General features: G+C 43.8%; 2 protein-coding genes across 3 annotated transcripts; one reads left to right on the top strand and one right to left on the bottom strand.

Annotated features, from left to right (window-relative positions):
- Positions 1–30,359: 30,359 nt before the first annotated feature.
- Positions 30,360–52,645, bottom strand: LOC121544835 (sacsin). The gene is made up of 8 exons (XM_041855029.2): positions 52,513–52,645; positions 52,253–52,297; positions 51,936–52,023; positions 51,589–51,700; positions 43,911–44,057; positions 42,277–43,714; positions 41,918–42,006; positions 30,360–41,799 (listed from the first exon to the last, which is right to left on the bottom strand). Exons 2-8 carry the CDS (start codon positions 52,276–52,278, stop codon positions 30,812–30,814), a joined length of 12,888 nt encoding a protein of 4,295 aa, XP_041710963.2. The 5' UTR covers positions 52,279–52,297; positions 52,513–52,645; the 3' UTR covers positions 30,360–30,811.
- Positions 52,646–55,021: 2,376 nt separating this feature from the next.
- Positions 55,022–58,661, top strand: LOC121544347 (zinc finger protein 239). Of its 2 annotated transcripts, none has more exons than XM_041854275.1 (2): positions 55,022–55,400; positions 57,097–58,661. In XM_041854275.1, the coding sequence occupies exon 2, from the start codon at positions 57,249–57,251 to the stop codon at positions 58,287–58,289; it is 1,041 nt and encodes a 346-aa protein (XP_041710209.1). In that variant the 5' UTR covers positions 55,022–55,400; positions 57,097–57,248; the 3' UTR covers positions 58,290–58,661. The 2 variants fall into 2 exon arrangements, with proteins under 2 accessions (XP_041710209.1, XP_041710210.1); XM_041854276.1 differs by having other exon boundaries at positions 55,022–55,407.
- The last annotated feature ends 13,428 nt before the right edge of the window (positions 58,662–72,089 follow it).

The following is a 72,089-nucleotide window of genomic DNA, read 5'->3' as shown; positions in this document are numbered from 1 at the left end:
AGATAATATCATAGGAAGGATGATAATCTATTAGACTGCCTATTAGACAATCTGTCTGGAAAATAAAGTTAAAAGGGGTGACTGTTATTCTGGGTTACATTCTTACACCAAGAGATTTCAGGCTAGGCTAAAAGGTGTTTAGTCGTTTGCCAAGTCTGTGTGTAAAGAAGTCAGAAGCAGGGGGACTTCCCAATCACATATCCTAAAAATTTGGTGGTAAAGGGATTTTGTGAATAGATCAGTGGGAAAAAGTTTTTAAAGGTTAGGAGAAAAGATTAGATTAAAAAAAGTTAGGAGAACTAGGGTTGAAGGAACTCTAGGACAGTAAGCTAAGTTTCAAAGTTAGTAGTAAGAGAGAGAACAGTGGTGAAGGACATTTTAGAGTTTAATGGGAAGATATGGTAGGAGTTTAGATCTGTTAGGAGCAGATGCATTGAGAAAGTATGTGTTGCTGAATGATAAGAGAAGATTGAGGGTGATTGAGTATCTATATTTACAGTTCCCAGCAGGGAGATCAAGGTAATTCTAGGTGTATTTTTTATAATCAAAAGTTTGAATGTAAGAAAGTCAGGGATTAGAGGTAGGACTGAGAGTTGGGAAAAAGTGACACTAGTGGTGATAGATGGAAGTACAAGCAAAGACTTCAAAGCTTTGGGGAAAATGGATGAAGTAACTAAGGACATTAACACTTCAGTCTATTAAAACAACAGTGAGAAGCAATTTAACTCTTTCAACATTGATAGTTATTAAAGCCATAAATATATCGCATTTGATTATAAGGGAACCAATAGCTCCAGTACCAATTTTAGGGGGAAAAATACTTATTAGGGTTAGGATGGGGACGTTCCTCCCACATGGAGAGATAATTATGGAGAAGAAGTATTGTTATCAGGACCAGATGTAGAAGCTGTTGCACCTAATCAAAGGAGGTATAGTTTGTACAACGATATGAAGTGGAAGAGGGTTATGAGTGACTGTTCACTTATTTTGCGTAATGTTACAGAGAAAGATCAGGGAGAATATGTGTACTTATCTAGTGCAAGCATTAAAATTTGTTCCGGTTAAGAATTATTGGTTAAAAGGCTATGTAATTCGTAAAGTGACGCTTATAATGGAAGATTTGAAATCTGGTGAAGCCTCCACGGTCACCAAAGGAGTTCAGGAAGAATATGTTACAGTAGTCACTCCAACAGTAAATAATGCACATAGGATATCGGTAGCTTTCCCACTAGAAATAATTAAGGTTAATACATCAACTAAATCAACTACTTTAATGGTAACTTTGGAAGGGATTAATGATACGATGGCAATAGCAAATGTAGGAAGTATGACACCGACAACAACTTTTCTGAAATTAAAGGGGGTAGCAAGAGAGACTCGGGGGTTTATGATACGGATAGAGAGTGCTGTCAATATAGATTCATCTGAAATAGTGAAGGATACTATCATGGAGGTACAGGATGAGGTCTTTGATTTTAATGACAGACAAGGAGAGGTATCTGATCAGTACCGCTCGTTAGGGAAGAGAGAAACTATATGCATGTGGTTTGATTCTTCTGTTGTGAAAATTAAAGATAGATGGGCAGGTAGGAATCTTTAGTTCCAGTAACTCATTCTGTAAGATCAGTGAGGAATCTTGAGGGTCCATGTCTGTTGAGAATTCCAGCCAAACATTTTAGAGACGGTCGCTCGACCTCTATCAAGTATGTGTCAATCTTATGCTTTGTCATGACTGTGGTATCAGCAACAATCAGTAACCGATAAAATAATGTCGTTGTCAAAACATTTGTTTAAGCCTAGGTTTAGATGTTCTTGGTTAAATGAATTACCCTATGGGAATTTGTTAAATGGGAAGAAAAATCAGGTAACAGCAAACCCTGAAGCATTGGAGGTGAAACCATTGAGGGCTAAAAGTTGTTTTTGTTCTAATAAAACATATGATGTAAGGGGTATGTTTATGGGAATATCAGATTGTGATGTTATATGATAACTTTGGGTATGCATGACCTTAAGGGTAGTAATGAGAAATATAATGTAATTTTTATGTTCCAGTTAGTAAGAAGAGCAGGACTTTGATGGTTGAAAGATCAGCTTTTGCCTGTCAATGTGACTATTGGGAATTTTAGAGATATTTGGAGGGTTTGTGGTGATGAAGCATATATATTCTTACCCTATGGATGGACAGGATGTTGTTACATGTCAACGTTGAAGCTTCCATATGAGGTTTCTACCATTAAAAGAGGGGTAGCACCGGACACAGATAAATCTGAATCTAGGTTTGGAAATAGGGTGAAAAGAGACATGTCATAGTCTTCAAGCCTATCTTGAAGGATAAATCTAAGGGAGAAGGGGGGACTTTTTCCATGGTATGGTGTAACATTTGGGAAGATCATATTGATGGTATTAGTTATACTTTGAGTCCAGATAGTTCAGATATTATCACTAGGGTTATATATGCATTGAAGAATATAAGGGATGCGTTTGGTAGATCTGAAGGAGCTGGATGGTCAGCGAAGACTTGGTTGCAAGATCAGGTAGGCCAGTAGGAGCAGTGATGGATTACATTTTAATAGCAGGTTTGATAGCACTGTGTGTGATGTTTGTAATTTGTTACTGACCTTTGAGAAAGCTATGATATTGAGATAGGTTGGAGAGTGATGCCTGGAGACAACACTCAGATGCCGTTGTTGACTGTTCCTGATCTGGATGAAGATGGACAAAGGGGTCTGGATGGAGTATTAATGGATAAAGATCCTTTTTGATTATTTGATAATTTTTCAATTTTTTTTTTTTTTTTCAGTATTAGGGTGATTTTCGTATGATTGTATGAATCAAAGGGGGGAAGTGTATGAATGAATAATTATCCTATTTCATTATTCTATCATTTATATTGATTCATACATCATTTATATATAATTTTTATATTCTTAGTTGATATTGATGTTTAATTTGAAAGTGTTGTTTTGCAAAAGATACTGTTTGGTCTTTTCTTTTCTTCCAGAAGCATTTGGGGGAATATGTGGAGATTGAAATACTCAAACAAGGACAATATGAAGGGACAATATGAAAGGACAATGACTGGAGGAGATGGAACCAGGAAGGGGGGGAAAGGTTCCCATTCCATCATCAACAATCCATTGGAAGTCGAGACTACGGGGAGATGAAGTGTAGTGGACTACATTCCAGTGTCTGCAATGAAATATAGACATATTTGCATGTATAATACATAATTGTGTCATATTCTTAGGTATAAATTTTTGTAGAATGATGTTTGATGTTATTGGATACATGTGGGGATCTTAGATGTTTTTGTTTATTTCATTGATGCTTAGGGACAGGGAGTCTAGGCAGGGAGAGGTCCACTGTAGGGTCCAATGGGTTGACCAGCCTTAGAGTGGATATTTTTTGGATAGGATTTTGTTTGCAGGGGCTTACATGTGTATTTAATTGCATCATAGTTTCAAATGCATTTACATTGTTTATGAGTTTATCGGGAGTACCTAGGTGGTTGCCTGGGGCAGAGGGACCGTGAGAGAATTTTACTGTCTTGATTGATGGATGGATTTGGAACGAAGGTTGCCGGACAGTTTTTCGCTCTCACACTCCATAAAGATTTGTTCATATTTCATAGTAATGTATTCACACTTCATAAACAATTATTCATATTTCATAGAAAGGTATTTACACTCTAGAGGATAATGTTTTTTGGTTTAATGTTAAAGATACTCAATAAGATAAATTGTTACTGGTCATAATCCTATTCTGTTTGTTTTCGAGACTTTTAGTTAGTCTCGAAGGGGGGAAATGTCGTGTATTAGGATTATGCCTTTGTTAAATGTTTTTAAGTGGAACTGAAAGAATGTTGATTTTAGTATCAAGAGGGAATGTTTTAGTGTAACGCCACATACAACAGACAGGAAGTGTGTTGTAGACAGGGGATTGGACAGTAGAGGGAGCCACCCACATCTTGGGGAGATTATATATACTGGGGGAAAAACGAAGGAGAGGGCAGAGCGGCCATTGCAATCTGAGGCGTCGCTCTCCGGGTGGGCATGTCACCTGTAACTTATGCTGAAAGCTTGTGATATGAATAAACCTTATGATCAAAGTTCAGTATGAGCGGACTCCTTTGTTTATCAGCAATAATTGCCAGCATTCACCCGATACGACAACACATCAACATGAAGAGAATGATATTCATCCCATAATTATGCATTTTTGTATGGTACAGATCAGGGACCCATGATGTAATTCTGTTACTGTAATTCTACCGGATGTAAAGCTTCCCCTGTGTCTCTGCTGACACCTCCCCTCTCTTGTTGTGTAAGGTGTGGGTGAACAGCCCCCACAATGCAACAGGCTACTACATGGTGTATGGAAGGAAGCTCTGCATAAGGACCACTTCAACACCAAGCTGAGCTTCAGAGACACGCAGACAGGCCATCTGGGCCAGGACAGGACACCTGCGGTTCCTACGACGCACTTTGTTTACCGACACCAGCTGAGGTTAGAGGAGAGAAACAACATTAACCCTGCTACATCCATAGAAATAGAATCTATCCATCATTGACTTGAATGGGGAGGCCCGATCTATAGATTATATTTCTATGGCTCCAACGCCATGCTGTATTATTGAGGAGAGAGAACAATACTAACCCCTACTGTGCTCAGACACTATTCTACTTTGAGATCATACAGAGCTTACCTCTAAAGATGGCTGAATAAGTTATTCACTCTCTCAGTATTAAATGTTGCATTCCTCTGCTCAGACGTTGCATGCATCAATCAATGATTGCTAGCCACGTCATAGACTGTGCAATCGGGCACCAGATTGCTATAACATACACTATATATACAAAAGTATGTGGACACCCCTTCAAATTAGTGGATTCATCTATTTCAGCCACATCCATTGTTGACAGGTAAATAAAATCGAGCACACAGCCATGCAATCTCTATAGACAATCATTGGCAGTAGAATGGCCTTACTGAAGAGCTCAGTGACTTTCAATGTGGCACCGTCATAGGATGCCACCTTTCCAACAAGTCAGTTCGTCAAATTTCTGCCCTGCTAGAGCTGCCCTGTTCAATTATAAGCTCTGTTATTGTGAAGTGGAAACGTCTAGGAGCAACAACGGCTCAGCTGCGAAGTGGTAGGCGACACAAGCTCACAGAACGGGACCGGCGAGTGCTGAAGTGTATAAAAATTGTCTGTCCTCAGTTGCAACACTCACTACCGAGTTCCAAACTGCCTCTGGAAGCAACGTCAGCACAATAACTGTTCGCCTGGAGCTTCATGAAATGGGTTTCCATGGCCGAGCAGCCACACAAAAGCCTAAGATCACCATGCACAATGCCAAGCGTCAGCTGGAGTGGTGTAAGCTTGCTGCCATTGGACTCTGGAGCAGTGGAAATGCGTTCTCTGGAGTGATGAATCACGCTTAACCATCTGGCAGTCTGACGGACTAATCTGGGTTTGGCGGATGCCAGGAGAACGCTACCTGGCCGAATGCATAGTGCCAACTGTAACGTTTGGTGGAGGAGGAAAAATGGTCTGGGGCTGTTTTTCATGCTTCGGACTATGCCCTTAAGGAAATCTTAACTCTACAGCATATAATAACATTCTAGATGATTCTGTGCTTCCAACTTTGTGGTAACAGTTTGTGGAAGGAAATAGTTTGTCAAGATCGGTGTGGTAGAACTTAACTGGCCTGCACAGAGCCCTGACCTCAACCCCATCGAACATCTTTGAGATGAATTGGAACGCCGACTGCGAGCCAGGCCTAATCGCCCAACATCAGTGCCTGACCTCACTAATGCTCTTGTGTGGAAAGCCTTCCCAGAAGAGTGGAGGCTGTTATAGCAGCAAAGGGCGGACCAACTCCATATTAATGCCCATGATTTTGGAATGAGATGTTCAACGGCAGGTGTCCACATATTTTTGGTTGTGTAGTGTATGATGTGGTTTAGCTGATACGTAAAATACCTATCCAGGCGTTGTAAGATCTGGCAGGCGTCAGCAACGTCTGAGTAGAGGAACGCGCCCAAAGCCTTCTAATTCATTCCTATTGGATGTTGCTAAATAGTGTGTGTTGTGTGTGTGTGTGTGTTTGTGTTCCAGAGCGTCATGAGGCTCTACGTGGTGGGGTCTCGGGATGAGACTGTAGAGCTGAGAGGGATGAGGTATCATTCCATCGACATTGAGACCTCCGTCATTCGCTCTCACAAGAGCATTGCTGAATGGTGAGGCATAAACCTCCATCACAGACCTCGATAACTGAGTCAGATTAACACAGAGACACACCTTTGTAACCAGGAAGCAGATTACCACAGCTGTTATATTAAGACAGATCAAAACATTATTTGTGACAGGTCAAAGTTGATCAGTTCTGTAACCGACCACTGAACCCCTCTGCCTCCCCTGCCTCCCCTTGTCTCTCCCCCCTCAGTGCTGTGTTCACCTGGACCAACCTCCAGGTCGTAGTAATAGAGCTATTTGCTGTAGCTGTCTGTTGAAACTGAACCTAACTATCGGTCTCTTTCTCCCTCTTTGTCTCAGTGTTGTGTTCACATGGACCAACCTCCTAATGGTAGTATTGGAACTGTCTGGGTCGGAGCAGGAGGCCCTGGACCTGGTTCCCCTGGTGACCAACGTGGTTCTGGAGGACCACTACCTGATTGTGTGGGTGGTGGTGGTGGACCCGGGGGTCATACCTGGGGTCAGACCCATCAACTAAATAGAGAATGCACCTACATGACTGCTTCCTGGCTACCAGCTGGATACAATATTTTTTCCCCCTCATCAATCTGCACACAATACCCCATAATGACAAAGCAAAAACACAAAAATGGAAATATCATATTTACATAAGTATTCAGACCCTTTACTCAGTACTTTGTTGAAGCACCTTTGGCAGCGATTACAGCCTCAAGTCTTCTTGGGTACGACACTACATGCTTGGCACACCTGTATTTAGGGATTTCCTCCCATTCTTCTCTGCAGATCCTCTCAAGGTCTGTCAGGTTGGATGGGGAGCGTCGCTGCACAGCTATTTTCAGGTCTCTCCAGAGATGTTCGATCGGGTTCAAGTCCAGGCTCTGGCTGGGCCACTCAAGGACATTCAGAAACTTGTCCCGAAGCCAATCCTGCGTTGTCTTGGCTGTGTGCTTAGGGTCGTTGTCCTGTTGGAAGGTGAACCTTCGCCCCTAGTCTGAGGTCCTGAGCGCTCTGGAGCAGGTTCTCATCAAGGATCTCTCTGTACTTTGCTCCGTTAATCTTTCCCTCGATCCTGACTAGTCTCCCAGTCCCTGCCGCTGAAAAACATCCCAACAGCATGATGCTGCCACTACCATGCTTCACCGTAGGGATGGTGCCAGGTTTCCTCCAGAGTCTTGGTGGTTCCAAACTTCTCCCATTTAAGAATGATGGAGGCCACTGTGTTCTTGGGGACCTGGAAATGCTGCAGAAATGTTTTGGTACCCTTTCCCAGATCTGTGCCTCGACACAATCCTGTCTCGGAGCTCTACGGACAATTCCTTCGACCTCATGGCTTGGTTTTTGCTCTGACATGCACTGTCAACTGTGGGACCTTATATAGACAGGCATGTGCCTTTCCAAATCATGTCCAATCAATTGAATTTACCACAGGTGGACTCCAATCAAGTTGTAGAAACATCTCAAGGATCATTAATGGAAACAGGATTCACCTGAGCTCCATTTCGAGTCTCAAAGCAAAGGGTCTGAATACTTATGTAAATGTGACCGACCTCCTTGATTCGGTCTTATGTAGCAAAATTTGAAATTGTGTTTTTTACATTGGATAAAAGTAGAGACTCAGAGCTACAAAATGGTATATTACACACTGCAGTTGAGGAACAATGGGAAAGTAATTCGGCTTTGAAAGTTAATAAACTTGTAAGCCCACTTTTGAGAAAATGGCCCTTGAATGTTTTCGTACACCTACTGGAGAGCTCTTCTTTGTCTACACCCATTCAGCATCATTCACACCCTCTTAAGCCACCCATCTCTTTAAGGATTCACATGTAGGCCATGTGGTAAACACTCGCTATATCAAATAAAAATCTAAGTTTATTTGTCACATGCACAGGATTCAGAAGGTGTAAATGGTTCAGTGATAGTACTTCCATACTTGCATAGTAGCAATATCAAAAACAGGAAGTGTCCAGATAAAAATATTGTATTCATACTTTATCATTATTAGATGACACTTATCCAACACACTTGTCTAAACTATTGGGTCATGTGAAGGAAATGCTATAACCACCCCTCACCCACATCTAGCTAAATGGATGGGTCACTATTGTCTAGACATGTACACATGAAATACAATTGTTCATGAAATACAATTGATTGCTGTAGTCAACCTGCTAATTTGATGGGGCATGTAATAATCTGGCCGAAGTGGAGTCTTTTGTTTAGACATGTAGCTAGCTAGCTAAACAATGAACCGGCTCCAACTCCAACTCATACTACTACCAATACAAACATTGTCATAGCTGTAGTATGAATCTGCAGGTAGCTAAAGCAAACAAACTAGGTTCAATGTTAACTAACTAACATTAGGCTATAACTAGCAATGCAAATGGTTTCTGATTCTAATAATATTACTACACTGATCATACACGTAACGTTAGCTAGTGAGCCAGCAAGCTAATGTTTGCTAGCTAACTAACAGTATGCTTTAACTTGCAATAAAAATGAATTTCTGACAAAATTAGAAACGTATATCTGGAAAATGTAGCTAGACTCTTACCCGTATACATGGATGAACGCTTCACGGCAGACTGGAACCATTTACTCCGTTTTGTTTGTAGCTATATCTTGTTTGGCCAGCTTTGTGTCAAGTCACTCCGGTTCACACTGACCGTGGCGTGTGTAGAAAGTAGACCATCACTTTTTCTTACTGATCTGTTGATAGCGCCTGCTAAATTCAGGGCATCAATGTTGTTGAGAAAAGTAACAAAACTTTTGTAGTTCTCGATGGTTAACGTTATATCTTTCAAAAACGGCGTGGGAGAAAGGACTGTCAACACATACTGAACTGCTCACGTTATAGACAGAAGCGTGCTACATGGCAGACCAATCCAAACTCATCTCCCGGCATGTCTAGCCCATATATTATCTCAGCCAATCATGGCTAGTGGGAAGGTTCCTGTCTTTTTCCATGGCTAAACCAACTAGGCTCGTAATTTAACAATTTTGTTCGTATTTATGGATGGAATATCAGTTTGTTATTGAGGCACATGAAAGTTCACATGTTCCAGAAAGTATTTCTGCCAAAAAACACATTTGTTATTTATTATTTTACTTTATTTATAGATTTTCAGATATGAGAACAGAAAAACAGTACAACCACAACCCCTCATTCCCCCATCATCCCTCCCTCCCTCCTTCCCTCCCTCCAATCCACCCACCCACCCACCAAGGCATCATACAAGGATATCATAGAAAAGTAAATTAAATAGGACAGAAACAGTAATAGAAACAGTAATAGAAACAGTAATAGAAACGAAAAACTATGGAAAAAGTTCAATAAAAATACAATCGGAATCATAATCATAGTTTAATCTTATCAGCACAATATATGGCCACTAGAACAGACATGAATGCTTACCAAAATATGCAAGTTAGACTAAGTAAAAGACAGGCACTCCACGTATTGTATTAATCGGGACCAGGTTAAGTCTAACTTTTGTCAGGACCCATGCACAGTGTACCTAACCTCCTCCAGAGGCAGAGATGACATCACCTCCTTAACCCACTGTATAAAGGAAGCGGCGTGGTAGCATTCCGATCTAGGGGAAGTACCCCAAAAATGGTAGTGAATGGGTTGGGGCTAACAGTTGTATTACACATACAGTGAGGGAAAAAAGTATTTGATCCGCTGCTGATTTTATATGTTTGCCCACTGACAAAGAAATGATCAGTCTATAATTTTAATGGTAGGTTTATTTGAACAGTGAGAGACAGAATAACAACAAAAAAATCCAGAAAAACGCATGTCAAAAATGTCTCCAGACCTTAATCCCATAGAAAATCTGTGGAGGGAGCTGAAGGTTCGAGTTGCCAAACGTCAGCCTCGAAACCTTGATGACTTGGAGAAGATCTGCAAAGAGGAGTGGGACAAAATCCCTCCTGAGATGTGTGCAAACCTGGTGGCCAACTACAAGAAACGTCTGACCTCTGTGATTGCCAACAAGGGTTTTGCCACCAAGTACTAAGTCATGTTTTGCAGAGGGGTCAAATACTTATTTCCCTCATTAAAATGCAAATCAATTTATAACATTTTTGACATGCGTTTTTCTGGATTTTGTTGTTGTTATTCTGTCTCTCACTGTTCAAATAAACCTACCATTAAAATTATAGACTGATCATGTCTTTGTCAGTGGGAAAACGTACAAAATCAGCAGGGGATCAAATACTTTTTTCCCTCACTGTACACTACCAGTCACACATCTACTCATTCAACGTTTTTTCTTTATTTTTACAATTTTTTACATTGTAGAATATTAGTGAAGATATCAAAACTAATTTATGAAATAACACATATGGAATCATGTAGTAACCAAAAAAGTGTTAAACAAATCAAAATATATTTTATATTTGAGATTCTTCATATAGACACCCTTTGCCTTGATGACAGCTTTGCATACAATTGGCATTTTCTCAACCAGCTTAATGAGGTAGTCACCTGGAATGCATTTCAATTAACAGGTGTGCCTTCTTAAAAGTGAATTCGTGGAATTTCTTTCCTTCTTAATGTGGTTGAGCCAATCAGTTGTGTTGTGACAAGGTAGGGGGGGTTACAGAAGATAGCCCTATTTGGTAAAAAACCAAGTCCATATTATGGCAAGAACAGCTCAAATAAGCAAAGAGAAATGACAGTCCATCATTACTTTAAGACATGAAGGTCAGTCAATACGGAACATTTCTTCAAGTGCAGTCGCAAAAACCATCAAGCGCTATGATGAAACTGGCTCTCATGAGGACCGCCACAGGAATGGAAGACCCAGAGTTATCTCTGCTGCAGAGGATAAGTTCATTAGAGTTACCAGCCTCAGAAATTGTAGCCCAAATAAATGCTTCACAGAGTTCAAGTAACAGACACATCTCAACATCAACTGTTCAGAGGGGACTTTGTGAATCAGGCATTCATGGTCGAATTGCTGCATAGAAACCACTACTAAAGGACACCAATAATAAGAAGAGACCTGCTTGGGCCAAGAAACATGAGCAATGGACATTAGACCAGGGGAAATGTGTCCTTTCTGGAGTCCATATTTGAGATTTTTGGTTACAACCGCCGTGGCGTTGTGAGATGCAGTGTGGGTGAATAGATGATCTCCGCATGTGTATTTCCCACCGTAAAGCATGGAGGAGGAGGTGTTATGGTGTGGGGGGGCTTTGCTGGTGACACTGTCTGTGATTTATTTAGAATTCAAGGCACACTTAACCAGCATGGCTACCACAGCATTCTACAGCGATACGCCATTCCATCTGTTTTGGGCTTAGTGGGACTATCATTTGTTTTTCAACAGGACAATGACCCAACACACCTCCAGGCTGTGTAAGGGCTATTTGACCAAGAAGGAGAGTGATGGAGTGCTGCATCAGATGACCTGGCCTCCACAATCCCCTGACCTCAACCCAATTGAGATGGTTTGGGATGAGTCGGATGGCAGAGTGAAGGAAAAGCAGCCACCAAGTGCTCAACATATGTGGAACTCCTTCAAGACTGTTGGAAAAGCATTCCAGGTGAAGCTGTTTGAGATAATGCCAAGAGTGTGCAAAGCTGTCGTCAAGGCAAAGGGCTGTCGTCAAGGCAAAGGGCTGGTGGCATTCCTCCTCCTCCAAACATGGCGAGTTGAGTTGATGCCAAAGAGCTCGATTTTGGTCTCATCTGACCACAACACTTTCACCCAGTTCTCCTCTGAATCATTCAGATGTTCATTAGCAAACTTCAGACGGGCCTGTATATGTGCTTTCTTGAGCAGGGGGAACTTGCGGGCGCTGCAGGATTTCAGTCCTTCACGGCGTATTGTGTAACCAATTGTTTTCTTGGTGACTATGGTCCCAGCTGCCTTGAGATCATTGCCAAGATCCTCCCATGTAGTTCTGGGCTGATTCCTCACCGTTCTCATGATCATTGCAACTCCACGATGTGAGATCTTGCATGGAGCCCCAGGCCGAGGGAGATTGACAGTTATTTTGTGTTACTTCCAATTGCGAATATTCGCACCAACTGTTGTCACCTTCTCACCAAGCTGCATGGCGATGGTCTTGTAGCCCATTCCAGCCTTGTATAGGTCTACAATCTTGTCCCTAACATCCTTGGAGAGCTCTTTGGTTTTGGCCATGGTGGAGAGTTTGGAATCTGATTGATTGATTGCTTCTGTGGACAGGTGTCTTTTATAAAGGTAACAAGCTGAGATTAGAAGCACTCCCTTTAAGAGTGTGCTCCTAATCTCAGCTCGTTACCTGTATAAAAGACACCTGGGAGCCAGTAATCTTTCTGATTGAGAGGGGGTCAAATACTTATTTCCCTCATAAAAATGCAAATCAATTTATAACATTTTTGACATGCGTTTTTCTGGATTTTTTTGTTGTTATTCTGTCTCTCACTGTTCAAATAAACCTACCATTAAAATTATAGACTGATCATTTATTTGTCAGTGGGCAAACGTACAAAATGAGCAGGGGATCAAATAATTTTTTCCCTCACTGTATTTGCTGACCAGTAGTAGTGTAAAACATTGGGAGCTTAGGTCTCTCTAGATATACCTTTCTCATTCGTGGATTTTACTTATTCCAAATGAAGTTGGAAATGTAGCTGTCCAGTTGTTTGAACATCGACTTTGGCAGAAAAATGGGAATCATTTGGAATAAGTACAAAAACCTAGGTAGTACAGTCATCTTAACAGAATTAATGCAACCTGCTAATGAAATTGGCATACCCAATACCTTCTGCTAACTGATTAATGGGGAGGAGCACATTTTTTGTTAGGTTGAACTTATAATCAGAGAATGTCCCAAAACTTTGTAGCATGTCCAAGGGATAGGGTATAGACTCCACAGGGTTAGAGATGTATAAAATAAGATTGTTTGCATATAAGGACACCTTGTGAGTTATGTCGCCCCTTAGTATTCCCTTAATCCTCTCCTATGCCCGCAGGGCGATAGCAATAGCCATATCAAATAGGAAAGGGGATAAACAGCAACCTTGCCTGGCCCCCCTGTTGAGAGGGAAGTAGCTGGAGGTAACATTGTTGGTGCGAACAGAAGCCACTGGGGGCGAGTACAACATCTTAATCCAGGAAAGGAATGACGGGCCAAACCCAAATCTCTCTAGTACTGTAAATATATATTCCCACTCAACCCGGTCGAAAGCCTTCACAGCATCAAGAGAGATGACGATCTCTGGCTGTCGAGTTGAGTGGGTAGAATAAAGAACATTAAATAGCTGGCACGTATTATAGAATGATTGCCTACCTGAGATAAATCCAGTTTGGTCAGAGTTAATTATATTAGGCATCACTGTCTCTAAACGGCACGAGAGGACCTTAGTGAGAAATGTATAATCGCAGCACAAAAGGCTTATAGGGTGGTATGAGCCACAGTCTACGGGATTCTTGTCCTTTTTAAGTAAAACCGAAATAGTCGCCTGGGTAAGTGTCTGGGGCAGTTTCTGACTAGAAAGGATTTCATTGTACATTGAGCTGAGGATAGGGGATAGTTTAGAAGAGAATGATTTATAAAATTCAATAGGGAAGCCATCAGGCCCAGGAGCTTTACCGCTCTGCATGGACTGGATTGCCAGCTTCATCATCACTTATTGAGGCATCCCATGTTAGTTTGTTCATCTGAATTGTGACAGGGGGTGTCCAGATTGTCTAGAAATGCATGCATACGAGCTGTGTCAGGAAGAGCCTCTGACGAGTAAAGAGCAGAGTAGAATTGCTTAAATTGATTGTTGATTTCTTCGGGATTGGTAGAAGTTAAATCAGTTGCAACACAGATTTCAGGTATGGTGCTGCTAGCAGCGGATTGTCGAAGCTGGTGAGATAACAACTTGCCAGCTTTCTCTCTGTGTTCCTAAAATGTCTGCATCGACTTAAACAGAAGCTGCTCCGTTTGTTTAGTGGAAAGATTGTCAAATTCCGATTGGTGTAGCAGTCTCTCTTTGTAGAGTTCAGGAGTCGGAGAAGAGGCATATCTGTTGTGTACATCTAGAATGAGTTGAGATAGCTCCGATAAGCGTTTAGTGTGCTGTTTGTTGTCATATGCTGTGTATGAAATAATTTGGCCCCTTCGATATGCTTTTAACGACTCCCACACAGCAGAATGAGACACGCCAGGGGTGCAGTTGATATGTAAAAAGACATCAATGTGAGTTGATATGTATTTTTTAAAGGCACTACAGGATAGTAGTAGTAGGTCAAGTCGCCACACGTGTTGTGACGCAGTACTGTCCGGAAAGCGGATATCTAGCTGGACAGGGCTATGGTCTGAGATAACGATGCTGTGATATTGGCTATTAGTTACAAAAGGAAGAATTCTATTGTCCAGCAGGAAAAAGTCAATCCTAGAGTATGAGTACTGTTTAGCAGTGAGATTGCTCCTCCTCCATGGATCAGACAAATTATAGGATTCTAGAACTGAGTTGATTACTGCGCCTGATTTTGAAATTACATTGTTGGGCTTCGGTCTGGATCTGTCTAGACTTGGATGTAATATACAATTGAAATCTCCACCCAGTATCAAATAAGGTCGGGAAGTGTAGCAATGAGGTCAGAGAAAATTTTTGCATCATCCCAATTAGGACCATAGAGGTTAGCCAGAACAACCTGTGTGCTAAACAATTTCCCCATCACTATAATATATCTGCCATTAGTATCTGAAATGACTTTGGAGGAGACAAGCAGGGTGCCTTTTCTGATAAGGATGGCTGCCCCTCTGCCCCTCTGGCCTTAGCACCAAAGTTGGAGTGAAATATTTGGTCTACCCATCCTCTATTTACTTTATCATGGTCGCTGGACCGGAGATGGGTCTCTTGGAGAAAAACAATGTCTGGACTTAAAGACTTAAGATTAGCATACACTCGCCTACGCTTGACCACATGGTTAATTTATTTTAAGTTCCAGCTGATAAAGCAAGAGGAGCCTAGAGTATGTGAATTAGGCATAGTCATAGTCGTTAGAAATTAATGTTAGTACAATCACATTGCCAGTGTGCTGAAAGGTCAGAGTAATAAAAAATAATGAAAATAAAAAACTGCTAAAAACAACAAAATACCCAGAAGAAAACCTTGGACCGCTATGCAGGCCTTCCCCCTGTTGGAAGGCTGCATCTACCTCTCCTAGACTATAGCAAACCGAAACTCAGTAGAGCTCTATCCAGGGCTGTCACGATCGCTGACTGAAGCGGACCAAGGCGCAGCGTGATAAGCGTACATTCTTTATTTAGTACACACACGAACCAAAACAATAAACCAAACGATACGTGAAGTCCTAGGTTATACACAAAACCTTAACGGAACAAGATCCCACAAAATACTAGTGCCAAACAGGCTGCCTAAGTATGGTCCCCAATCAGAGACAACGAGCTACAGCTGCCTCTGATTGGGAACCACCCTGGCCAACATAGATCAAAACGAACTAGAACCAAAAACATAGAAAACAAAACATAGAAAATCCACACCCTGGCTCAACATATAAGAGTCCCCAGAGCCAGGGCGTGACAAGGGCGAACATAATCAAGTTTACACATAGGGAAGGGATTCTGGAGGGTACCACCTCAGTTCTCCAATGTATCTTAGGCAATAAGCATATTTGAAGGATAATAAAAATATATATTAAAAAAAGGAGGTATCCCTCCTTTTTTGGCAGCAGGGTGGAGGCACGTTTCTAATCAAGAGATGAGTTCACTAGTTGGTCCTTAGTCGCGTTAGCATGGCTAGTATAGGGTCAGGGGCAGAGTATGGGCCTACAATGACTAGATAGTCGTATGTCGCCTGTCGTCCTGTGGATATATGTGCGCGACGATGTATTCTTTGGCACTGGTTGGGTCCACAAATGTCTTCTGCTTGCCAGAGGGAGTAGTGATCTTCAGCACTGCTGGGTAGAGAATGCCGAACTTGGTGTCTAGACAGCAATGTAGGAGCCCCCTCACCTCGTTGAAGGCTGACCTCTTCTTCATGACTGCTGCCGTGTAGTCCGGGTAAATGCCAATCTTTTGGCCATCGTGGATGATGGAAGCCGCTCGTGATGCCTTACGGAGGACATCCTCCTTCTCCTGAAAGTAGTGGAATTTGACTACAATGGGTCTGGGTGGCTCCCCATTCTTCGGTGGGGACTGTAAGCTTCTGTGCACACGGTCAAGGGTGTAGCAGTTTAGCTATGAACAGGGTAGGCCGCAATCCACCTACGGTCTTGTGTCCCTCTCTCATGCCGAAAATGCGACCGTTCCCCCGGCGCTGTCTGTTCTCGAGGTCCCCGACCTTGGAAGTCAGTTTGACGACATCTGATGATAGCCGGGTGACTTGCTCTTCTAGTGTCACCACTTTGTCAGAGTAAGTATTTGCGCCACCTTCCAGGCTATTCAGACGTCCTGTCCTGTTTCGCCAAGTCTTCTTTAACGGAGTCAATCTTTGTGTTGACCTTGTGGCGAGAGTGGCTATTTGTGTGGATAGGTCAGTGGATAGTGACTCCACCTTAGCCAGCACAGTCTGTTCAGACTTAATGATAGCCGCCATTACCTTAGATCTGGGGGGATCAGAGTCCTTGTCAGTGTCTGGTGAGCCCGAGGCTTTAGTAGAGGCCTGCTCTTTTGTGACTTGTGGCCGTTGTTGTTTCAACATTTTACGATAGAAAGGACAAAAACGTCCGAAAAATTGCCTAATTAGTGAATTGGGTTTGATTCCTAATTAAATGTTACAAAATTAACACAGTAGGGGAGGTGTTGGTCATGTATTAATAGTAAATTGTTCGCCCTGGACAGGACAGGAGCACAGAGAAAACGCGTCTTCACATGTTGCTGCTCAACAGCGCCAGAGAGATGAACAACCCACAGCTAAACAGAGATATGGACAACCCACAGCTAAACAGAGAGATGGACAACCCACAGCTAAACAGAGAGATGACAACCCACAGCTAAACAGAGAGATGGACAACCCACAGCTAAACAGAGAGATGGACAACCCACAGCTAAACAGAGAGATGGACAACACACAGCTAAACAGAGAGATGGACAACACACAGCTAAACAGAGAGATGGACAACCCACAGCTAAACAGAGAGATGGACAACCCACAGCTAAACAGAGAGATGGACAACCCACAGCTAAACAGAGAGATAGACAACCCACAGCTAAACAGAGAGATGGACAACCCACACGCAGCAGAAAGAAGAGAAAGGGATGAAGAGTGGACCAACCCTCTTGGTGTCTCTTTCTCCCTGTTTGTTTCTCAGTTTGAGTCTCAACATTGTGATGGTTCTTGGTGGGGCTATGCAGTCAGTGTGTTTATTATACTGTTGATGTGCCCTTGAGCAAGGTACTTAACCCTAATTGCTCCTGTCAGTCGCTCTGGATAAGAGCATCTGCTAAATTACTAAAATTACTAAAGCTGCCAAAGCTCGTGGGGACATTGCTTACATCCGCTATGAGGTGCTCATTGTCCAGCCTCCCTCCCAAAGCCTGGAAGGGATGAGAGAGACAAGCCCAAAGTTCCAAAAGCTGAGCCTAAAATAGTGTATAAGAGATCATACAAAAGATTTTGCTGTGACTCTTATGTGGATGATGTTAAAAATATTTGTTGGTCTGATGTGATTAATTAGGAGCATCCAGACACTGCACTTGATGAATTTATGAAATTGCTTCCTCCAATTATTTATAAACATGCAACTGTTAAGAAACTGACTGTTAGAACTGTTAAGGCTCCATGGATTGATGAGGAATTGAAAAACAATGGTTGAAAGAGATGGGACAAAAGGAGTAGCTAATAAGTCTGGCTGCACATCTGACTGGCTGACTTACTGCAAATTGAGAAACTATGTGACTAAACTCAACAAAATGAAGAAGAAACTGTATTATGAAGCCAATATCAATAATATAAAGAATGATGGGGAAATACTTTGGAGTATTTTAAATGAAATTATGGGCAGAAAGACTAATTTAACTGCATCTTTCATCGAATTAGTGTCACGCCCTGGCTCTGGGGACTCTCGTATGTTGAGCCAGGGTGTTAGGTTCTAGTTTTGTGTTTCTATGTTGGCCAGGGTGGCTCCCAATCAGAGACGGCTGTAGCTCGTTGTCTCTGATTGGGAGCCATACTTAGGTAGCTGTAAGGCATTCGTTTGGTGTGGTTTCTTGTTCCTTTTGATTTGTGTTTGTACCGTAGGACTTCACGTATCGTTTGTTGTTTTGTTCGCTGTGGTGTACAAAAAAATAAATATGTACACATCTCACGCTGCGCCTTGGCCCGCTTCTTTTCAAGATGATCGTGACAGAAGAAACCACCACGACTGGGTCAAGCAGCGTGATGAGGAGAGAGGTTGGAATTGGGAGCAATGGAGTGAGAGTTGGGCGAGAACCATGGAGGCCTGGTCCACGGGGGAGAGACAAGCCCATAAAATTTTTAGGGGGGGGCTCACGCCGTGGACGACGGGGCAGCAGGAGTACGGGATAGAGTGGTTCAGAGGGTTGGCAGAGGAGGCCGCCAGGTTACGGGAGTTACTGGACACCAGGGGGAAGGAGAATGTAGAGGCACGGCGAGAGGTACTGGGGTGTGTTGCCAGTCCGGTCCGGCCCATTCCTGATCCCCGCGTAGGGCCAGTGGCGTGTGTCCCCAGTACGGTCCAGCCTGTTCCTGTCTCTCGCACCGAGCCTGTGGTGCGCGTCGCCAGCCCGGTTCGGCCTGTTCCTGCCTCTCGCACCGAGCCTGTGGTGCGCGTCGCCAGCCCGGTCCGGACTGTTCCTGTCCCTCGCGCCAAGCCTGTGGTGCGCGTCGCCAGCCCGGTTTGGCCTGTTCCTGCTCCCCGCACCAAGCCTATGGTGCGCGTCGCCAGCCCGGCCCGGCCTGCTCTTGCTCCCCGCACCAAGCCAATGGTGCGCGTCGCCAGCCCGGCCCGGCCTGTTCCGGCTCCCCGCACCAAGCCTATGGTGCGCGTCGCCAGCCCGGCCCGGCCTGTTCCTGCTCCCCACACCAAGCAAATGGTGCGTGTCGTCAGCCCGGTCCGGCCTGTTCCTGCTCCCCGCACCAAGCAAATGGTGCGTGTCGTCAGCCCGGTCCGGCCTGTTCCTGCTCCCCGCACCAAGCCAGTGGTGCGCTTCGTCAGCCCGGCCCGGCCTGTTCCTGCTCCCCGCACCAAGCCAGTGGTGCGCGTCGTCAGCCCGGTCCGGCCCGTCCCTGCTCCCCGCACCAAGCCTGTGGTGTGCGTCGTCAGTCCGGCACAGCCCGTGCCTGTTCCACCGGTGCCTGGTCCGGCACCGGTCAGCTGCTCCACTCCGGAGCTAGAGCATTCCTCTCCACCAGTGTTCAGTCCAGCTCCGGCCAGCAGGGCCAGACCGGACCAGGGGCGCTTTGGGGGGTTAGAGAGGGAGTGGGAGTCATGCCCGGAGCCGGATCCGCCGCCGAGGCGGAGTGCCTACCCGGTCCCTCCCCTGTTGTGTTTGGTTGGCGCGGTCGGAGTCCGCGCCTTTGGGGGGGGTACTGTCACGCCCTGGCTCTGGGGACTCTCGTATGTTGAGCCAGGGTGTTAGGTTCTAGTTTTGTGTTTCTATGTTGGTTAGGTCGCTCCCAATCAGAGACGGCTGTAGCTCGTTGTCTCTGATTGGGAGCCATACTTAGGTAGCTGTAAGGCATTCGTTTGGTGTGGTTTCTTGTTCCTTTTGATTTGTGTTTGTACCGTAGGACTTCACGTATCGTTTGTTGTTTTGTTCGCTGTGGTGTACAAAAAAATTAATATGTACGCATCTCACGCTGCGCCTTGGCCCGCTTCTTTTCAAGACGATCGTGACAATTAGATGGCTTATTCATCACAAAATCATTTGATGTTGCCAAATATTTTAATGATTACTTCATTGGCAAAGTGGGCAAACTTAGGCAGGAAATGCCAACAACGAACAGTGAGTCATCGTACTCATGCATAAAAAAACAAATAATGAAAGAAAAGCATTGCAAGTTTGAATTTTGTAAAGTTAGTGTGGGAGAGTTGGAAAAATTATTGTTATCGATCAATAATGACAAACCTCCTGGCATTGACAACTTAGACGGAAAGCTGCTGAGGATGGTAGCTGACTCTAAAGCCACTCCTATCTGTAATATCTTTAATCTGTGCCAAGAGGAAAGTCTTTGTCCTCAGGCCTGGAGGGAAACCAAAGTCATTATGCTACCCAAGAGTGGTAAAGCGGCCTTTACTGGATCTAACAGCACACCTATCAGCTTGCTGCCAGCTCTTAGCAAACTGTTGGAAAAAATGGTGTTTGACCAAATACAATGTAATTTCTCTGTAAACAAATTAACAACAGACTTTCAGCATGCTTATAGAGAAGGGCACGTAACATGTACTGCACTGACACAAATGACTGATGATTGGTTGAAAGAAATTGATAATAAGAAGATTGTGGGAGCTGTACTGTTAGATTTCAGTGCAGCCTTTGATATTATTGACCATAACCTGTTGTTGAGAAAACAAATGTGTTATGGCTTTTCAACCTCTGCCATATCGTGGATTCAGAGCTATCTAGCTAATATAACTCAGGGTTTTCTTTAATGGAAGCTTCTCTAATGTCAAACATGTAAAGTGTGGTGTACCACAGGGCAGCTCTCTAGGCCCTCTACTCTTTTCTATTTTTACCAATGACCCGTCACTGGCATTAAACAAAGCATGTGTGTCCATGTATGCTGATGATTCAACCATATACACATCAGCAACCACAGCTAATGAAGTCACTGAAACCCTTAACAAAGAGTTGCAGTCTGTTTTGGAATGGGTGGCCAGTAATAAACTGGTCCTGAACATCTCTAAAACTAAGAGCATTGTATTTGGTAAGAAATAATTTCCTAAGTTCTAGACCTCAGCTGAATCTGGTAATGAATGGTGTGGCTGTTGAACAAGTTGAGGAGACTAAATTACTTGGTGTTACCTTAGATGTAAACTGTCATGGTCAAAACATATAGAGTCAATGGTTATAAAGATGGGGAGATGTCCGTAATAAAGAGATGATCTGCTTTTTTGACACCACACTCCAAAAAGTAAGTCATGCAGGCTCTAGTTTGGTCTTATCTTTATTATTATCCAGTCATGTATTTGAGTGCTGCAAGGAAATGCCTAGTTAAGCTGCAGCTGGCCCAGAACAGAGCGGCAAGTCTTGCTCTTCATTATGATCAGAGGGACAATATAAGTACTATGCATGCCAGTCTCTCTTGGCTAAGAGTTGAAGAGAGACTGACTGCATCACTTCTTATATTTATAAGAAACATTAATGTGTTGAAAATTCAAAATTGTTTGCGTTGTCAACTTACACACATCTCTGACACACACCCTTACCCCACCAGACATGCCACCAGGGGTCTTTTCACAGTCCCCAAATCCAGAACAAATTCAAGAAAGCGTACAGTATTATATAGAGCATAGAACTCCCTTCCATCTCATATTTCTCAAATGAACAGCAAACCTGGTTTCAAAAAACAGATATAGCAACACCTCATGGCACAACGCCTCTCCCGTATTTGACCTAGATAGTTTGTGTGTATGTATTGATATGCAGGCTACGTGTGCCTTTTTAAAATTGATGTAGTTCTGTCTATCAACGTTCTGTATTATGTAATGTTTCATGTTTTGTGTGGACCCCAGGAAGAGTAGCTGCTGCTTTCACAACAGCTAATGGGGATCCTAATAAAATACCAAAAATACAAAATTCCCATGTTATACACAGGAACAAGGGTACCATGCAGTACTGTTATTACTACTTTATGGAAGGAACAGTAAAAAGGTATTGGTCCTTGGTCTCAGCTCTCCATTCCAATGGTAACTGTTGAAAGTGTCAGTAACTGATTTTTTTTTTTATGTTGATATTTTTATGTTGTTCTTTTCTAAATTAATTTGCTTTCATGTATGTATGGAATATGTAATGTATTTACAATATTTTATTCCAACAGATACAAATGCAAGAACTAGTTGTTTCTGTGACAACAGACCTGCAATGTTCATGTAATCATTTTAATTTATACAGTGACAAGGAACATAATTTTAACTTAGCATTAGAAACATGCCTTAACTATTTCCAGATGCCTGTTCCTGTCTTATTTTACTTGATTTGTTGAGATGAGTCTGCTGATTGGCTGAGAAGGAGGTCATGTTGAAGGATTAACCCTTCTCTCTGGCCCAATCCCAAATCGAAAACCCTATGCCAGGGATCATCAACTAGATTCGGCAGCGGGACAATTTTTTCTTGAGCGGATGGTCGGTGACCGGAACATAATTACAAATAATATGTTGACTGCAATATAGTATATATAATACTTGACAAAAACATAATCATTTCTAATCTTGCTTACATTTGTATACGATTGTGGTCCTCTGTAGCTCAACTGGTAGAGCATGGCGCTTGTAACGCCAAGGTAGTGGGTTCGATCCCCGGGACCACCCATACACAAAAAAAAAAAAATTATGCACGCATGACTGTAAGTCGCTTTGGATAAAAGCGTCTGCTAAATGGCATATTATTATTATTATTATGCGTGATCTTTATTATGCGTGGGCATCTCCTTTGGGAACAGATTTCAAAAAATTCAAATCGCTTGGAGATGATTTCCTGGTGTTTTTACAGACTTTTATGTAAAAAATAATAATAATAAAAATGTATATACTGTATATATATATATTTTATATATTTATTTATTTATTTTGGGACATGAAAGACTGTATTTTGGCTCAGAAAACTTGGGCCGCCAAATAAAACCACCCGCGGGGCGCCAGCTGGGGAACCCTGACCTATGCACTTGTGGAGATCTGAGAGGATTTGACAGGTGTAGGTAATTTGATGATAGCTCCATCTTGCCCTCTGATAGGCTAGGTGGAAGTTTCACCATACACTGTATTGCTTATACCAATCAAATCCTCTCAGATCTCCAAAAGTACATAGTGCGTAGGGTTTAGGGGTTGATTTGGGATTGGGCCTCTTTGTGTGGCTTCACCCAACGGGCCCCTCTCTTTGTGTGGCTTCACCCAACGGGCCCCTCTCTTTGTGTGGCTTCACACAACGGGTCCCTCTCTCTGTGTGGTGCACCCAACAGACCCTTCTCTTGGTGTGACTACACCCAAAAGGGCCCTTCCCTCTGTTTGGCTGAACCCAAAATCAATTTGGGAACATGAGTATACTTAGTTCCGAGTCTCAGCCATTTTAACACAAGCATCTTTATCTCTCTATAAACTGTTACATTTGTTTATCTGGGGCGAGGGGGTGAAGCAATTTTTGCTGAAGATATTATGAATGAAAAGCTCACAGATCATATAAAGACATGGGGTTCAGATCAAATCAAATTGTATTGGTCACATACACATATTTAGCAGATGTTATTGCAGGTGTAGCGAAACGCTTGTGTTCCTAGCTCCAACAGTGCAGTATCTAAAAATTCACAACAATACACACAAATCTAAAAGTAAAATAATGGAATTAAGAAATATATAAATATTAGGATGAGCAATGTCGGAATGGCATTGACTAAAATACAGTAGAATACAGTATATACATATGAAATGAGCAGTATGTAAACATTATTAAAGTGATTAGTGTTCCATTATTAAAGTGACCATTGATTTCATGTCTATGTACATAGGTCAGCAGCCTCTAATGTGCAGGGTTGAGTAACCGGGTGGTAGCCGGCTAGTGATTGCCTAATGATGATGACATATTACTCTGAACAAAAATAAAAACGCAACATGTAACAATTTCAAAGATTTTACTGAGTTACAGTTCATATAAGGAAACTTAATTAGGCCCTAATCTATTTATTTCACATGACTGGGAATACAGATATGCATCTGTTGGTCACAAATACCTTTATAAAAGGTAGGGGCGTGGATCAGAAAACCAGCCAGTATCTGGTGTGACCACCATTTGCCTCATGCAGCTCGACACATCTCCTTCGCATAGAGTTGATCAGGCTGTTGATTGTGACCTGTGGAATGTTGTCCCACTCCTCTTCAATGGCTGTGCGAAGTTGATGGATATTGGCTGGAACTGGAACACGCTGTCGTACATATCGATCCAGAACATTCAAAACATGCTCAATGGGTGACATGTCTGGTGAGTATGCAGGCCATGGAAGAACTGGGACATTTTCAGCTTCCAGGAATTGTGTACAGATCCTTGCGACATGGAGTCATGCATTATCATGCTGAAACACGAGGTGATGGCGGCGGATGAATGGCACGACAATGGGCCTCAGGATCTCGTCATGGTATCTCTGTGCATTCAAATTGCCATCGATAAAATGCAATTGTGTTCGTTGTCCATAGTTTATGCCTGCCCATACCATAACCCCACCACCACCATGGGGCACTGTGTTCACAACGTTGACATCAGCAAACCGCTCGCCCACATGACGCCATACACACTGTCTGCCATCTGCCCGGTACAGTTGAAGCCGGGATTCATCCGTGAAGAGAACACTTCTCCAGCGTGCCAGTGGCCATCGAAGATGACCATTGTCCCACTGAAGTCGATTACGACACCGAACTGCAGTCAGGTCAAGACCCTGGTGAGGACGACGAGCATGCAGATGAGCTTCCCTGAGACGGTTTCTGACAGTTTGTGCAGAAATTCTTCGGTTGTGCAAACCCAAAGTTTCATCAGTTGTCTGGGTGGCTGGTCTCAGACGATCCCGCAGGTGAAGAAGCCGGATGTGGAGGTCCTGGGCTGGCGTGGTTACACGTGGTCTGTGGTTGCGATGCCATTTGGACGTACTGCCAAATTCTCTAAAATGACGTTGGAGGCGGCTTATGGTAGAGAAATAAGCATTCAATTCTCTGGCAAAAGCTCTGATGGACATTCCTAAAGTCAGCATGCCAATTGCACGCTCCCTCTAAACTTCAGACATCTGTGGCTGTCACGGTCGTTATGAGAAGCGGACCAAGGCGCAGCGTGATAGGCGTACATACTTTTATTAAGTGTACACAACAAGAACCAAAACAACAAAACGATACGTGAAGTCCTAGGTAATACAACAAACCATACGGAACAAGATCCCACAATAAACTAGTGCCAACCGGCTGCCTAAGTATGGTTCCCAATCAGAGACAACGAGAATCAGCTGCCTCTGATTGGGAACCACCCTGGCCAACATAGAAAACACGGACTAGAACGAAACATAGAAAATACAACATAGACACTACACACCCTGGCTCAACATTAAAGAGTCCCCAGAGCCAGGGCGTGACAGTACCCCCCCCCCAAAGGTGCGGACTGCGACCATGCCAACCAAACTCAAGAGGGTAGGGGCCGGGTGGGCATTCCGCCTCAGAGGCGGATCCGGCTCCGGGCGTGACCACCACTCTCTCGCTACCCCCCCGTAGCGCCCCTGGTCTGGTCTGGCCCCGCTGGCCGGCCTGACCAGGCACCGGTGGAACAGGCACGGGCTGTGCTGGACTGACGACGCGCACCACTGGCTTGGTGCGGGGAGCAGGAACGGGCCGGACCGGGCTGATGATGCGCACCCCTGGCTTGGTGCGGGGAGCAGGAACAGGCTGGACCGGGCTGACGACGCGCACCACTGGCTTGGTGCGGGGAGCAGGAACGGGCCGGACCGGGCTGACGACGCACACCACTGGCTTGGTGCGGGGAGCAGGAACGGGCCGGACCGGGCTAACGACGCGCACCCCTGGCTTGGTGCGGGGAGCAGGAACAGGCCGGACCGGGCTGGCGACGCGCACCACTGGCTTGGTGCGGGGAGCAGGAACGGGCCGGACCGGGCTGGCGACGCGCACCACAGGCTTGGTGCGGGGAGCAGGAACAGGCCGGGCCGGGCTGGTGACGCGCACCACAGGCTTGGTGCGAGGGGCAGGAACAGGCCGGGCCGGGCTGGCGACGCGCACCACAGGCTTGGTGCGAGGGGAAGGAACAGGCCGGACCGGGCTGGCGACGCGTACCACAGGCTTGGTGCGGGGAGTAGGAACAGGCCGGACCGGGCTGGCAACGCGCACCACAGGCTTGGTGCGGGGAGCAGGAACAGGCCGGACCGGGCTGGCGACGCGCACCACAGGCTTGGTGCGAGGGACAGGAACAGGCCGGACCGTACTGGGAACACACACCACTGGCCTTGTGCGGGGATCAGGAACGGGCCGGACCGGACTGGTAACACACCCCAGTACCTCTCGCCGTGCCTCTACACTCTCCTTCCCCCTCATGACCAATGGCCCCCGTAACCTGGTGGCCTCCTCTCCTAGTCCACAAACTCGCCCTGTAGCTGCCTCCAGCAGCCCCGTCGTCCATGCCGTGTGCCCCCCCCCAAAAAAATTATTGGGGTTGCCTCTCGCCTGTCCGACGACGGCACGGTTGCCGCCGAACCTCCTCTCTCGCCAGGGCCTTAACTTTTGCCCATGGCCCTCTGCCCGCGAACATGTCCTCCCACGACCACCATTCGCCCACCTGGGACATCGCCAACTTCTCCAGTTCCTTACCCGGCGTTTGCTCCAGAACACGCTGCTTGGTCCTTCTTTGGTGGGATCTTCTGTCACGGTCGTTATGAGAAGCGGACCAAGGCGCAGCGTGATAGGCGTACATACTTTTAATGAGTACTTACATCCACAACAAAACAACAAAACGATACGTGAAGTCCTAGGTAATACAACAAACCATACGGAACAAGATCCCACAATAAACTAGTGCCAACCGGCTGCCTAAGTATGGTCCCAATCAGAGACAACGAGAATCAGCTGCCTCTGATTGGGAACCACCCTGGCCAACATAGAAAACACGAACTAGAACGAAACATAGAAAATACAACATAGACACTACACACCCTGGCTCAACATTAAAGAGTCCCCAGAGCCAGGGCGTGACAGTGGCATTGTGACGTGTGACAAAACTGCACATTTTAGAGTGGCCTTTTATTACCCCAGCACAAGGTGCACCTGTGTAATGGTCATGCTTTTTAATCAGCTTCTTGATATGCCACACCTGTCAGGTGGATGGATTATCTTGGAAAAATAGAAATGATCACCAACAGGGATGTAAAAATGTTAGAGAAATAAACTTTTTGTGCGTCTAAAAAATGTCTGGGATCTTTTATTGCGTTTATATTTTTGTTCAGTGTACATGATTTCCTCAGAAGACTTGAGTGAGTGGTTGCAGTCATATCATGTGTTGCATGTATGAGACTATGTTAATTGCATTTTGTTCCCCTACCATAATCCACCGTACCTGCTATGTAATGACCACTCCTCTGTTTCGTTAGTGCCCTATTCAAACTTGAGATAAGTAGGCCTAGGGATTTATTCAATTTGTATCGCGGAAGTTCAGCGTTACAGCGTGATTGAAATTTAAAGGCAGAGTTTTTTGATTGAAGTCCATATTTATGGCTCGATTCAATCCGTATCGCTGAAGTTCAGCACTATAGCACGATTTTAATGTAAAGGTATTTACCGATTGAGCCGACATATGCAGCGATTATCGTGAATGCATTCTCCACAAACGAAGTAACATTGCCTTTAAATTTCAATCGCGCTATAGCGCTGAACTTCAGCGATACGGCTTGAATCGAGCCCTTAGTCTACTTATCTCCAGTCTGAATCCAGACCTTAGTGCACAATGTTGGCCCAGGCAGCCGCCGGCTGTAAGTATGTACAGAGTTTATGTAAGATGCTCTAGTCGTGGGCTCTTGGTGTAGGTCCCATGTAGCTCAGTTGGTAGAGCATGGCGCTTGCAACGCCAGGGTTGTGGGTTTGATTCCCACGGGGGGCCAGTATGAAAAGATGTATGCACTCACTAACTGTAAGTCGCTCTGGATAAGAGCGTCTGCTAAATAACTAAAATGTAATGTAAAATGTAGATGTGTGTTAAGAGACGGACGATGATTCAAACTCCTCAGACTAACCACAGATTAACATGTTTCTGTCTGAAGACAATGGAGCAAACAAATGAAAAGATGCCTTGTAACATTTTGTATTGTATGAACACTGGGGACTGGTTACTGTAGAGAGATCCAAGCACACACTTTGACAGACAGTTCTGTTCTGATGAGTGGTTACGGCTTTCATCCTGGAGATATTTTCAGAGCACATGCTGTTGACATGTGGAAAGCTGCATTTGTCTGATATGGTTAATTGTCATTATTTTAAAAACATGGTTTCTTAAATACAATGCTTTTATCGGATGATTGATAATTGTTTTAGTTGAAAATGGGAAACCTCTCAATGAATATGTATTAACTATGTCAATACTGTGTCAGCAATTCACCAATATCCCTCAAGTAAAATGAAATCCAAATGTTATTTTTTATTTCAAATGTTAAACTAATTGTAATTGGTAGTGAATGATCTCTGAAGTACTTGAAATCTAATATTGTCATGTGCAGTGGCGATTTTAGCATGTAAATCTTGGCTGGGCAAAAACAAAACAAAAAAAAGTAGATACATGCCAGCAAAGCCACAACACAACACTAAACAATACATTAATTGCACTATAACAGTGACAAACGGTGCCCGTAAACTGTTAGGGCCTACATAAAGCTGTCCCAACAGCAGAGTCCCAACAGCAGTCCTGTCACACCAGCCTTCGACTGGGAGGGGTACGGTCCCGAAGAGTGGTGCTGGGTTTTGTCGTGGGACGTCCTGGACCATTCCGCGTCTCCGGGGTCGTCCCCAAGGTCGGCGGCGCCCCGCTGTTGGAGCAGCGCCTCAGGGGGGTACTGTCACACCAGCCTTCGCTTTGGCTCCCCCTCCTGTCCAGCTCAGGCGTTCGGCGTTGCCGGCCTTCTAGCTGCTGCCGAATCTGCTACTGGCAAACACCCTTCACTCATCAACTCCAGACTTGTCTCGTCAGCATTACACACACCTGGTTCCAATCCCCACTCTATCACTGTATATATACTCCCTCTGTCATTTGTTTTTGTCTGTCATTTTATATGTTGCTTGTTTTCCTGAGAGGTATCTCTCCTACTATTTCCTGAGTACGTTATATTTTGCACTGTGGGTTTCGTCCCGCTTTAAGCTATGGTGCTTTAATAAATTCAGTAGTTCTAAACCTGAGACTGCCTCCTGCCTACTCCTCTCTACACTTGTGACAAATCCCAACACCTTACCACTGCTACACCTGGCTATCAGTGGAGCCTTGTCTGGTAGCGAAACAGTTCATTCAACCTCATTTACTGCCTTTAAAAAAAAACATAGCTGATATGGCTGACTTGCTTAAACAAATGTGGTTTCTACTGACAATTGAGATGTACAAACTATGGCATAAGGGGATGACGAGCGGATAAGAGGCAATCCGTCATTTTGATTAAGACATTAATGAGCGAGCTAGGACGGACGTAGTCGATATAACTATTTGTTCAGCACTTTTGAAATGTACAGCGACAGAATTCAGAACATCAGCCGTTCTTACAGTATTCTCCCTGTACACCAAGTCAGAACCGTAGGATAAATAAATAGGGCATATAAGCAGACAATGAAAGCTCTTACAATATTTGATTACATTTCTCTAAAACAGGTTATAGGCTACATGTGCCTCACCAAGTCAGAACAGTAGGCTAAATTAAGAGGGCAAAAGGGATCAAATTATTAGGGTGAGGCACATGGTCTACTAACAGCTTACTACACAACATACACTTAGTATTACTTTCTTAGCTACAGTATACATATCTCCCTTGCATATTACATAATTTATGCAGCAGCATACAATACATTTTTGGACTCACCTTGTTGTGCTGTGCTCACTTGAACAGGAACGTGGCATGGCGGTCCTTCGTGGGCAAAATCATGATGACGTCAGTGATCTTCAGGTCGGAGCTCTAGAAAGAGGCCTGAGTTCCCGACTTACAATTCAGAGTTGGATGGCCGTTCAAAACGTATTTTCGCAGTCGGAGCTCGTTTTTTCCTGAGTTCCCAGTTGTCTTGATTTCCCAGTTCCGAGTTTCCAGTTGTTTTGAATGTGGCAGAAGTCATGCTGGATTCACTGCATGGCCACCACAGAAAGCACTGAGCTAGGCTGAAACACCTGCATTTTGGAGCTGCCTTACTCAAGAAATCAAAAAAGAGACCAAGTTTGTGTGCGGCTTTATTAACTCAATTATATATATATTTTTACATTGTTTGCAAACTGATGTGTGACACGTATTAATGCCAAAATACCCCTTCTTTTTTTTTTTAAAGCTCTACCCCACCTGCCCTGAATGACGGGTCGCCACTGGTCATGTGTCAGAGGATGCAGAGAGAATGATCAATCTTTACTTTATTAAATCACGTTTATATTTGACATTTTTTAGAACAGAATACATCTTCAACATAAAAAAGTGGAAAAACATGTTACTGTATTTTTGTGAGCATTTAACAACAATAACAAAAACATAGTTATCTTTTTAATTGATTCTTCAAAGGAATTATTGAACCACTTTAATGTGTATAACATACTTGCAGTAAAGCACAAGATCACAACATGAAAGTTACACGTAGCATTTCTAAATCAAGTGAAATATCATTTAGCATTTTATGTAGCATTTCTAAATGAACTGGGTGTAATAATGTTTTTGTTTTCTATCAATTCCCAATTACAATATGTAAGCGATGTCTTTAATCAATTAATATATATTTCTATTTTGCACAGAAGCTTTGATGCCATGTCCAGCACCTCTGATTCATTCTCATACTTGAACCTCTTATTTGGTATGTGTGGTGAAGGGTGGTAGTTTGGGTATTGAGTGGTCTTGGGGTCGACTCCCAGCTGTTTCAGTTTGCTCACGATGTTGGGTAGAGTGTCTAACTGGGGGCTGTAGCCAGACACCCGTTCAGCCAGGCTGGAGATGGAGCCGTTGTTGTAATGATGTCCGTGTCTTCTGTACTCTGCTGCCACCAGAGCCTTCTCCACGGCCTGATGTACCTTGAACAGAGTCCACTCTGTGGCCATGCCTCCTGTGTCGTTGTCAGCAGCGGCTAGGTCACACTGTGCTTGTCTGAGCCAGCGCTCAGCCTCTGCTCGGTTGGGTTGTGGTACATTTCCATAATGTGTCCAGAAGTTGTATCTAGTATTGTGTCCCCTGCTGTTGTAGAACCTCTCTCTCCCACACCGGTGGTGATGAGCTTCTTGGTTCCACTGGTCGTAGAAGTTTCTGAAATGTGTGTTCCACTGCTGTGAGGATGGTTTCCCTGTCCTGTGTGAGGATGGTTTCCCCGTCCTTCCGTTTTCAAGATCCTCAATTCTGTTTTTCAGATACTTGAATGCCTCTGTGGATAGCTGTTGGCAGTCTGGGTTTTTGTCAGGGTGCCACCTCAGGTAGAGGCGTCTGATGGCCTTCAACCTGTCCTCTGCAGACAGAATCCAAATCTCTGCCAGACATTTGTCTATTTCCTTTTTGGCTTCTTCCAGAGACTGTGGTGAGGTCTTTGTGGATGAAGACCGCGGCACAGATTCTGCCCGTTGTACCAGTTCCATGCACGTTGCTCCAGTGGAAGAGGATGAGAAAGGCTTATTTTCCCGTTTAAATTGGTAGAGATCAAGGGCACTGACTTCTATGACTTCATCTTTCCCAATCTGTATTTTGTATCTGTAGGGACTCTGTCCTGATTGGCCAGTTGGCACACACAGCTGTTCCACTATAACTGCATAGCAACAATGCTCCTCCTCGGCCGTCTTCTTAAAGCCAACGTATTCCCCAGATTCATAGTTGTTGAGGTAGCTCATGTCCAGGGCATCATGCCACTCTTCAGGAACAGGACTTCCTGGTTCCGGTGGCCCTTTCAAGGAGTCCTCAGTATCAGCAATATCATGGATTTCATTCTGCTCTAGCGTTGTCTTGACTTCCTCCATGCTATCACATGAAAGAAGGTGTCCTAGAACTAGCAGGAGGTTTGAGCCGAGAATGTTATTAAGAAGGGCATTAATCTCTTTAGTCAGTCTCATGATGATCTCACTCTTCACTTTGTGGGCCTGGTCCTCATTGTGTTTCAGGTAGAAGGTACAACCTTGCTGGCCCTTTTTGACGTACAGCTGTGTGACAGCAGTGGTGTCACTCAGTAGCTCCTGGCCAAGTCGAAGCACTGTTTCAAGGCTCTTGCAGCAGGTGATCTCAATGCTGCCAAAGGTTTTCTGACACATGGTGGCAGCATCGCCTTGTGATACCTTGCCCTGACACTGCTCTCTGATGAGACACACCAGACCATGCATGAAGGGAGCTGAGGACAGGTGTGCCCCAAACCATCCGCTGAACTCGCAGCCCACCCCGTACTCACACAGTTGCATGTTGGATTCCACCACATTCTCTACTGTAATCTGAGATAGCATTTTGGGTTGTATCTCCAGGGGCAACAACTGCATCATTTTATAATGTTCATACATGTCGTTCTCTAAATGGCAGTTGCTCAGTTTCTCCAGGAGTTTCAATTTGTCTTTCAAGGCACCCTCCAATCTGCTAACCTTGAAGACTGTGTCGTTGAAATACAGTGAGGCTGAAGGGTACAGTCTGCCATCGGTTGAAGGTAGATACAAGGTCTTAGGAATTTCTGAGGTCAACTGATTTTCTTGCAATTTCCTGATCAGATGAAAAAGCTGCTCCACAGCTCGCTTGACAGTTTTCACCTGATTTGGCTGAAGGGTCTGCTTGTCGGTGGAATCTGCATGGATTTCTTGTAGAACGTTGCAGTACTGCTCTGCAGTAGGCTCGTCTTTGACGCCAATTTTCTTGAAGAATTCTGCAAACATGACATCCTTTGGAGGAATGCGGTACAAATATGGCCTGAATTCCACATAATGAAGCAGTACCAGAGCTGTTTGCTTGGTCTTTACAAGTGTAGAATCATCCTCCACCAGCACCACAGGGAGGTCAGTCAACAGCTTGGGGTCAAACTCTATTGTTTGTAGATAGGTGTAAGATGTCCGGAACACTTCAGCTCGTGTTCCAACCAAGTCAGGAGTTTGGCATGGTGACTGACAGATGTTTCTGAGGTTCTCTGTCACACGTTCAGGAGGGGGTTGGTCAACTGCGCCTGCTTCTCTCATTATTTGAATATGCTTTTCATTGCAGTTTCCTAAGTGCAGTATTGGCATGGATGTCCAAATCAGGGATTGGTGGAGATCTTTTTCAATCAGACAACCTCTGATTGAAACTACAGTCCTCTTTCCTGCAAATGACTGGTGGTAGTTGCACAACCTCTTTTGAATTTCCACAGGAAAAACAAACTTGATGTCAGCAATCGTTTTCAGAAAGTCTGATGCTAGCTTTTTGACATCCCTTTTCAAAATAGTTTCAAACAATGTAGACGACATCAGTTTCAGGTCTTTGAGGCTGGCTGTGCCTTTGGCATCCAATTCAATTTGATGAGCAAATTCAATTATTTCCTCATCTGACACAGTGCACTTCAATCCAAGTACTTTGAGCAGTTTCCTTGCTTGACTCTTGACAGATATGTTCCCTCTATCATGAAATTCATTCCAGAAGCTTTCTGGCACAAATCTTTCTTGCGGCAGCATCACCTTGTACAACTTCTGATTCTCATCAAAGAAGTAGGAGGCCATCTGCAGATTCCCATGGATGTCCCGAATGAATTTCACATTTTTCATTATAGAGATTATTTTATCATGGTACTGCTGATAGTCGTCTTTGTGTTGTAGTGACAACAACAGCTGGACAGAGTGGATCATTTGGTTTTTGTTTAGCTTGTGCAGGAAAGGCAGAATGAACTGGACATAGTACTCCAAATCACTTAAGATCTTAATGCTCAGGTTTCCTGACAAACTCTCATTTACTAAGTTGTATTTGAGGAAAATGTCGTTGTCACCTGCCATGTACAAATCTGGAAAGCTTTCCCTGAACTCTGTCTTGAGGATAAATACATTTCTGTGCCCATCAATACACTGCCGTCCACCCTGTATAGTTTCAAATAGTGGCAATGACTTGAACTTTCTCTGGTAGTCCTGTTTGTTTTTAGATGAGCATATCCCAGACTGTAGGAAAAGTTGAAGTTTCTCCAACTCCTTATCTGAACGATTCTGAAACTCTGAATGTTCCAGCTGGTAGACTTGGTCTAACACAGCACTGCTGTCACTTGTCCTCAAGAGATCAGGGAGTAGATGTTGATGCAGCTGCTTGTTCACTTCATGGAAGAATGGAAAGTCCAGTTTCATGAGACCAAGTTTCAGGAGAATTGATGAAATTTCTTCTTCTGAGAACAGAATAACACTGGACATCTTCCTCATTGTTTGTAGAACATGTTTGTTATTTAGCCTTGGGCACACAACAGGCAACATAGGGCAGTCAGAGAACAGCTCCTTGATCGCCAGCAGAGCCTGGTTACCGTCTCCATCCTTTGAAGCTGCAAGATTCCTATTAAAGAATTCCCATAGCTCTTTCAGCCATGAGCGTATTATCTGGTTTGGTACATGCAGCCTACAGTGTGGATCAGTTTCACAGTTTTGAAGGAGTTGCAGAAGTATAGGTTTCAAATACTTTGCTGCGACTGGAATTGTCAATTCTCTAAGAAAGTTCCCATCTTGTAGAACCTCAAAATGTTTGATGTTGGTTTTGACATCAGCAAAATCCTCATGATGTCCATGGAACATTCTGTAAAATGTTGACAGAAGCTTGGGAGAGTCAGGGTCGAACACTCTAAGAATCTGATCTTGAGTGAGAAGCAGTGGAAGTCCGGTGACTGAACTGGAACTCTTCTTGTTAGCATCAATATAGTCGATACAGTACTCCAAGAGAATGGAGCATCTCTCTTTGTCTCTGATCAAAGTCTGGCCAATGGGTAGAGGTAAACCCATTTCCGTGTGAGTTGGATCATTCAGTGGTTTCTTCCTCAGGTAGTTACCCACTGTCAAAGGACTGACTATTCTCACTTCAACCCCAGCCGTTTTGAAGCTAGTCCATATTTTCTTCATTTTTGTAGATGAAGGAACCAACTGCATTCCAAGATCATCTAATATAGAAACCATGGATTTATTTTCCAGGCTCAAATGAGGTGCATCACTTGGTTCCGTCTTGCTCACACTAGACCACTCAATAGTGTACTCTGTTATTGACTGGTGTTGGACTTGTCGAGTTGAGCAGTGTAGCACTGGAATAAGGTCAAGTTCTCTGTCATTGATTGACCTGTACACTTCATGAATCATTTCATGCCAATCTTGGTCAGTCTTCTTGGTAACGGTGGGGAAGAAACACAAGTAAGAGCTGTCAAGGACTGAATCAAGATGTATGGAATTGACTTTCACTTTCTTTAGGTGACAACGGATGTAATTGAGAAGGCCAGCATACAATGGGGCGATGACGTTCAATTTCAGAGACTCATTCCAATCTATCTTCAAACTTTTCCCATCCTCTTTCCAGAAACCCCGTCTGGAGGAATCTACCTCAAAGTTTCCGTTGACATGGACTGGAAGTCCAGTTATACCAGGCAAGGGCAGGCAGCAGAATGCTTGTCCAATGAAGTCATTCTGTTTAGGCCGAGAGCTTGTGTTGAGAATATTTCCTCTTTCTATAGGCCGTGAGCTTACACATGCTGCCAAAGCTGCCTGTGGAACTTTGCTAGTCTGTCCTTCCATATCAGTGTTTCCTTTAAAAGAGCCAAACTGCTCCGCAATGATCCACTGGCTTTGCCTTATACCGGATGATGAAATATTGACATTGTAAATGGCTTCATGTGGTGATGTTGGTCCGTGGGACAGCAGCGACTGTTGTACATGGTTTTGAAAAGAAACCCATTCTGCAATGCTCTTCTCATGAATACTTTTTTCAATCGAGAAGGTAGTCTTGAGCTTTTCTGTGTCTGGGTTGATTTCATGGAACTGGATTGTCCTGATGTTCTTCAAGAACATTATCAATCCCTCAGGGTCTTCACAGAGAGCTGAGGACAGTTCCTCCATATCTTTGTCATTGACCCCATTGTTGGATATTTCTGAGGTTTCTGCCATGGCACCAGTCCTGATAGGCAACCTAAACATGGTGCCTTCTTTAAGAGGGAATTCTTTTGGGAGAAATGTATTGTAAACATCCATGAAGGTGTTCTTACATTCCTCTGTCAATAAGATTTTGGCTCCAGGTGATTCTCGTGATCCTTCAACATACTTCAGATTGGGATCAGATATGCAGAGCCATTTGTCACCAGTTAGGATCGAAGGACAGTCAGTCAGATGGTAGATTGAGTTAAACCCAAGTCCATATTTTCCAGTTTTCCCTGGAATGTTGTGCTTTCCACCTTCTCCCAGCTGCTGAATACCTTGCAGATCAGCCTGAGAAAACACCTGGTTGTTGTACACACACAGTGCAGGGCCCTGCAGTGGATTCCATCTATTTCCAAATGTTCTCTGTGTGCTGTGCTTTCTTTTGTCCCAAACAAAGTGTATTTCTGTGGCGTCTGCATCATCAGCATTTTGGATGAGCTCCTTCAGGATATCCTTCTTTGAGGGATAAGCTGCAATTATGTTTTTAATGCGAACTGTCAGTTTCTCATGTTGTCCAAACTCTTCAGCAAATGGTGAGAAGTTATCTACTGAATGCTTTAGCAGTGTGTGGTGTCTTGTTGTGATCACCCCAAAATGAAGTGCAATGGCACGAGATATTTTTTTATGGCACAAAGTGACATCTTCTGACACTTCCATCCAGGGGCTGTCATTGAAATACAGCTGTTTAGATGGCTGCAAAACACCCCTTTCGTCAGGTATGAGACAGTCATCTTGGTTTTCATCTTTGGCCTCGTATAATCCCCTTTGGATTATTGTCAGACACATTTCTAGATCATTATTGGAAAGTGGGCTGATACCGTAGGCTTGGCTGAGTTTCTGCAGTACACCATGGAACTGTTCTGGTGTGAATTGCTTTTGGATGCATAGACATTTCCAGAGCTCCTTGAAACTGGAGAAGGCAGTTGGAAGAACATGAAGATATGGTTTAGCATCAAATTTCTCATTTTTTGCCACAGACTTTACATCTACAAACCTGTCTTCAACCAGGATAAAGGGGAATGAGTGTGCCCTCTCAAAAATGACAGTCAATTCCTTCTCATCATGCAGCCATTTATTCAAAAAGTGGTAGCAATTATGGGCTGTGTTGAAGAGCGTCTGTTTGTCACATGTTTCTGAGTGCTTGGATGCTTCTTGTAACTGCTGAAGCACTGTCTCAAGTGATGGGCTTTCACAAACTCCTAGTATGCGTAGCACTGCATTGTCACTGTGTATCTTCAGATTTAAAGAGTCTACCACAGACTGTGTCATGTCAACTAGATGGCGACATCTGTCACTGTAAATGTCAGTGGGCTTTTGAAGTCTGACCATTCCATCCTTCACTGCTCCACCCTTCCCTGCGTATGTATTAACTGGAGGACATGCTGGAATGAACACTGTGTTTCTTAGAGTCTCCCAGTGAGGCGAGGTGTCATCCTTTAAGGAGTCCCTCATCAACTCCAGGATGCACTGAAGATGCTTGTATGCTTTGTCTTTGTCTTTTTGCCAGATGTTGGCAATGGTCTCTGCTCTCTCTGTGATGTCCTCCAAAGGGAGCTGGTCACTCAGCATCCCCAGTTCTGACAGACGTTGAATCCTTTTAGGGGAATGAAAGTCATTTTTGGTCCCCCCGAGGAACCGTCCTTCCTCTTGCTCAAACAAGCATGCCACTTTTCCAGATGTATTCACAAGTTTTTTGATGTACTGGAGTTTTCCACTTTTCTTTGTAGGAATGCATGGGTAGCTCCTTAGTAGATTGTCAATGGCATCGTCCTTCAGGTCAATAGCATGCAACACAAGAGCATTCCTACTCTTCTGGTCCATAGTGTTCAGGTTGTTGAATACCACTTCTTGGTAAAATGCTTCCCAGTCAAATGTTCTCTGCTGGAGAATCTCATCTAAACCGGTCTGTATAAAGCTCTGTCTCACCCACAAAGGCAGAGGAACAACAAGATAAGATGTGTTTGAATTGCTTTGACACACCTTCATTGCAAGCTCTCCAACAGCTTTGTCCTCTTGAATAGTTGGGTGCAGAAATCTGGCTTTGTCCATTGAGCACCAGTTTTCCCCATTACTGAAGAGCTCCAGAGGTTTGCCAGAGATGTGCTGACTGACAACCAAGTAAAATGCATCAACCAAGGGTTTGAAGGATTTGCTCACGTTCTCTCCATTAGGCCAAAAGGTATAGTACTGGTAACGTAGAAGGTGTTGATTTCTTGACATCATCTTCAACACTAGCAGTGTAGTGACATATGCGGTTGTAACAGCATCCTGCAGGAGAGCTCTATTCCAGTCATATTTCACTCCACTCTCCCACAGACCTCTCCGATTAGAGGTCACAGCAAAGGATCCGTTCAGGTTCACTGGCAGCCCTGTGGCAATAGAGAGAGGGAGGAAACAGAATGCCTGGCCAACCAGGTTGGTTTCTCCAGGGACCCATTTCCCAGTCTGTGGTTCTTTATTTAAAGGTACAGCAACACCTCCGATTGGCAAGGAGAGCACGGTCTGCTTATTGTCTCTCTGGACCATTTGTAAAGAATTCTTTGTCCCAAAGCAATTGTATAGGAGCCAGAACTGGACATCAGATCCATCACAATGTTGTTGAGTTAGTTCAGCTATGTTGGCTCTATGGCAGTCAATGACATCTTGGCATTTCGCATCACGCTTCATCAGACATTTCAGAGCATCATTCTGCAATATTCCTAAAGGAGTGTCCTCTGGAATCGTGATTGTGTGCACAACCTTTCTGGTGGCAGTGAAGAGCTTCTCTATCTGGTCATCTTGAGGAGGAGTGGAAGCATCGCCCGGGAGGTTTTGAAGAGATACCATGTTGATGTTCTTCAGAAAGAGGAGGTGAGTTTGTGAGTTGTTTGTCAGGTCCTGTTGAAATTTCACTATGTCATCTCTGTCATACACATTTCCGCTGATTTCTGACTTGACAGCCTCCTCTCGTGTCCTGAAAGGTAGTTTAATGAGCGTGCCCGGGTAGAATTTCTGAGTGCTGTCTCTTGAAAGACTGCAATTAAAAATCCGCTCATATGGTCTGAATTGACCAGGAAACCTGTGCAGAAGCTGCTCCCGAGATAAGTTGAGCTTGATTCCAGGATTTGCTTTGTTTTGTATGTGCTTTTGCAGGTGTGTAACATTTGGATCAAGTATCAGAAGCTCGTTGCCACTGAGGATTGAGGGAATATCAGTCACATGGTACACCGCATTAAATCCAAGTCCAAATTGTCCTATTTTTTCAACCTTGTTTTCCTTTGAGGCAGATCCGAGTTTGACAATGTTTTTCCAGTCATCCTCAGTGAACAGCTGGTTATTGAAGGCCCAGAGACACGGTCCCTGACAGAGGACCATGCCTTGGTCTATGAGGCTGTCAGCAGGGTCTTTGTGGTCCCTGAAATCCACCATGAACTTACAGGTGTTTGCCCCAGCATCTTCTGCATTCTGAATGAGCTCTTTGAAGATGTCATTTTCTTCATCATACTCCTTCAGAATGTTCTTAATCCTCAGAGTTATGGGCTCTGACTGCCCACATTGTTCTATTCCAATGAATTCTGGACGCAGGATCCGGGTGCTGAGGAAAGGGATGTTCAGCCACTCTGCCGTCGCTGGTGGAATCTCCTCGTGGATGACATGAATCTCCTCCTGGTCATTCTGTAGATCCTCCAGACCATCCCTGCTTATATCACAAAACACCGTTTTGGACAATGGTTGCAGGGTAAATCTCTGACTCCCTGCCATGACTGGCACTGGGATATCATCCCTGACGCTCTTCTTCTCTCTCCACATCCAGTTCAGAATGGCAATTGACACTTTCAGCTCTGAGGGTTTGCCAAAAGATTGGGGCCTTTCTTCAATGGTCTGTTTGATGTCATGAAGGATGTCCTCTATTTCTTTCTCTGAGAGTGATGTCTTCACTCCAAACTCTGTCAGCAACTTTTTGTATGGAAGAAATTCGTCTAGCACTTTCTCAATGTACGAGCTCAGATCCAAATCAGGTGGGTAGGCCAAGACTACATCATGAGGAAAAACAAAATGATTGTGTATCCACAGCCAAGGTACGAATCTCTTGTTCATCACTTCCCTGACCTCACAGATGTGATCTTGCATGTATTTATAAATGCTATGCAGCTTGGTTTTAAACTGCATGTCTTTATCTGGATCGGTCATTGCCTTGGCCACAGCTGCCAGTGCTGACAGATTCTCCACAACCTTCTCAGCAGGAGGTAGGCGTAGCAGACCCAGTTTGCTGCTTACTTTCTGACTAAAGTCTCCTGTAAGAGGCATGACATGCCCTACAATGCCCTCGTACTTTGAATGTCGTATCTCCTCCGGCATGTAGAAACTTTTCCCTCTGTTCTTTTCTTTCATGATGCAAGGATTCTCACAAGGGACCCACTGCAGCTGTGATAGGTGCTGCAGCTGCTGATGCGAGAATTGGGAAAGCAGGTCATTGCCATTCAATAGTCTTCGAAGTGCTTCTGCTTTTTTGAAAGTATTTTGTGAGTGAACATGTGATTTCTCAATATGGGTGGCAACATGCAACACGTTGTCTGCTGACACGTCAGTTTCCTTTGTCTGCAATCCAAGACGTGTTAAGCTGTCAAGCTTCTCTGGAGTATTTGTGAACACTGCTGGAGGAAAGAATTCTCTTTCAAAAAGGACTTTGAAGGTTTCATTGTTTGGATCAAAAATATTGGAGGTCGTCTTCAGCTCTCCATCTACTTCGATGAAGCTCAAATCCTTACATTTTTTGTACAAGGTCCCATTCTGTGAGAAGAGGATACTGCCATGCTGCAATATCCAGGTCATGATTCCCTCTCTTTCTTGTTTCTTGAAATACTTATTCTCAACTCCATCAATCAAATGAATGGCCGCCTGAGCAGTATTCAGGAGATCAATCTTGAGCAACAATAGGAGCCTGCGATCAGCCTCAGTTGCACACCGGACAATGGAATCCGGCATGCGAAGCTCTGTGGGGAGAGCTGGGGTGGAACCCAAAACCACTGCCTGCTTGGATTGGGTGGGAACATATTCTCCGGCCATTGATTGGAAGAGAGGCATCTTTGAGAGCAGGTCTCTCTCGTGGACTGTGACAGAATCCAGAGTAGAGAGGTAGGCTTTGAGTTCCTCTTTCTCATGGTAAGGAGCAGACCTGATTCCACTGATGACCTGACTGGCAGCTAAGTTCATGAACACCTGTAGAGTGTTCTGAGGCGATGGTGGTAGTACGTACGAGTCAAGATCTTGGTGCTTTAGGCATATGTCTCTGTTAATGACTGTTCCCCCAACCTTCTTCATGACTTCCTCTATTTTGTCTGGTAAGATGGATTGCTTGCTTTTCTGAAAAATCATGGTTGGATTCTGTTGTAGTCTTGCAAGTATGACAAAATGGCTAGTATCGTGTAGCGGTTCGATGGGTATCAGTGGCATGCCTTCAAAACATCTCAGATCTACCCAGTGAGTGTTGAGACATTTCCAGAACTCTCTGAGCCACTTCAAGGGTGGGTGCTGACCACTCCCTATCTCCCAGGTGACATGACCTCCTGTCTGTTTCCAGTCCTTTGGGAGAGTCTTCTTGGCAAATGTAGCCACAATTTCAGCATCCACATTGAATACTTTGTATGTATCTAAAATGATGGAGATATGAAAATAACAGCCATGTGATAAACATGCAGGTATTTGCAATTCTACATGATATCCAAAACCTTTCATTGTTAAACATAATTGTACAATATATCCCCTTACTTGTTGCAGCTAGTTGCTTCAAATGTTGGATGCTAGTGGTGCTGAGATCATCAGGCAGAAACAGGTCTTTGCAACCTGGCAGCAATACTCTGTATGAAGAGAATACTTTCTTGTAAATTCTTAATGGAGAAAGGGCATGGATTATCCATATGAAAAATACTATACTGTATACAGGGAGGGAATTTAAGGATTTTGCGCACGGGCCAGCCGGGATAGAAGACTGCAATTTATAATAGCCCAGATGACATTCCACTAGTGAAGGGTCCAAAACTATGCCATGCGAAGACACATTTCGGGCATATTTTCTATTAGCCCTGTCTAGCTTAATTTCCATCCCTGACTAAGAATTAAGAACTTACCTTGGAAATGCGTCATTGTCAATGAGAGTGATGTCCTTCTCTTCATTTGTGAATGTCTTGAAAGTCCCGTCACTGAGAGGCAGCATCTTCAGACCCCTGAGGTCGTGGTAATTCTCATCGCTCAAGATGTACTGCAGCAGAGACAGTTTGTCATTGTTGGAGAGATTCGACACAACACCCCTGCGGAGAACACCCCTTACAAGAGCTGGAGTCACCCATTTCAGTGTGTCAGGGTCTGGGAAGGCCAGCTGGACAGCTCTGGAGACATGATCTGGGAAGGTGACAAGTTTTTCTCCACCTGCAATCAAGGCCCTGGTCACGGCAGCCATTGTTTCAGACGTCATGGTGTCGTTGGATGGGCACACAGCCACAGAGGGAGAAACAAACTGTCTTTCGTCTTCAGCTAGAGAGAAAATGGCGGTATTCTGTTTGAGTAGACGTTGTAGAAGGTCTTCAGCAATCCCATGCCACTTGTCTTTGTGTTTGGTCTGACTGAGATCTGGCCAGATGTTGTACACATATGAGACAGGGAGTGTGGAGCTCTTGGCTAGGTTGGTGGCATCCTGCAGCATCAGGAGGTATGTGTGAGGGAGGACCTCCTTCACCAGCAGCTCATTCCACATCGCAGCTTCATCATACTTCTGGTCTTCCTCCTGCCATTTGATGTGTCTTCTGTTGTCAGTGAGGCCGAAGCAGGCGTTCACATGGACCGGGAGGCCAGTCTTGTTGGAGTCATTGTTTGGGAGGGGCAGGAAGACGCTCAGTCTGCCATCAGTCAGGACACTCTCCTGGCTACACCGGAATGCCAAGTCAACTTGAGGGCGGAAACTCAGCTTCTTGGCCAGTGAATCTAGCTCCGGAACATTTCCCTCTTTCATGCAGCATGTTGTCACGAGCCACTTGGTCTTTGTCTGCTTCTTGCCTTCGGAAGTAGAGGTGATGGTTTTGAAGCAGGTTGACCCATCAATGTTTGACTCGTTCCTTGTCTTCAGTCCTGGATTAACTGTGGGACTTGAGGTCACTGTAAGCCGGACATTAACGGATCCTTCTGTGTTGATGTGCTGCAAGGAGACTGATGACACATTCCTCAGGAACAGAGTGCTTATGTCTGCATCCGCAATGAAGCTGTCGAAAAGCTTAACTACTTTGTCGGAGTCATACAGGTTGTCTGAGATCTCTGAGGCCTCACTGCGTAAAGGAAACCTAAAGAGTGTCCCTTTAAAGTGCTGCTCCTCTTGGATGATATCCTTCCACCTCTGGCTACTGACTAGCTTGACAACATCTCTGAATGGTTGGAACTGATCCTGCAGATTCAGTAGAGTTTCTTTGTCTTCCTCTTCCTCCAGAGACCACCGGAAGCCTCCAGTTCGCTCCCCAAAGAGCTTCTCTTGGGGGTCCAGGAAGCCCAGGTACTTGGAACTGAATATGGATGGCACATCTAGAAATGATCCATATTACTGAGTGTGAATAAAATGCTGTAATTTAATGAAAAGCTGTCTATGAAGAGAAATGAAAACTTAATGTATGAGTACATTTACAGTATAGATCCATGTGCTGTGATATACCTTGTGATATAGCTAGCGCATGTTCATGGTTTGATTCTTTCGTTGTGATAATAATACTCTGAGGTTCACCTGTTATGTGGTAGACAGAGTTGAATCCGATCCCGAACCTGCCAACTTTATTTGGGTCTTTGCGTTTGACGCTCCGGCCGGTGGTCTGGATTCCCTGCCAGTCCTCTGCTGTGAACTCTGCGTTGTTGAAGGCATACAGCGCAGGACCTGCTCACAGACACGACAACATTCATACACATCAGTAGTCTGATTAATCAGGCTGTAATATACAATTCATTAGTATACACCGCATGAAGCTAATGCCTGCCAAATCATGTAAATGTTCCTTACAAGCCGGAATGTTAAATAAAATGACATTTAAACGTACTCTACCGGTTGTCTGTGCGGTTTGTCCTTCAGCTGCTCGAAATTTGAATCTGAATCTGAACATAGCTATATGGTTTGGTTTGGCACCGAGGTATAGTTCGTTTTATATTGGATATTCGGTTTTCTCTGGTCAATTGCTATTGAACCAAGCATGCCATGACAATGAAAAATGTATATTCTGAATCAGGAGGACGGAGAACAATAAACACCATTTTTTGTGTTCATTTGTTATTAAAAATCTTTTTTGGGAGGATCCTGCATGGAGTTCTGGGGAAAGGCTGTGTGCTGATCAAGCTCTGTGACAATTTTGGCCTAAATTGAACTTCACAAGTTAAAAGTACATATTTGACCTTCTAAATCAGACTGGCAATGAGTAAGGATAAGTATTCAAGTGAAAGACGGCATCAAAGAGAAGATACTCCACTATGTTCACCGTGTTTAAGTCGCTCACCGAGCCCAACTCCACGAGGTGGTAGAGGCTGCCATCACAGCCAAAACAGAGACGGCGGAGGTTCATCTCTCATGGCAAAACTGAAGTTATTTTGATGAGAAACAGCCACCTCACTCTGCAAAATGCAAACCTCTATCGATGGCATGAAGGCTACTCTAGAGAAAAATGATAAACGGATGACTCACATTGAAAAGAAAAATGAGGAACATGACGAAAAGCTAATACAACAAGACCAGGCTATTAACTACCTGATGGGCCAGGTAGAGGAATTGTAAAAGAAGGGAGACTTGTTGGAAAACTTTTCGCGTCGTAATATTATTCAAATCTTTGAGGTTGAAACCAATGCAGAAAGGGGGCAGAACATTTCTACATTTGTGGACAAGATGCTGAGGGAGGTCTTGGAAATCGATGCTGCTACACCTTTGGTCATGGAGAGGGCCCACAGAACGGCACCTGCAGCCCAGAGTAGGCCCGGAGCGAAGGACACACAGAGGCCCAGCGCTATCATCATGCACCTTCTCAACTTCTAAATGAAACAGGAGATAATGCAGCTGTCGAGAACCAAGGGACAACTATTCTACAAGGACAAGCGCATATCTATCTTCAATGACTATTCTGCAGAGCTGTTGCGGAAGAGAAAAGATTATGACGGGATCAAGAGAGAATTGGCAGCCAAAAACATCACATCCTTGCTGATGTTCCCTGCGAAGCTACACGTCACTCTTGAGAGCAAGACCCACATCTTTGATACTGTACCTGATGCCGAGTCCTTCCTGCGCTCCATTGGGATTACACCACCTTCCAGACCCGAGGACAAGGTCTGAAAAAATATGCTGACTATGTGGCAAATTGTTGGGCCCAGAAGGAGTGAGAGACAGAAGGACTCAAGGCCCAAGAAGTAGCCTAAATCTACCACAGAACATTGTCCAGTCACATTGACTATTGAAGCGACCCCTTCTTCTTAAGGACTTGAAACTACCTGGATTTATGCTCATAATTGGGAGCTTATTGCTGGACTAATTCATCAATCTTTGACCTACAGTTTGTCGGGATGATAAGGTAATTATTTAATCTGGAAAAAACAGAATAGCCTGCTTTCCTCATTCCCACTTTCTCTTTTAGTAGGCTATAGAGTAAAGATGTTTTATTTTTATTTTTATTTTATGTTGTTCTATGGCAATTACATATAGGCTACCCAAGTGTAGGTTACTGAAAATATTAACCTAAAATTTGCTGATCCTTTATTGATTTAGACAATGCTTTTGGATTACATTTAATTTCCAGCATTTAACCCTTACAAATATCTGCTATGTGTTGGAGGCAGTGTGGACAAATAGGTACTTCATCACATATATTTAGGCAATGTCTGAAAATCCTGTCTTTTTTTATCTGAAATTATCTGTGTTATACAGGACATCACAGGTATTATTATTCAACCAGACCCATGTCATCTCCTTCTAGGTATTGTTCCTGTGAATACACTCCAATCCTCTCCACTTAAATTGATAGCTTATCTTTTAGCAGCAGCAAGGAAATGTGTAACAAAATGCTGGAAAAATGAACATGCACCCTCAAAAGATATGTGGTTAGGTCTATGCGGGGAACTTGCTGACATGGAGAGAATTACATCAATCTTGCAACATAGACAGAATAGGTAAGAAGGTGTTTGGTCAGAGTTCCTGACATATCGTACTGGTCTTATTCTGTCATTTCTTGGGTTTTTGTTTGTTTCTGTTGTTTTTCTGTGGCTTTTTCCAAATTGTATTCTTATTCAGACTCTTGAAATATTTGCTTTATACAGCCAAGATGTACCCTTAACATGTGAATGTAATTACGCTCCTTTGTAAAGACAGCAAAGATATGTTGTTTATGTATGGTACATGTTCTTTATGTGCTCTTGAATAAATATTAATACAAAATAAACAAATATTTTGGGGATTTCAATCTTTCAAAAAAAATCAAAATTTCTAAAAATAAATACATGTGGATTGTTCTCCATCCTCCCCTGATTCAGAATATACCATTGTCATGCATTCATTGTCATGGCAAGCTTGAATATTCAATATAAAACAATCTTTACCTTGGTGCATTTTGAGCAGCTGAAGGACAAACCGCAAAGACAACTGGTAAAGTATGTTTAAATGTAATTATATTCAACATTATCTAGGTTTCCATCCAATTCGCGACAGATTTTCATGCGGATATTCTCAAATCTGCATAGCAAAAATGTGCTTGATGACATAGCACTTTTGCACTTAAGTTTTCATGTACCATTTAAAAAAGATATATGTTTGTGTTTCCATCACATTTTCAACTCTACATGGTTTTGATAAATAGCATACTTGCACAATCTGGTTTTGGCGCATGGTCTATACATTTACATTTGAGTCATTAGACAACAGTTCGCTGATAAAGTGGACAAGGTAGGTTATATGATGAGATATATGATATGATAAAAACAAGATCATTTTATTGTATTAATTGTCAGCCAAGCACCGATCATCATGTCACCAGCATCATTCATTGATAGGGCCTAGCCTACCCTCGATATTTATTGGAAATGTGCATGAAGCTCGTCACGGTGCAGTTAACTTATTTAATAACTTAACTTATGGTGGTTATGTCATCATAACTTATTCCATATGCATATGAACTCTGTATGCTTTTCCATGTCTTGGTGGTAGTAGGCTACAACCATAGAGAATGATAGAGGCCTCTAGTGGCCAAAAGGCAGTTTTAGCATCGGCAGTGCCATATAGCCCCACAGTGGAGGTGTCATTATACCCATAAAACCTAGCGGTCAAACAGGGATATGGTTCCAATCATTTCCCCACCATTTTTCCCATAGAGGATTTTAGAAACACTTCAAATAAGGGCTGTGTTTCGTGTAGGCTTACCCTGGCGTGACGTTTTGATAACCATGTAAATGTCTCTCGGACAAGGTGACTTTTATCAATATATTTACTCTCAGATTCAAAAATAAAATAAAATGGTATTTGTCACATGCGCCGAATACAACAGGTGTGGACCTTACCGTGAAATGCTTACTTACAAGCCTTTAGCCAACAATGCAGATTTTGTTTTTAAGTAAGAAAGAAAATATTAGCTAAAAAAAATTAACATATAAACTAAAGTAAGAAAAAAGTAACACAATAAATAACAATAATGAGGCTATATACAGGAGGTACTGGTACTGAGTCAATGTGCGCGGGTACAGGTTAGTTGAGGTAATTGAGGTAATATGTAGGTAGGGGTAAAGTGACTATGCATAGATAGTAAACAGCAAGTAGCAGCAGCGTATAAAAGGGGGTCAATGCAAATAGTCCAGGTAGCCATTTGATTAACTGTTTAGCAGTCTTATGGCTTGGGGGTAGAAGCTGTTCAGGAGCCTTTTGGACCTAGACTTGGCTCTCCAGTATGCTTGCCGTGCGGTAGTAGAGAGAACAGTCTATGACTACGTTGGCTGGTGTCTTTGACAAGACCAATTTTAGGGCCTTCCGCTTACACTGCCTGGTATAGAGGTCCTGGAAGGCAAGAAGCTTGGCCCCAGTGATGTACTGGGCCGTAAGCACTACCCTATGTAGCGCCGTGTAGTCGGATACCGAGCAGTTGTCATCCCAAGCGGAGATGCAACCAGTCAGGATGCTCTCGATGGTGCAGCTGTATAACTTTTTGAGGATCTGAAGACCTATGCCAAATCTTTTCAGTCTCCTGAGGGGGAGTAGGCGTGCCCTCTTCATGATTGTCTTGGTGAGTTTGGACCATGATAGTTTGTTAGTGATGTGGACGCCAAGGAACTTGAAGCTCTCGACCTGCTCCACTACAGTTGTGTTGATTTGAATGGGGGCGTGCTCGGCCCATTCTTTTTCTGTAGTCCACGATCAGCTCTTTTGTCTTGCTCACATTGAGGGAGAAGTTGTTGTCCTGGCACCACACTGCCAGGTCTCTGACCTCCTCCCTGTATGCTGTCTCATCGTTGTCAGTGATCAGGCCTACCACCATTGTGTCGTCGGCAAACTTAATGATGGCGTTGGAGTCGTGCGTGGCCACGCGGTCGTGGGTGAACAGTTGTTGCCTACCCTTACCACCTGGGTGCGGCCCGTCAGGAATCCAGTTGCGGAGGGAGGTGTTTAGTCCCAGGGTCCTTAGCTTAGTGATGAGCTTTGTGGGCACTATGGTGTGGAACGCTGAGCTGTAGTCAACAAACAGCAATCTCACATAGGTGTTCCTTTTGTCCAGGTGGGAAAGGGCAGTGTGGAGTGCAATAGAGATTGCGTGGATCTGTTGGGGTGGTATGCGAATTGGAGTCGGTCCAGGGTGTCTGGCATAACCAGCCTTTCAAAGCATTTCATGGCTACAGATGTGAGTGCTACAGGGCGATAGTCATTTGAGACAGGTTACCTTGGCATTCTTGGGCACAGAGATTATTGTGGTCTGCTTGAAACATGTAGGTATTACATACTGGGTCAGGGAGAGGTTGAAAATGTAAGTGAAGACACTTGCCAGTTGGTCAGTGCATGCTCTGAGTAAGCGTCCTGGTAATCCGTCTGGCCATGCAGCCTTGTGAATGTTGACCTGTTTAAAGGTCTTACTCACATCGGCTATGGAGAGCGTGATCACACAGTCGTCCGGAACTGCTGTTGCTCTCATGCATGGTTCAGTGTTGCTTGCCTCGAATCAGGCATAAAAGGCATTTCGCTTGTCTGGTAGGCTTGCGTCACTGGGCAGCACGCGGCTGGGTTTCCCTTTGTAATCTGTAATAATTTGCAAGCCCTGCCACAACCGACGAGCATCAGAGCTGGTGTTGTAGTTTTCAATCTTAGTCCTGTATTGACGCTTTGCCTGATTGATGGTTCGTCGGAGGGCATAGTGGGATTTCTTATAAGTATCCAGATTAATTAAGCGGCAGCTCTAGCCTTTAGCTCAGTGCGGATGTTGCCTGTAATCCATGGCTTCTGGTTAGGATATGTACGTGTACAGTCACTGTGGGGATGACGTCGTCGATGCGCTTATTGATGAAGCCGGTGACTGATGAGATATACTCCTCAATGCCATCGGATGAATCCCGGGAAAATATTCCAGTCTGTGCTAGCAAAACAGTCCTGTAGCGTAGCATCCCCGTCATCAAACCACTTCCGTATTGAGCGAGTCACTGGTACTTCCTGCTTGAGTTTTTGCTTGTACGCAGGAATCAGGAGGATAGAATTATGGTCAGATTTGCCAAATGGAGGGAGTATGTGAGCTTTGTACGTGCCTCTGTGTATGTAGTAAAGGTGGTCCAGAGTTTTTTCCCCCTATAGTTGCACATGTTACATGCTGGTAGAAATGAGGTCAAACGGATTTAAATTTTCCTTTATTAGTCCCCGGCCACTAGGAGCGCCGCTTCTGGGTGAGCATTCTCTTGTTTGCTTATAGCCTTATACAGTTCGTTGAGTGCGGTCTAAGTGCCTGCATCAGTTTGTTGTGGTAAATAGACAGCTAAGAAAAATATAGTTGAAAACTCTTGGTAAATAGTGTGGTCTACAGCTTATCATGAGGTAATCTACCTCAGGCGAGCAAAACCTCGAGACTTCCTTAATATTACAGATCGCGCACCAGCTGTTGTTAACAAATAGACATATACCACCACCCCTTGTCTTACCGAGGTTGCTGTTCTGTCTTGCCGATGCACGGAAAACCCAGCTAACTGTATATTATCCATGACCTCGTTCAGCCACAACTCTGTGAAACGTAAGATATTACAGTTTTTTATGTCCCGTTGGTAGGGTAGTCTCGAACGGAGCTCATCCAGTTTATTCTCCACTGATTGCACGTTCGCCAGTAGGACGGATGGTAAAGGCACTCGCCGACGAATTCTCACCAAGCACCCGGATCTGCGCCCCCTGTATCAACATCTCCTCTTCATGCGAATGACTGGGATTTGGGCCTGGTCCGGGAGGAGCCGTAAATGTTTGCCTCTGATTCGTTAAATATTTTTTTTTTAAATAATCTTTGTCCAATCCGAGGTGAGTAATCGCTTCTCTGATGTCCAGAAGCTCTTTTCGGTCATTAGAGACGGTGGCAGAAACATTATGTTGAAAACAAGTTACCAATAACGCGAAAAAACACACAGAATAGCACAATTGGTTTGAAGCCCGTAAAATGGCAGCCAGCCCCTCTGGCGCCATTACACAAAGTAGACATCATGCAAAACTAGAAATCCCTGCAAGCTCCTGCACCTCATCTCTAGCTGACACATTTGCTAACAGGTATTGTTTAAATTTAAAACTTGCACAAGACAGTTCACAGAATTGTCAATTTAAAGAAATGTAGCCAATTTATTAATTACTACATTTAGCTAACATTAGATAGTTAATCCAGAGATTCTTACCTTTGCCTCGATTCGGCAGTCTATCCAGATAATCATGGCATTTGCAGTTCTTTATGATAGCCACATTAGCAGCTAATTAGCATTTCATTTTTGGGTGGTAAATACAGGTGAATATATTGTCAAACAGGACAACAGTGAAAGTTTATCCCTCTTTTCAACGCTTTTGCTTCAATATCTGTTTTGTAACCAAATCAAAAGTGGTGCGGCACTGCCACACCAGATTGAAAAGTGTTTGGGAAAATGCCAGCTCGCCACACGTTTGCTGGTGGCACTACATGAGCCAGAGAGAGCATGTTTCCTGATACTGTGACCACTTGTATTTTTGCATTCCAGCATGATGATTAAGATCCTAATCAGTTCTGCACCTGATATTAATCTGGGCATGTTGCCCTCTGTTTTATGCTGGTTTTCTGATGTTGTGGTAGAAAGCCCTTTCTACATTTGCTGCCTAATGTGGGGTTATTAAAGTGAAATCACAACACTTTCATAAACCCACTGTCAAACATCAATGTTATTTATTTTCAATCTTCACAAATATGAAACAACCATACCTTGGTACTTCCCCAGGCCTTCAGTCTTGAGGCTCTGTCTGCCGTAGCATCTCTCATCATGGAGGAACACCACCTCCGACGCCCCAGCATCATCCGCATTCTGGATCAGCTCCTATAGTCACAGCACAGATAAGGATAGGGATGTTTTCATAGGTGCCTTTAACTAACGTTTACATAGTAAATTGGTCTATGGCCAATTTATACAAAACAAGATGCTCACACTTCTCCTTTAAATGTAGTGGCTGTGATGATATTTACTTTAGGTTTACATTTTGGTGATTTAGCAGACGCCTTTTCCACAGTGATCAGATGACTACATGATTAATTGATTGATTGATCAAACTCACCTTTAATATCTGTCCTCCATCAGGGTACCTCCGCAGGATGTCCTTCAGGTAATCAATGAAAGGGGGTGCTGTTGCACCAAATGAATTTCTAAACAACAGGTGAAGTGAAGAAGTTCGATATTTTAGCTTTCACAGTATTGTTGAAAATGTAATCTCATTTTACTACATCTCTACCTTCTATCTACTCAAAGTCGGAATAAATTGTTTTAATTATATAAACTCGTAAAATATAACTGATATTTACACACACACCAAGCAACTAGTTCAAATGTTCAACTGGTTTTTAAAAATTACACTGGGAAAAGTATTCCTCTCACCGTGTTTTTCTCTTACTCAAACTCATCCTTCCACATCGTAGGATTCTACAGGAACCAATTAATTCATTATAATAATCAGGGTTATAATATGGCAGGACAGATATAACTGTACTAATCAGACAGAAAACAAAAATGTCCCTATAGTTTTGAAATTTATTAATCAATGTTCAAGTAGCCTAGTCATAATTATAACCTATTACTAAATGAAAATTATCATAAGACATTTGTTGTATTTAAGATACATAAATTGATCAATTTACCTCAATCATTTCATGAAGTGTGAAGAAGTCATCTGAAGCCACCTATGTCGTCAGACTAAATATTCTTAGTAGGCTCATGGTTTATATGCCCTGCGGTCAATCTGTATGAGCCCCTCCATAACCCATCCATACAGTTTCAGTTTATCAGTATTTCCTCCTCAGTGGTGAAATGAAACTTTACAGCCCATGTTATCTTGTTCTGTCCGGCCAGAATCTGAATAACAAAGTTGTTTCGTTTTCCTGCCTTGTCATGTCTGAAACGAAACTTTGATCAGAATGTGATTGTGATTCAAACAAGGGAGACTGTGAGCTATAGGGCGGGACTCTCTAAAAACACGCCACTTCGATACATGTGACTTTTCGTAGCAGGTTCGGAGAGCATTTTCGCTAAACCTTTTCCTGAACTTAACCTAATTCTCATAACCTGCTACGTTAATTATCCTAACCTGCTGCGAAAAGTATCGAAGTGGCGTGTTTTTAGGGTGTCCCCTATACATACACCATTATCAAATGTGTGTTCGCACAAAAAAAGACTAAACCTTGCGTGCTCCAGTTTTGTGAAGGTTGGTATTTATCAGTTTTGAATTTGACGGGAAAATGTGCTTATCTTGACACAAATCGCAGACCATGCATATGCACAACTTCTAGTGATCAATTGTATTGCAAGCAAATATTGTTATTTTGAGGGAAATTTAAGTGTTTGATGCACAGGAATTATCATAATGGTAGGCTAATAAAAACATTTGAAGGTAGGCCTAATGATAAAACAGGTGCATTTGCCATTGGTAAGGAGATCGCATAGCAGCTTGTAGCCTAATGTGTTAATTTTACATTACATTTTAGTCATTTAGCAGACGCTCTTATCCATAGCGACTTACAGTTAGTGAGTGCATACATTCTTTTTATTTTATTTTTTATTTTTCATACTGGCCCCCCGTGGGAATCGAACCCACAACCCTGGCGTTGCAAACGCCATGCTCTACCAACTGAGCTACATCCCTGCCGGCCATTCCCTCCCCTACCCTGGACGACGCTGGGATAATTGGAGTTTTATTATATGGGCCTACATATAAATAATATTTTCTGACATGACTGCTTTATTCCCGCTACACAACAAATATCAGGCTACCATTTATCTATCCACTGCTCATTCAGCTAAGCATGCTCGAAAGTAAATAGACCCGTAGCCTTGACAGTATGGGTAGGCTCCAGTATTGCTGTGAGATAGATGCGCAACATCATAGCCTATATAATCTCAGAGCCTATACCAAGACAGGAGATAGAAACAAACATCTATTGACAAACAAAATATTGAACATCAATTCATCTTTTGCATAGTGTGGGCTGTAGCATTTACTTTTAAATTGTTTGAATAGACAATCAATCATGCAGAATGCGCGGCCAGTGTTTGGCAGTCGCTATAGGCGGCATGCAATTTTTGTTTGAAAAAGTAACTTGCAAAATATTAACACATTCTGCCCACAACTCTACAGAAATGTGATAGAATTTGATTATTTTAGATATGGACATGGCCCAATTCCAACATTTCCAAATCATACAGCAAATTAGGACCTTTTTGTTACCATAAAAGGTGAATTATGGGCGTTTTCCTGGCAGGGTAGCGCTCATTCACTAGTACACATTTATAATATGGTTCTGATTTATCAATGAAAACATGCTTATGTTGTGTGCAACAATAATTTGTGGGGCACGCAAATCCTAGAATCTCCATTTGCCATAATTTAGTAAGACATTTAGGCACGTTTCATAATTGATGACGTGGATGGTTTGGGGTTAATCGCCCCCCTCCCTCCTGTAATTCTCACATAAATCCCTTTGTCACTCAAAAACATTTAAACATTTTCCCTGGATGCCACTAGACTTGCTCAACTAAAAATGTCATGGCTCAGCTCAACTTTTTAAATTATTCCAAAACGATTTTGAGGTAGGCGTACATTGATCTAATAATTTGTAATTTAGAAAAAGTTATATATATATAATCTAATGAAGTTTTAATATATACCAGTATGGGAGCCTAAAGGTAAATAATCCACTTGGTTAGAGTCCCCAATTGAAACAATATTTTCACATGACCCTCTCCTTCAACCTGGTCTCAGAGCTTTTCATATTATTCACTATGTAAAACCCGAGATACCCATTAAGTATTATATGTTAAGTTTGGTATGGTATGTATTAACTTGTGAATGTCCATCACCCATTTCGTATGATATGTTACGAAATTACGAATTACAATTCGTATTATATGTAACGAATTTGCGAATTTGCAAATGTACAATATGTTCCGAATTTGCAAATGTACAATATGTTACGACTTTGCAAAACGTACTTTTATGTTACGAATTTGCAAAACAAATGATACAAAATGCTACAAATTCTACCTAGGTGGCTAGGGGTTAAGGTTAAATTGAGGAATTAGGTTAAAGAGTTAAGGGTAAAGGTAGTGACGTCCCAAGCATTCAGGATAGCGCTAATCATGCGACCACAGACGTTCGTTTCGCCTAGCCGAGTTCTGCTTGAAGCAAACCGAATCTATGTATGCGGACTCGTATGGGACCTATGTATCCCACTCGCAGTTTTTTCTGGTTCATATATAGTCAAAGAACTAAGCAGGCCAGACCCAGCTGCTATCGCGTTGGTGTCTAAAGGAGAGCCACCGTGTTATAAGCAGACTGGAACTGACTGGATAATTTTTTTTTATCGTAAACGGCCTGAGTAAACTATCTTCATTTATCCACCATCTTTGGTAAAAACCACTGATTTTAGCCTAGCATTGGAGCAGCAGTAGACACAAACCCGCCTCTGCAGATCAGCTGTCGTCGTTTCTCTGATTGTGGTCATTACCCTAATTATGGGAGTCGCCAGTGAAGGTGCGTCGTAAGTAGCCTATGCTGATAATATAGCCCACTACAGAATATGTATTCAGCATGGTTTATTTGCAGCAAATTAAACATGATAGTCGCTGTATTTAGCAGCATCAGAAAGGCAGGGTCTATTTTCCTTCTCGCTACACGGCCATATATGATGTCCACTTCAAGCCAGGAAACAGAAGGCGCACACAGAAGACAGTGTAATATGCCGACCTCAACATTACATAGGCATATAGGTTACTACATGATTGTCGGTGAAAATGTTCCGTTTGTAGAAGTATCAGCGCGGGGACTGGTAGGCTACACCAGAGAGGAAGAAGCGAAGCGAGAGGGTCCACTCCCATCAAAATCTGTTCACGCGGAAATACAGCGATAAGCATACCGTCTACGTTCCCGCCTTTGGGACAACGACTCCCATTGTTAGGGCGGAGACAGACCATCTCGTCATTATATACACTATCTCTGGCTACACCAGCAATGATGGCCGCTTCTCATCTTCCAGGCAAACAATTTCACACCAGTGTGCAAGGGGGGCGGCTATTTTAAACTAATAATTTAAACTCAGCTGTTTTATCTACGTTATTTGGTAAACAAATAAAACATAAAACGAATATAACGAAAGATGCATGTTGTTGTACAGAGATGCTCGTTGTATCTAGGCTACATGGCGTGATTTCATGAACGTGTTCGGAAAATGTGATTCGGTGCCTGCCAGTGATTGGCATGCATCCAATATTCTTGTCTGACTGCTGTGCTATAGCCTTGAACTGTGAATAAAGTACAGAATAATTTAAATAATAGTGCAACATTATTAAAGTACTTAAGTCAAAATACTTTAAAGTTCTACTTAAGTCGTTTTTAGGGGTATCTGTACTTTACTTTACTATTTATGTTTGACTACTTTTACTTAACTACATTCCTAAAGAAAATAATGTACTTTTTACTCCATACATTTTCCCTGACACCCAAAAGTACTTGTTACATTTAGAATGCTTAGCAGGACAGGAAAATGGTCCAATTCACACACTTATCAAGAGAACATCCCTGGTCATCCCTACTACCTCTGATCTGGCAGACTCACTAAACACAAATGCTTAGTTTGTAAATTATGTCTGAGTGTTGGAGTGTGCCCCTGGCTATCCGTAAATAAATAAAAAAAAAAAGAAAATCGTGCCGTCTGGTTTGCTTAATATAAGAAATGTGAAATTATTTTTTACTTTTGATAAAGTATATTTTTGCAATTACATTTTACTTTTGATACTTAAGTATATTTAAAACCAAATACTTTTAGACTTTTACTCAAGTAGTATTTTACTGGGTGACTTTCACTTTTACTTGAGTCATTTTCTATTAAGGTATCTTTACTCAAGTATGACAATTGGGTACTTTTTCCACCACTGGCAACAGCTACTTCGTATAGGCTAACAATGTCAGTGAGAGGAGCCATGGTGATGGCACTTTTGTCCTTCGCGCACTTTACGCAGTAGGCTACTGTAGTGATTGGCAACAAATTATTGGTCCAAAGAGACACTTTGATGCTGCACTGTGCAGTGTTACCATTCTTATCAACACATTTTGCTGTCAGAGCATTACTATAAGCGAATTCCCATAGAAAGTTCAATAAACGTTAACATTGTTGTTTCACTTGATAGTGAGAACTATCACTCATGCATACCTATATGTTTTCTACTTTCAGGTTTGAAGAGGAAGAGAAACACCTTGTCATGATGAAACCTTTGACTAACTGTCAGCAGGGTTAATGTGTGTTTAATCCAAACACAAACCCGGGTGTTAGTGCCACTGCCAACCCCATGCCCAGGAGTAGATACAGGTGTTAGTGTCAACCCCATGTCAAGTAGACACACCTCCTCTCCAACCATGAGGCCTGACAACAACAACAACAGTGTGCTGGATGTAGATGGAGAAGAGGGCGGGTCTGGACCAATCAGCAGGCCCCGTCGGCCCCAGCGCCGTTCTCTCTCCTCAGGCCGGGCGCGTCACAGCCACCGCCGCAGCAGCAGAACAGACAAGCAGCCTCACACCTGTCCTCTCTGTTCCAAAACGTTCATCTCCTCCTCTCACCTGGCCCTACACCTGCGCTCCCACAGCGGGGAGAGGAAGTATAAGTGTGGCGTGTGTGGGAAGCTCTTCCTGCAGTCAGCCCATCTGATGCGTCATAAGACCACCCATACAGGGGACAGGCCCTTTAAGTGTCCAGACTGTGGGAAGGGCTTCGGCCGCGCTTCTCACCTGAAGACACACCGACGCCTCCACACAGGAGAGAAGCCGTTCCAGTGCGCCGTCTGTGACAAGGCTTTCACCCAGAAGGCTGGGCTGATCATGCACCACCGCCTGCACACTGGAGAGAGGCCCTACAGGTGTGATCACTGTGGTAAAGCCTTCCGATCCTCCACACACCTGCTGGCCCATCAGGCCCTGGAGTCAGCCAAGCTGAGCTTCACCTGTGACAGGTGTGATCAGAGTTTCAGGTCAGCCTCAGCCCTCAGACAGCATGTTAAGACACACAGCAGCACCATGGAGGACCTCTGCTGTGGGGTCTGCTGCCGGTCCTTCGTCCGCTCCTCCTACCTGCAGCTGTACATGAGGCTCCACAGAGGACAGAGGCCCTACCACTGCAGGGTCTGCAACAAGACCTTTGCTAAGATGGCCACCTTCCAGAGACACTGTGACAAACACCTGAGGAGGAATGGGGACATGGACCAGGGGCAGGAGGAGGAAGAGGAGGAGGATGTCAAACCTACGTTGCCCCCACCATCCACACCTCCTTCTCCTGCCCTTCTACCTCCTTCTGTTCCTCCATCCACCCTTCCTCTCTTGTCTGAGGTCAACACACGCTCTAAAACAAGAGCCAAAAGTAGGATAGAATGACTGACTGTGTTCTGGACTTGGAGTATAACAATGGGGAAAGAACATAAGTGGCATCCTTAAACATGTACAATTACTTGCAACAGTCATATTATGTATATTTATTTACTGATAGGGTATTACAAATTATTTAAAGTTTTTAATTATACAAACTGTACTGTAATGTAGTTATAGTATTGTTACATTTTAAGCATGCTTTTGTATTTACTATTCCACACTTAAAAAACGTTCACTGTGTGACTTCAACACTCTTCAATGTGCTATGTAATACTGATGCGTTTCATAGCATGGTCCATACCATAACATACAGTCTGTATGATCAAATCACTCCATCCTTGGACAAAGTGTTAACTTTTTTATAACAATAAATGTTGATTGGACTTAACAGGGTACAGTATTTTATCTTCTCAAACATGTGATTCATCCAGGTTGTGAGTCTTTAATGTTGCTCAGTGTTCTGATGTGTATCTGATCTGAGTTCCACAGAAGAAACGGACATTAAACAGAGTATCAGTATTAGAGGTCTGCCTGCTACATCCATAACTATGATGTCATGGGGAAACTCTTTGTCTAGACCTACAGGGAAGAAAATAGCTCATATCTATATCTACAGTTGAAATCGGAAGTTTACATACACCTTAGCCAAATACATTTAAACTCAGTTTTTCACAATTCCTGACATTTAATCCTAGTATAAATCCCCTGTCTTAGGTCAGTTAGGATCACCACTTTATTTTATGAATGTGAAATGTCAGAATAATAGTAGAGAGAATTATTTATTTCAGCTATTATCTATTTCATCACATTCCCAGTGGGTCAGAAGTTTACATACACTCAATTAGTATTTGGTAGCATTGCCTTTAAATTGTTTAACATGGGTCAAACGTTTCGGGTAGCCTTCCACAAGCTTCCCACAATAAATTGGGTGAATTTTGGCCCATTCTTCTAGACAGAGCTGGTGTAACTGAGTCAGGTTTGTAGGCCTCATTGCTCGCACACGTTTTTTCAGTTCTGCCCACACATTTCCTATAGGATTGAGGTCAGGGCTTTGTGATGGCCACTCCAATACCTTGACTTTGTTGTCCTTAAGCCATTTTGCCACAACTTTAGAAGTATGCTTGGGGTCATTGTCCATTTGGAAGACCAATTTGCGACCAAGCTTTAACTTCCTGACTGATGTCTTGAGATGTTGCTTTAATATATCCACATAATTTTCCTTCCTCATGATGCCATCTATTTTGTGAAGTGCACCAGTCACTCCTGCAGCAAAGCACCCCCACAGCATGATGCTGCCACCCCCGTGCTTCACGGTTGGGATGGTGTTATTCGGCTTGCAAGCTACCCCCTTTTTCCTCCAAACATATCGATGGTCATTATGGCCAAACAGTTCTATTTTTGTTTCATCAGACCAGAGGACATTTCTCCAAAAAGTACGATCTTTGTCCCCATGTGCAGTTGCAAGCCGTAGTCTGGCTTTTTTATGGCGGTTTTGGAGCAGTGGCTTCTTCCTTGCTGAGCGGCCTTTCAGGATATGTCGATATAGGACTCGTTTTACTGTGGATATAGATACTTTTGTACCGGTTTCCTCCAGCATCTTCACAAGGTCCTTTGCTGTTGTTCTGGGATTGATTTGCACTTTTTCGCACCAAAGTACGTTCATCTCTAGGAGACAGAACGCGTCTCCTTCCTGAGTGGTATGACGGCTGCGTGGTCCCATGGTGTTTATACTTGCATACTATTGTTTGTACAGATGAACGTGGTACCTTCAGGCGTTTGGAAATTGCTCCCAAGGATGAACCAGATTTGTGGAGGTCTACACATTTATTTCTGAGGTCTTGGCTGATTTCTTTTGATTTTCCCATTATGTCAAGCAAAGAGGCACTGAGTTTGAAGGTAGGCCTTGAAATACATCCACAGGTACACCTCCAATTGACTCAAATGATGTCAATTAGCCTATCAGAAGCTTCTAAAGCCATGACATCGTTTTCTGGAATTTTCCAAGCTGTTTAAAGGCACAGTCAACTTAGTGTATGTAATTGTGATACAGTGAATTATAAGTGAAATAATCTGTCTTTAAACAATTGTTGGAAATATTACTTGTGTCATGCACAAAGTAGATGTCCTAACCGACTTGCCAAAACTATAGTTTGTTAACAAGAAATTTGTGGAGTGGTTGAAAAACAAGTTTTAATGACTAACCTAAGTGTATGTAAACTTCCGACTTCAACTGTACAAGCACTGAAAAATTGCTGTTGAAACTTTGAGGTAAAAAACTAAAGTACTTACCATTTCAATGTAAAATAAAATCATATTTAATGTGTAAGCTATTGGAACAGAAATGTTAGAAACGGGAATATAATTGTATTGTTAAAGTTTACATCTAACAAGGGAAGGGATGGAGTATAGCGATTGGACTATCACGAGATTCCTACCTGTTATAGTGATGAAGACGTGACTAGAACGAGAGAATGAAAATGGCTTTGAACTGTGAAACCTAGAAAAGTATGAGTTGTTTTTAAAGCATGTTAAACGAGAACCAGGATTACTTCATTAATTAAACACAACAGTTTCAACTAATGGCCACTCTTTTTGAAATATTTGAAGACAAATATTTGTTGTAATTGAGTCTTTCATTTCATCTTGGCTACAGTTTACATCAGAGGTAACAGTTATATCTTAATTCTTACCATGATATAATGCAACTTAAGTAAAGGTTCCTGTAACGGTTGATGTCTTCTCAATACAGGGAGTAATTTTTCTAATTTGATGAATTGGTTGTACTGTTGAACGTCATACCTAAAATGTCCAACAGATGGTGATATTATCTTTAGCCGCATGGGCCCATATCTTTCCCTTTTCTAAATGATCAGAAGCAGAGCGGTGTGGGGAAGACGGGTATTTCCTCTGTTTGAATTTCCTTAGATTTTGACCTTATTCCTGTGTGTGAGTCTGTTTGACTGTGCATTGTATGTATTTGAATATGTTGCTGCGTCTAGGTCGATGTAACCTAACGTAGCAGGCGTTAAAGAAACGCCTGAGCGGTGTTTCTTTCCTTCTGGTCTTGACAAGAAAAGAAAAAAATGTTGGGAGGTTCTCTTCTGCACTGTTGAACCAATCCAGTAAATGAGAAGGAGGAGTTAAGATGGTGTGTTGCCTTGAGTTTGTAAACCCAGAGGCGCAACAACCCGAGATTTCCGGGAACGCTTGCGAAGCAGACCAGGGCGGGGTTTGGGGTTTGGAGTTTGAGTGCTTCAAGATTATTCTGTGTTGACGTTAGTATTACATGATTATTATATGCATGATTAGACAGATAAATAAATGCCCCAGCGCATATATTATATATAGAAAAGTATGTGGACACCCCTTCAAATTAGTGGATTTGGCTATTTCAGCCACACCCGTGGCTGAGGGGTGTATAAAATCGAGCACACAGCCATGCAATCTCCATAGACAAACATTGTCAGTAGAATGGCCTTACTGAAGAGCTCAGTTACTTTCAACGTGGCACCGTCATAGGATACCACCTTTCCAACAAGTCAGTTCACCAAATTTCTGCCCTCCTAGAGCTGCCCCGGTCAACTGTAAGTGATGTTATTCTGAAGTGGAAATGTCTAGGAGCAACAACGCCTCAGCCGCGAAGTGGTAGGCCACACAAGCTCCCAGAACGGGTCCGCCGAGTGCAACCCTCACTACAGCTTCATGAAATGGGTTTCCATGGCCAAGAAGCCTAAGATCACCAGGCGCAATGCCAAGCGTTGGCTGGAGTGGTGTAAAGCTCGACACCGTTGGACTCTGGAGCAGTGGAAACGCGTTCTCTGGAGTGATGAATCACGCTTCACCATCTGGCAGTCCGACGGACGAATCTGGGTTTGGCGGATGCCAGGAGAACGCTACCTGCCCGAATGCATAGTGCCAACTGTATAGTTTGGTGGAGGTGGAATAATGGTCTGGGGCTGTTTTTCATGGTTCCTTAGTTCCAGTGAGGGGAAATCTTAACGCTACAGCATACAATGACATTCTAGACGATTCTGTGCTTCTAACTTTGTGGCAACAGTTTGGGGAAGGCCCTTTCCTGTTTCAGCATGACAATGCCCTGTGCACAAAGCGAGGTCCATACAGAAATGTTTTGTCGAGATGTGGAAGAACTTGACTGGCCTGCAGAGAGCCCTGATCTCAACCCCATCGAACACCTTTGAGATGAATTGGAACGCCGACTGCGAGCCAGGCCTAATCGCCCAACATCAGTGCCCGACCTCATTTAATGCTCTTGTGGCTGAATGGAAGCAAGACCAACTCCATATCAATGCCCATGATTTTGGAATGAGATGTTTGACAACAGGTGTCCACATACTTTTGGTCATGTAGTGTACAATACAGTAGCTGTAGCCCACATCTTCATGATGATTGTTATCCATCACGACCCCTGACCATTGTTGTGTTTCCTGGTCCCCACTCTGGGCCCTGCCCTTTGTCTCTGATCCATACTAACACACTCACCTCATCACTGAAGTGCTCTTGTCCTCCTGACCAATCATGGCAAGACTGACAGGCAGCACCATGGTAACATGGGCCCTTTCCCTGTGTGTGGGCAAAGACACTCATCACATTATCCTTAACAGAGCCATTGGGCTGTTTCCAAGGAAACCAACCACTGCTGTCATGCTCAGGTGTTTCTGAGCTGTGAGATAGGCATTGGGTTTGAGGTAAGGAGAAAACATAATGGATAGGAAGAAAAATATAATGTGGTGTTGTGTTTGGCCTCCTTAACCACCTGCCCATAAGCTGATTCTCTCTCTCAGAGGAACAGTGAGTGTACCACAAACACCTGTTGGTGCCCTCACCTCATCATCAATGTGCCCATCTATACTGAACAAAAATATAAACGCAACATGTTAAATGTTGGTCCCATGTTTCATGAGCTGAAATAAAAGATCCCCTATCCCGGACAATGCTGAGCCTGTTTGATTATTCAGTAGGAGCATGCCTGCTGGAGTGTCTGTGGTTATGTGTGACTATTAAAACATTAGCTCGATTATTATGCTGCTGACTTTTCCACCCAGCTTTGAAGTGAAACCAGAGAGATGAGAGGAGATACCTTTTTATCTAGAACCTCCGGCTGAAACTAGCCAGCTAACTAGCTACTTGCTATTAGCCACCGTTAGTGGTCTTCACCATTGTCCGTGGCCTGCACTACCTACCAGCCAGCTCTAGCCTGGACAATTATCGGTCAGTCTGCACAGTCTGCACAGCGCGCTATCGACCCAGAGCATATTGGATTTTCTGCCGGAATCATTGAATCACTGGACCTTAACACCGGATCATCGCAACTAGCTAGCTGCAACCGAATGGCTGTTGTTGTTGTTGGCTAATCACCACTGTCCCGAAGCAAGCACCAGTTAGCTTTGAGCTAGCCTCGAGCCAGGCCCATCTCCCGGCTATCTACCTCTCTGTCAATCGGTCGAGACCTCCTAGTGTTGACACGGAGCCCCGCCGATCCATCACGACTGGTCTGCCGACGTAATCGTCTGATGTGGTTTCAACAGGCTTCCCATTGCGAAGACCACGAGGATCCATATGCTAGCCCCGGCCCGCTAGCACATGCAATAAACAGCCGTGCCTCCTGCTCGCCTGTGCCGTAGAAGCCACCGAACTGCTCCCGGACTCACCTATTACTGTTCACTGGACCTTCTGATCACTCAGCTACACAGCTGATACCTGCTGGACTGTTCCTTTATACGGTACCCCATCCTGTTTATCTGTTTAGCCTCAGCCCAAACTTTCGTCGCCATTACCAGCTGTTGTCTTAGCTCTCTCGAATAACACCTGTGATTGCTTTATGCCTCTCTCCCATGTCAATATGCCTTGCCTATTGCTGTTTCGGTTAGTTCTTATTGTACTATTTCACTGTAGAGACCCAGTCCCGCTCAACCTGCCTCAGAGAGCTCCTTTGTCCCACCCCCCATACACGCGGAGCCAGGCTCAGTCGGTGCCTCCAGTGATGCTATCTCTTTCATCGTTACCCAACGCTTAGGTTTACCTCCACTGTACTCATATCCTTCCATATCCTTGTCTGTACATAATGCCCTGAATCTATTCTACAACACCCGGAAATCTGCCCCTTTTATTCTCTGTACCCAACGCACTAGAAGACCAGTTCTTAAAGCCTTTAGCCAAATCCTTATTTTATTCCTCCTCTGTTCCTCTGGTGATGTAGAGGTTAACCCAGGCCCTGTAGCCCCCAGTATCACTCCTACTCCCCAGGCGCTATCATTTGTTGACTTCTGTAACCGTAAAAGCCTTGGTTTCTTGCATGTTAACATCAGAAGCCTCCCCCCTAAGTTTGAGTTATTCACTGCGTTAGCACACTCCGCCAACCCTGATGTTCTAGCAGTGTCTGAATCCTGGCTTAGGAAGGCCACCAAAAATTCAGAAATGTCCATCCCCAACTACAACATTTTCCATCTAAATAGAACTGCCAAAGGGGGCGGAGTTGCAATCGACTGTAGAGATAGAGCTCTGCAGGCTATCATACTATCCAGGTCTGTTCCCAAACAGTTTGAGCTTCTACTTCTAAAAATCCACCTTTCCAGAAATATGTATCTCACTGTTGCCGCTTGCTACAGACCCCCCTCAGCCCCCAGCTGTGCCCTGGACACCGTATGTGAATTGATTGCCACCCATCTATCCTCAGAGTTTATATTGCTTGGTGACCTAAACTGGGATATGCTTAACACCCCGGCCGTCCTACAATCTAAACTAGATGCCCTCAATCTCACACAAATTATCAAGGACCCTACCTGGTACAACCCTAAATCCGTAAACATGGGCACCCTCATAGATATCATCCTGACTAATTTACCCTCTAAATACACCTCCGCTGTCTTCAACCAGGATCTCAGCGATCACTGCCTCATTGCCTGCGTCCGTAATGGGTCCGCGGTCAAATGACCACCCCCATCACTGTCAAACGCTCCCTAAAACATTTCAGCGAGCAGGCCTTTCTAATTGACCTGGCCCAGGTATCCTGGATGGATATTGACCTCATTCCATCAGTAGAGGATGCCTGGTTGTTCTTTAAAAGTGCTTTCCTCTCCATCTTAAATAAGCATGCCCCATTCAAAAAATTCAGAACTAAGAACAGATATAGCCCCTAGTTCACCCCAGACTTGACTGCCCTGGACCACCACAAAAACATCCTGTGGCGTACTGCATTAGCATCGAACAGCCCCTGTGATATGCAGCTTTTCAGGGAAATCAGGAACCAATATACACAATCAGTTAGGAAAGCAAAGGCTAGCTTTTTCAAACAGAAATTTGCATCCTGTAGCACTAACTCCAAAAAGTTTTGGGACACTGTAAAGTCCATGGAGAATAAGAGCACCTCCTCCCAGCCAGGGACGGCTTGTTCAATAGGGCGATATGGGCGACGCACTGCCAAACGGGAAAAGGAAGGGATTTTTTTTCTAATCAATTATATCACGGCAACAGCAGTTATCAGTGTTCACGTCTGATCTGCCAGCCACTAAATGTCAAATCAGGCTAAAGTCGTGCTTCAAATGGCCCCGCCCGTTTTTTGGGCGATTTCAGTCAGGTTGAAAATCGCCCAGAAGTCTCTCATAGCCTGTCATGTAAAATCTATTTTTTTCACATTTCAAAGCTTTCAATACATTCTCTATGGGTGTCTGTGGGCATGCACTTACGCGCTTTCGTCATACGTGACGTAACGTTGAACGTAACTAAGACAATGGCGGCTAGCAGCGTCTATGTTGCGACCTGCAGTGTGGCGTTATTTTATGTTTTTAATTTGTAGACTTAGTTTACAAACATTCTGCAAACATTCTGCTTTGGACTGATCTTCGGTTTTGGACTGATCTTGTTGATCGTGTACATACCCGCTACGAACGGACTAAATAATGAAAACGCTGCTGGCAGCGGAATCCCAATACAGCTGGGAGACTTGGCTGGATGACAGAGTCCCGGACAGAGAGGTGGAGCCGGCCGGCTTCACCCTGGTCAGAGCGGACCGCGATCCTGGTAAGAGAGCGACTCTGTACCCCGACATTGAACTGCTTTCTGTGTCATTGAACCTTACTATTGTTGATAAAACAAGTTTACTGGAGAACGGAGACCAAGTAGAGACTTTTGGACAAGGTGGATAATTGTATAATATAAGGCAGTTTATTCAGAGGTAAAGATATCTGGAATCGCGTGCACGGACCCGTTCGTCAAACTCGTAGGGAGTTTATCAGAAGAGCCCCTAAACATTGTGTGCTGACATTTTATACAATAAAATGAAGTAGGTTGAATCTAGTAGTTCTGATCTTCTGATTGGTCCTGATGAGTTGGGCGAGGTCACCTCCAGGCTAGTGTCACTGTTGCATTGGCTCTGAGTCGGGTTCTCTGTCTTCAGATGTTCAGCCTAAGAGAAGAGGATTTGTGTGTGTGTGTGTGTGTGTGTTTGTTATCAGTGTGTGTGTGTGTGTGTGTGTGTGTTTGTTATCAGTGATGATGTGTGTGTGTGTGTGTGTGTGTTTATCAGTGATGATGTGTGTGTGGGTGTGTGTGTGTGTGTCCTCAGGGCAAGAACTCGTGAGTTGGAAGAACTGAGAGACCTATGGCGTGGGTGTTATCCTTAGCCACCTGCTGACAAGGCTGACAAGATAGGACTCTTGTTCATTGTATTGAATACAAAGGCCCAACACAAAATGGGTCATGCACAAGATTTTAGTCAGACCAAGCTATAACATTATATATTTACTACGACAGTACATTCAACCAAAAGCTAATATAACAAAGGCATCAGAGATTATTTATAATCTGTCACAGAAACTGGAATCCATCTCCCCAGATCAGTCAATAAATGCTTCTGGTATTGACTTATATGCTGCCCCTGTCTTCATGTTGTTGCTGGACATATCTTTTTTAAAATGTGTGTAGGTCACCTAAATCATCAGAAAAATTGCCCCTCCTGAGACTTTTTTCAGGAGCCGCCACTGCTCCCAGCTACCCACTGCACTGAGGCTAGGAAACACTGTCACCACTGATAAATCTACGATAATTGAGAATTTCAATAAGCATTTTGCTCCTTCACCCAAATTCAGAGAGCTGATGTTCTGAAAGAGCTGCAAAATCTGGACCCCTACAAATCAGCTGGGCTAGACAATCCGGACCCTTTCTTTCTAAAATTAGATGCCGAAATTGTCGCAACCCTTATTACTAGCCTGTTCAATCTCTCTTTCGTATCGTCTGAGATCCCCAGAGATTGGAAAGCTGCCGCGGTCAATCCCCCTTTTCAAAGGGGGTGACACTCTAGATCCAAACTGTTACAGACCTATATCCATCCTGCCCTGCCCTTCAAAAGTATTTGAAAGCCAAGTTAACAAAACAGATCACCGACCATTTCGAATCCCACCGTACCTACTCCGCTATGCAATCTGGTTTCCGAGCTGGTCATGGGTGCACCTCAGCCACGCTCAAGGTCCTAAACAATATTATATCCGTGATCGATAAAAGACAGTACTGTGCAGCCGTCTTCATCGACCTGGCCAAGGCTTTTGACTCAATCACCGCATTCTTATTGGCAGACTAAATAGCCTTGGTTTCTCAAATGACTGCCTCGCCTGGTTCACCAACTACTTCTCAGATAGAGTTCAATGTGTCAATGTGGCTTACCTGGTTAAAAAAAGGTGAAAAAAATATATATACACTGCTCAAAAAAATAAAGGGAACACTTAAACAACACAATGTAACTCCAAGTCAATCACACTTCTGTGAAATCAAACTGTCCACTTAGGAAGCAACACTGATTGACAATACATTTCACATGCTGTTGTGCAAATGGAATAGACAACAGGTGGAAATTATAGGCAATTAGCAAGACACCCCCCAATAAAGGACTGGTTTTGCAGGTGGTGACCACAGACCACTTCTCAGTTCCTATGCTTCCTGGCTGATGTTTTGGTCACTTTTGAATGCTGGTGGTGCTTTCACTCTAGTGGTAGCATGAGACGGAGTCTACAACCCACACAAGTGGCTCAGGTAGTGCAGCTCATCCGGGATGGCACATCAATGCGAGCTGTGGCAAGAAGGTTTGCTGTGTCTGTCAGCGTAGTGTCCAGAGCATGGAGGCGCTACCAGGAGACAGGCCAGTACATCAGGAGACGTGGAGGAGGCCGTAGGAGGGCAACAACCCAGCAGCAGGACTGCTACCTCCGCCTTTGTGTAAGGAGGAGCAGGAGGAGCACTGCCAGAGCCCTGCAAAATGACCTCCAGCAGGCCACAAATGTGCATGTGTCTGCTCAAATGGTCAGAAACAGACTCCATGAGGGTGGTATGAGGGCCCGACGTCCACAGGTGGGGGTTGTGCTTACAGCCCAACACCGTGCAGGATGTTTCGCATTTGCCAGAGAACACCAAGATTGGCAGATTTGCCACTGGCGCCCTGTGCTCTTCACAGATGACAGCAGGTTCACACTGAGCACATGTGACAGACGTGACAGAGTCTGGAGACGCCGTGGAGAACGTTCTGCTGCCTGCAACATCCTCCAGCATGACCGGTTTGGCGGTGGGTCAGTCATGGTGTGGGGTGGCATTTATTTGGGGGGCTGCACAGCCCTCCATGTGCTCGCCAGAGGTAGCCTGACTGCCATTAGGTACCGAGATGAGATCCTCAGACCCCTTGTGAGACCATATGCTGGTGCGGTTGGCCCTGGGTTCCTCCTAATGCAAGACAATGCTAGACCTCATGTGGCTGGAGTGTGTCAGCAGTTCCTGCAAGAGGAAGGCATTGATGCTATGGACTGGCCCGCCCGTTCCCCAGACCTGAATCCAATTGAGCACATCTGGGACATCATGTCTCGCTCCATCCACCAACGCAACGTTGCACCACAGACTGTCCAGGAGTTGGCGGATGCTTTAGTTCAGGTCTGGGAGGAGATCCCTCAGGAGACCATCCGCCACCTCATCAGGAGCATGCCCAGGCGTTGTAGGGAGGTCATACAGGCACGTGGAGGCAACACACACTACTGAGCCTCATTTTGACTTGTTTTAAGGACATTACATCAAAGTTGGATCAGCCTGTAGTGTGGTTTTCCACTTTAATTTTGAGGGTGACTCCAAATCCAGCCCTCCATGGGTTGATAAATTTGATTTTCATTGATAATTTTTGTGTGATTTTGTTGTCAGCACATTCAACTATGTAAAGAAAAAAGTATTTAATAAGATTATTTAATTCATTCAGATCTAGGATGTGTTATTTTAGTGTTCCCTTTATTTTTTTGAGCAGTGTAGTTATAGGATATAGTTTTGTTGATGCTGAGAATGGAATGCATATGTTTTTAAATAACATTCTTAGAATGTTCTTTGAACGTTACTAATGTTTTCTTGTGGTTTTTATGGAAAGTCATCTTAATGTTCTGAGAACATTACTTTAAATTGAACCGAGGAAACCTACAGAAAACGTTATGTTGAAGTACTGGAATTCAGGGGCGGTGTGTTCAATAGGGCGATATGGGCGACGCACTGCCAAACGGGAAAAGGAAGGGATTTTTTTTCTAATCAATTATATCACGGCAACAGTAGTTATCAGTGTTGTAATCTAGACGTCTGATCTGCCACAGTGCCACTAAATGTCCAATCAGGCTAAAGTCGTGCTTCAAATGGCCCCCCCCCCTTTTGGGGCGATTTCAGTCAGGTTGAAAATCGCCCAGAAGTCTGTCATAGACTCCCATGTAAAATCTATTTTTTTCAAATATCAGAGCTTTCAATACAATCTCTATGGGTTTCTGAGGGCTTGCACTTACGCGCTTTCGTCATACGTAACATATAACCATAGAACGTAACTAAGAAAAGAGCGGGTAGCAGCGTCAATCAATTCACTACTTCTATCAAAATGGCTAGGCTTCAGTGCAACTCGATTGTGTCTTTGAAAGAAGTTCCTTTTTGTCGGCGAACAAATGAAGATAAATTGGCAACGAAACAATTAGGACCTCCCAGACCAAATTTAATAATTCAACAGGTTTCTACTAAAGGGGGGAAGTCCTACACCCGAGGATTTTCCAAAAATTGGTACGAACGAAAAACCTGGCTAGCAGTCTGCGATGTAGCTAATGCAGTCTTCTGCTACCCCCTGCTTACTCTTTCACCCTGAAGGCGGCACGGCAGACAGCACCGCTTGGACAGCGACTGGTGTGTAACGGACATGCACCATCTTTCAGGAAAGATTAAGAAACATGAGCTGTCAAAGACCCACATGGATAGCTGTTTGAGATTGTCTGCTTTGGGGAGAGTGAACATTCCCACTCAACTGGATGAGGGATACAGGCTAGCTGTCCGCCGCCACAACGATGAGGTTAGTGTTGATAATCACAAGTTTACTGGAGAACTGAAACTGACAAGGCTGACAAGATAGGACCCTTTTGTCCATTGTTATTGGATAGGAACAGAACTTATAACCAGCTCCTGACCTAAATAGATCTTAGCACAACATTTTACTCAACATATCATATTCCATATTCACTATAACAAATATATTTACTACGACATTAGCAAGAACCGCCACATCCTCAGCCGGCTAATCCAGTGTGTGAAGTTTTGCGGAGTGTTTGAGTTAGCTTTGCGAGGCAAAGATGAAACTGAGGGCTCCACCAACCCTGGTAAGCCAACACTTTTGAGATCAGTCAATAAATGCTTCTGGTATTGACTTATATGCTGCCCCTGTCTTCATGTTGTTGCTGGACATATCTTTTTTAAAATGTGTGTAGGTCACCTAAATCATCAGAAAAATTGCCCCCCCTGAGAATTTTTTCAGGAGCCGCCACTGCTGGAATTCCCACAGAAGAACGTTGTTTCTTAGAGTTCTTTGAACGTTCTGAGAACATTACTTTAAATAGGGAAGGTTGTATACAAAATAACCATAGGACAACAAAGCTTTCACCAAGCTATAAGAAACATATGGTTGTCAGAACGTTATGTGCTAGCTGGGTGGTGTTTTTGTGTGTGTGTGTCTGGTAGAGGCAGATTGCCCTGCTGAGGGCTCTGTGGGAGGAGCAGGTGTAGCCCCAAGCCCCTGACCTTGGTCCATTTCCTATCCATCTGTATGGGGACACAGGGGGCTCTCAGAGAGACATAGTGGACCCTCTGTGTGCGGTTGAGAAGGGAACCCCAGAGAAGGGAACCCCAGTTATCTTGTTTCTCACCACAAATCATAGCTTGAAGTGTATTATGTATGCAGGAATACCCACAAGGACATTCTCATTCACAGTAAAAATATCAGTGGGTCTTGTAGCATATTTACAGAAACAACACACACACACACAAGGGTGTTGTATGTGGGTGTGAAACAGACCACAATGAGTCCATGGGGAGATAACAGATCCAGAGGCTTAGTGAGAAAAGAGGAGTAGAACAGATAGAATATAAGAAAACTGTATTGTCCATCCAGGATGGACATTTTTCTTTGGCATCACCTTCCATTAAAAGGATCACATACACATTCATTCTCACATCATACACATTTAAACCAGTCAGTCCATCATGTTGCATACACTAAAAACATTGAGGACATTAATACATTCACTCACAACCGACCGCTGTCCCAACTGCACTGGATAGATAAGTACATATACCGATACAATTTACTTTGCATTTAGTAGTCCAACAGCACAAGGAACAAATGAATGTTTGAACACGTTCTTTTTGACCATGGGCATTCTGAAGCGCCGGCCAGAAGGAAGCCTCTCGAACTGAGGGTGGGAGGGGTCGCCAACGACAGCCAGTGCCTTCATTTTGGTTGCCTTGTGGAAC

This window comes from Coregonus clupeaformis, chromosome 29 (genome assembly GCF_020615455.1).
Source record: "Coregonus clupeaformis isolate EN_2021a chromosome 29, ASM2061545v1, whole genome shotgun sequence".
NCBI lineage: Eukaryota > Metazoa > Chordata > Actinopteri > Salmoniformes > Salmonidae > Coregonus > Coregonus clupeaformis.
This window is presented reverse-complemented; position numbering and strand designations above follow the sequence as displayed.

Coding starts and splice junctions, on each gene's coding strand:
- LOC121544835 (XM_041855029.2), bottom strand. CDS start 52,278: ATGAGTTTGAGTAAGAGAAAAACACG. Junction 52,024..52,252: donor TTGAGTAAGAGAAAAACACG/GTGAGAGGAATA, acceptor CCTGTTGTTTAG/AAATTCATTTGGTGCAACAG. Junction 42,007..42,276: donor GACAATGACGCATTTCCAAG/GTAAGTTCTTAA, acceptor CTCTTCATACAG/AGTATTGCTGCCAGGTTGCA.
- LOC121544347 (XM_041854275.1), top strand. CDS start 57,249: ATGTCAAGTAGACACACCTCCTCTCCAACCATGAGGCCTGACAACAAC.